Here is a 72,089-nt window from a genome sequence, read left to right as displayed (position 1 = left end):
CCATCGCAAGATCACAGACATCCACAACACCTTCGACGCCGTCACCACCCCGGCAACAGCCAACACCACCGCTCCCACGACCACCATCCGCACCCACCGCCTGCGTGCCTGGACCAACATCAACGACACCATCAAGATCATGAACACCGTCCACTCCGGATCCCCGGAAGACCCCTGCCCACACCACATCTACAACAAAGCCAGCAGCACCATTGCACCCCACCTCCGGAAAACCATCAACATCTCCTTCGAGACAGTGACCTTCCTGGAGAGCTGGAAGCACGCAGAGATCAACGCCCTACTAAAGAAACCCAAGGCGGACCCCAAGGACCTCAAGAACTTCTGACCCATCTCCCTGCTCCCGTTCCCAGCGCCTTGAGACCCTCATGGGTATGTAGTGCGCTTTACAGATGGTATGATTGATTGATTGATCCTGCTTTTTGTCTTTTAGTCATTGGAAGGGAACCTGAACTGGTGTTTTTACGTCCCCAAGCACGACGTTTACACGTCACAGCGCAGCGTTTTTACGTCACGAAGCCCAGCATTTTCACAGGCGCTGTGTTAACGTTACAGTGTTTAACAAAGCGGGACCTGAGTGAGATGCAAAGCCGCACTTGTGGAATGCAGGGCTTACACGCTGGGCTTAAATTTATGAAAAAATGTGTGCAAGTGCCCCTTGAATCAGCAGACCTCCGGCGCACGACGGGTGAAAAGAAACCTGGTCATATCTACAGAAAGATGTATGCCAATGGTGTAATTAATGATATTTTTCTGCTGATGGTGTAATTAATGATGTTTTTGGAAAGAACCTGTTAGTTTATGACTATAAGCATCGCACCATGGCACTAAAGCGAGTGACTGATATCTTCCTTAAGATTCGTTCTCAAAGGATGCCCACTTCACAAGTCGAGAAAAATCGCACAGCTTTCCTTTCGCCCATTGTTGCCCACCCCCCCACTTTCTTTTGGCACCAAGGGCCAGATGTAGGTAAATACCATTTACCGATTTTTAAAATGCCGAATTTTACCGATTCAGTATTTTAGAATGGGTAAATGGTATGTAGGTATTCAGTAATTTTGACTGAATCTGTAAAATTTGGTAAATACCGATTCGGTATCATCTGCAGGATCATCTGCGGCATACCCCAAGGCTCATCTCTCAGCCCAACGTTGTTCAACGTCTACATGGTACCACTCGCCCACGTCGCCCATAGGATTGAATGGGGAATACCGATTCTGTAAATACCGAATCGGTAAGGGGGGGGCAGACCTACAAGGATGGCAGGGTGTCACATTGACACCCTGTTGCACCCCTGAATAGTGCATGGGTGCATATGTGGCTCACATACATGCCATATGGCACTTTTAAAAAAGCACAAAATTGGTTTTTTAACTGTTTTTGTTATTTGCCACCAACTTGTAGTTGGTGGTAAATAACAAATCCTTACAGGTGAAAAGCACTCACTTGAGTTCTTCCTACATTTCAGATTCGGTAATTTACCGAATTCTTAAATACCAATTTGGTAAATTACCGAATCTGAAATGTAGCCACCTACATCCCAAATGCCTAATTCCGGTCGGTAACTGCTGAAATTCGGTAATTTCGGCTGTTACGACCGGTATTAGGGTTCCTACAATTGGCCCCAAGTGTTTTATGCAAAGCCCGGTCATGCTGTTTTAGAAACGCTAGGGAATTTACGCGGGTTCTTAGTCGCTACACCCCCTTTACATACAGATGCAGGTGTTTGGCGCAACTCAACTTTTAAGCACAATCGTTTGTATGCAAAGGTGACTGACGCTGGATTTGCTGGAGGAGTGCTGGTACAAAATGTGATAGTAAATCCGAGCCTTAGTCCTGCGCATTGGGTGCACGGTTTCGCTCCTTGGAGCTGCGATATGGACTATTACTCACTCTACGCGGAGTATCAGAGCACCAAGGCTAGATGCGAGCCTCACACCTATGGGGCTCAGGTACCAAGATACCTGCGTAGTGTTGACCCCTGCTTGCGAGTCTCACACCTTTTTGGTGCTCCGGTGCCTAGATACCTGCGTGGTGTTGACCCCTGTTTGCGAGTCTCACACCTTTGGTGCTCAGGTGCCTAGATATCACACCTATGGTGCCCAGGTACCTAGATACCTGTGAAGGGTTGACCCCTGCTGGCGAGTCTCACACCTTTGGTGCTCAGGTGCCTAGATATCACACCTATGGTGCCCTGGTACCTAGATACCTGCGAAGGGTTGACCCCTGCTGGCGAGTCTCACACCTTTGGTGCTCAGGTGCCCAGATACCTGCGAAGGTATCTGAGATATTCACACCTATGGTGCTCAGGTACCTAGATACCTGCGAAGGGTTGACCCCTGTTTGCGAGTCTCACACCTTTGGTGCTCAGGTGCCTAGATATCACACCTATGGTGCCCAGGTACCTAGATACCTGCGTAGTGTTGACCCCTGCTTGCGAGTCTCACACCTATGGTGCTCAGGTGCCTAGATACTCAAACCTATGGTGCTCGGGTACCTAGATACCCACGGAGTGTTGACCCCTGCTTGCGAGTCTCACACCTTTGGTGCTCAGGTGCCTAGGTATCACACCTATGGTGCTCAGGTACCTAGATACCCACGGAGTGTTGACCCCTGCTTGCGAGTCTCACACCTTTGGTGCTCAGGTGCCTAGATACTCACACCTATGGTGCTCGGGTACCTAGATACCATTCGAAGGGTTGACCCCTGTTTGCGAGTCTCACACCTTTGGTGCTCAGGTCCCTAGATACTCAAACCTATGGTGCTCAGAACCTAGATGCCTGCGTAGTGTTGACCCCTGCCTGCGAGTCTCACACCTTTGGTGCTCCGGTGCCTAGATACGTGCATGGTGTTGAACCCTCCTGGCGAGTCTCACACCTTTGGTGCTCAGGTACCTAGATACCTGTGTGGTGTTCACCCCTGCTGGCGAGTCTCACACCTTTGGTGCTCAGGTGCCTAGATACTCACACCTATGGTGCTCAGGTACCTAGATGGTATGCAACGTTTAAGACACAACCATTACAACGCCGTTCCATTATGACGCGGTCATAACAACGAAAGTTTTTACAACGAATTGCGCTGGGGGCACTCAAGGATAGTAAATCATTTAATTTACTATCCCAACACCTTCCCTACTATCCACGGGGACTGGTGTTGGAATAGTGAATTACATTTTTTTAATTTGTGCCCCCCCAACGCAAGTCGTTGTAACGACTTGCGTTGTTACAACCGCGTTGTAATGGAACGCGTTGTAAAAGTGTGCGTCGTAATTGCGTACATCCACCTAGATACCTGCATAGTGTTGACCCCTGCTTGCGAGTCTCACACCTTTGGTGCTCCGGTGCCTTGATACGTGCATGGTGTTGAACCCTCCTGGCGAGTCTCACACCTTTGGTGCTCAGGTACCTAGATACCTGTGTGGTGTTCACCCCTGCTTGCGAGTCTCACACCTTTGGTGCTCAGGTGCCTAGATACTCACACCTATGGTGCTCGGGTACCTAGATACCTGCGTAGTGTTGGCCCCTGCTTGCGAGTCTCACACCTTTGGTGCTCAGGTGCCTAGATACGTGCATGGTGTTGAACCCTCCTGGCGAGTTTCACACCTTTGGTGCTCAGGTACCTAGATACCTGTGTGGTGATCACCCCTGCTGGCGAGTCTCACACCTATGGTGCTCAGGTGCCTGGGTACCTGCGTGGTGTTGACCCCTGCTGGCGAGTCTCACACCTTTGGTGCTCTGGTACCTAGATACCTGCATGGTGTTGACCCCTGCTTGCGAGTCTCACACCTTTGGTGCTCCGGTGCCTTGATACGTGCATGGTGTTGAACCCTCCTGGCGAGTCTCACACCTTTGGTGCTCAGGTACCTAGATACCTGTGTGGTGTTCACACCTGCTTGCGAGTCTCTCACCTTTGGTGCTCAGGTGCCTAGATACTCACACCTATGGTGCTCAGGTACCTAGATACCTGCGTAGTGTTGGCCCCTGCTTGCGAGTCTCACACCTTTGGTGCTCAGGTGCCTAGATACGTGCATGGTGTTGAACCCTCCTGGCGAGTTTCACACCTTTGGTGCTCAGGTACCTAGATACCTGTGTGGTGATCACCCCTGCTGGCGAGTCTCACACCTTTGGTGCTCAGGTGCCTGGGTACCTGCGTGGTGTTGACCCCTGCTGGCGAGTCTCACACCTTTGGTGCTCTGGTACCTAGATACCTGCATGGTGTTGACCCCTGCTTGCGAGTCTCACACCTTTGGTGCTCCGGTGCCTTGATACGTGCATGGTGTTGAACCCTCCTGGCGAGTCTCACACCTTTGGTGCTCAGGTACCTAGATACCTGTGTGGTGTTCACCCCTGCTTGCGAGTCTCACACCTTTGGTGCTCAGGTCCCTAGATACTCACACCTATGGTGCTCAGGTACCTAGATACCTGCGTAGTGTTGGCCCCTGCTTGCGAGTCTCACACCTTTGGTGCTCAGGTGCCTAGATACGTGCATGGTGTTGAACCCTCCTGGCGAGTTTCACACCTTTGGTGCTCAGGTACCTAGATACCTGTGTGGTGATCACCCCTGCTGGCGAGTCTCACACCTATGGTGCTCAGGTGCCTGGGTACCTGCGTGGTGTTGACCCCTGCTGGCGAGTCTCACACCTTTGGTGCTCTGGTACCTAGATACCTGCATGGTGTTGACCAATGCTTGCGAGTCTCACACCTATGATGCTCCGGTGCGTAGATACCTACATAGTGTTGACTCTTGCTGGGGAGTCTCACACCTATGGTGCTCCGGTGCCTAGATATCTGCATGGTGTTGACCCCTGCTGGCGAGTCTCACACCTATGGTGCTCAGGTGCCTAGATACCTGCGTAGCGTTTACCCCTGCTGGCGAGTCTCACACCTTTGGTGCTCAGGTACCTAGATACCTGCGCAGTGTTGTCCCCTGCTCACTTGTCTCATATCTTGGTGCTCGGGTACCTAGATACCTTGTGTAAACCCCTGCTCGGTTGCCTCACACTTCGGTGGTTCGGTACAGAGATATCTTCCTTCTGCTGGCCCCTGCTCACTTGTCTCACACCTTGATGCACAGGTACCGAGATACCTACTGTTAGCTCCTGCTTGCGAGTCTCACACCTTGGTTCTCGGATACCTAGATAGCGTTGGCCCTGCTCGTGTCTCACACCGTGCTCCCCAGCCTTGGGCTGCCTCCGCGCAGTGTTGTGCTTCTGCCAATTCCAATGCTTGTTTAGCCGAACACTTCATCCCGCTCCTGTGGTGATAAGTCTCTGCCAGCAAGGCTGTGAGTGAATTCTGCAAGCCTAACAAGAGATGGCTTAATTGCTTTGCTTAAAAAAAACCTGCAAAAGCTGATCTGTGCAAAAAAGAAAAAAAACGGTGCTGCGTGAACCGAATATGCTGCACTGAAGCTACATGTGGCAAACTTTCCCTGCAGAGGGACCAAGTGTGATCACATCTCGATTCTGCAGGGCCAGGCCTAGGCTTCGGTGCAGTGGGGTTTGCTGCACCCCAATGACGCAATGCACACACAAGGAGATGAATGTTTTTGCTTTCCCCATTGACACAATGCCACATATTCCAGGGCCCCCAACTAGCACAGCACACCACATTCATTTTTTTGCTTTTATAGTTTACGTTCGTTTGAAATCTTTTTAAAACAAGCTGCCTGGGCAATTGTTTCTTACCTACGGCCGGTGTATTTTAGGTCTCCCTAAGACAATGCATGAACTATCGCTTGTGGGACATTCTGTTTACTTAAATGGGGCTTAGAGCCCGCCCATTGCTTACCATTGGTTGGCTTCCTCTTCACTCATGTCCTTGCTTCTCTTGCCCCTCCCCCCAATCTCCCACAGTTCGCAAGTCCATTTCGCTGTTCCTTACCTGGTGCAGCTTCACCTTGCTTCCTTTGTTTATTCCCAAGGCAGAGGGCGTGTTCTCGTCCTCACTCGCTCTGTCTTTCAATAGTAATAGATTGCAATGGCGCAACAGTAGCCTCTGGCCTGAGAGCTCCTTACTGGGTGGGGGCGGGGGGGAAGGCCCTCCATATTCTTTGCTCGGGGCCACCCTCCAGGTTCATTACTCCACTGACAGATTAGTGGCAGATCTATTCTTCTCTGGCAGTCAAATTTAATCTGACAGGGTGGCTTGCGATATCGAAGCTTGCGCCTCATCGCTCCACACTACCTTCAAATTATTTAGTCACTGTTCTTGTTTTGTTGTTGTTCTGTGGCACGTTGGCACCGGTGAGTTGGTTCACAGCAGCAGCACTGTGATAGTTGATCTCTCCCACCTGATAGCCGTACTCAGTGGGGAGAGGACATGAACCCTGTTACTGACTTATTATTTATTTTCTAACAATAACTTGAAATTGGTGATTTAAAAGGAGGCAGAGGGGACACAGGTTATCTATTCAATAGTGCCCAGATCTGCACACAGGGGCCATTTTTTTTAGAGTTCTCTTTCACTATTGGGGACAATTTTATTTTGGTGCCCTGCCCTAATTTTTTGTCCCAGTCCAGCCCTACTGGTGGAGAAGGTGGTCATCTTCCCTAACCCATATGACCTGGATACAAGCATGACCAGATCATGGTATCGGTTCAGTGGTCGTTTTGTTATGCGATTGATCAATGTGCTCCGCCAAGAAGGATCGAATTTGTTTTCTAGGAGCTATGATGAGGATGGGAGAAGAATGTGAATTCGGTCATCTGGAGGATGTATCCTTCTGAAGTCTTACTCCTCTTAAAGCTGCGAAACTATAAATGCTGTTTTACGTAGACAGTTTTACTACATGCTTTACATAATCGAATGGATTATGGCTGCTCTGATTTTAGTCTTGTTTTTTTAATTAATAATGCTAATGGGAGTACTGAAGCAGGTCTTCTTAGGGAAGTATCTTTTTTAATAGAATCTAACCTTACCATTCTGATTTATTTTTTTGTTAATTTCTCTTTGCTTCGTGACTGTTCATTATTTTAACCGTATAAAAATCCGATCAATCTTCCTGAATGGAAAAAAAAAAACACAAATCTTGAGGCATAAATATTCAGGATTTGAGTAGGGTTAAAGCGAGCAACCAGGTCATCACCGCATTGACCTGATGGACGTGGGATCCCCTCCAGGGAGGTGATTTTGGATCCTTCCAGAGGTCTGCGCTCTCCCAAGTGGCTCCTTTTTTATACAGTACATGGCCGCTCTCTGGCTCCTGGCAGCCGCTCGCTGCTGCATTGTAATAAGCTCTCATTTTTAGACCACTCATTCACCACTGTCAATCTTCAGGCACGCTGCCCGGTAGCAAATTCACTGCAAGCGGTCTTGCCGTACATACAAATTAGCCAACGCGCAGAACCAAGGCAATGCATGATCTAGCAAACTGGTAACACCGACTTTGGCCTGAACCGAGCCTCCCTGGGCGCTGGCTCCCTCGCGTAAACAAGATTACCACTATCCTGGTGCTATCAAGTCAGGTCTGGGATCGTCGACAGATCAACTATTACATTTCAGTGAGAATTCTCTTAGATCCTGGAAGTATGTGCCTGCTCTACTCAAACTCATCATATGTAAATTTAGCTCTTAAATATTCATTCATTCATTGTAGCTAGCCTAAAAATACAACAGGAAGTCCCTAATCGGTGGGGCAAAGTGATGAGCCTTTTTTCAGTTTTCTAATTGATTGCTAACAAGAACTTTAATTTGAATAATTACAGGGAGGTAGAGGGGACAAAGGTCAGCCATTGCCGCTGCCCCAGTTTAGGGGAAGTCAATAAACGTTTTGGAAACTAGCCAGGCCATTACCTTTAACATAAAGTAATTAGGATGGAATGTTGAGTACGTTGGCGGGAAGAGCGTTCCGGTACCGAGCGCCTCTGACTGCCAATGAAAATGCTGGATGGTGGAACACGCAAGTAGGTTGTACTCGGTTGTGCACCTCACATTTCTTGCAGATAATATGGCGTACGTGGCGCTCTGAGGTGAATTCCAACCAGTCACTGGGCAAAACTGGAGAAACTGTGTATAATTATGCAGCTACATTTGTTTATGTTTAGTAATGGATTTACCGCACTTGCCACATATTGGACAACAGGCAGCATTGTTTGCAGATATAAACAAACATTTTTTCTAGTTTTCCGTTTCTACCAGATTGATACAGAAGGACTCTTGTCCAGACCCTTGTGATCAGTCGGCTGGATTACTGTAACGACCTCTTTATATCTGCCAACGAAGACCAATTTAGCAGACTACAAGTGGCTCAAAATACTGCGGCAAGACTGGTCCTCAATGCTCCGGCAAGATCACCCTCACGCCCCCTGCTGGAGAAACTCCACTGGCTGCCCATTCGTTAACAGGTGAAGTTTAAGGTCTGCTGTGTCATACACAAAAGCCTTTTTGGCTCGGGCCCTAAATACTTGGCTGAAAAGTTCAGTATGTATTAGCCTGGACGTCTTCTGCGTTTCAGCAACCAACTGCTACTTCAGATTCCCCATATTAGGAAGGCAAGACAGGGTGGCCGAGCACTGTCCTATAAGGGCCCTGCCCTTTGGAACATGCTCCCCCTCATCCTGAGGCAAAACACCAACCTTCTGGCCTTTAGGAAATCCCTTAAAACACATTTATTTCAGACAGTCTAATCTCTTCAGTGCACCTCTCAGTCCTAATTTAAGCACACAGGGAAACACAAGCGCGGAGATACCCCTTCAGGGGTCGAGTCCGGCGCTATATAAGCAAATAAATAAATAAATAGATGAAAAGTTACTAAAGTAAAGTGGGTGCAAGAAGTGCGGAGCAGTAACCAACGCTGTAAAAGTTGTATAGTTGCTTTTCAGTTTTTATTGCCATTTTCATGGAGGGGCTGACGAGAGTCCCAGGGTTTCTGATGATGAGGCAAATGCCAATTTTTGAATGGAGTCGTGGATATAAATTGGGATGGCTGTATTGATGAGTGCAGCTGAGGAAGAGAAGTGCAGAACCTCCCTTTGAGAGTTGTTTAACACTAGGGCCAGTAAGGCCATCTGGTGTTGTGGTATTGGATAATAGTGAGAGATTTAGATTTTTGTAGCTGAAGGAAGGGTGAGAAAGTAGAAAATTAAGACTTTGGTATCATCTGTATGTAAAAATATATATATTTTTTTTAAACGAAAATCCAAATGAAGAGACATGTTTCCCTGGGAGATAATATAGGTAGAGAAACAGATCCTTGAAAAATGCATGTCCCACCTTATAGTACAAGTTGTACCAAAGAATAAGTGAGCATCGGTCACAAAAGAAATTGCAGGACTAGCGCTTGTACCGTAGGGCGCTGGACCACCACCTCTCTGAAGTGCAGACATGTTTCTTATCATTTGTGGTTCACTTCCTGTAAACCTAAAAATACTACTTTTGAAATGATTATGGCCTGAGGTGCATGGTGAGACAGCCAGGCAGGGGCAATACAGTCATATGCATTTGCCTATGCATTAAATCCATACCTGCCATATTTTCACTCAGAATGTCTGACATTTCTATGTGTGTTAGCGAGTGACATTCTACTGCCAAATGTATGATATTTCGAGTGACCCTTTCGTGTGACCAGTATTTGGGTGCCTCTCGATTACTTTTCTGTTACTGTATCCAGCCATATGTCCCAATAATGAACATCCCCTTAAAACCGCCCCATTGCCTACATCGTCTGCCCTGCGTCTGAGAAGACTTAGCCCTCTGTGTTGTGAAAAGATGTTCTTAGAATTAACTTAGGCCTGTTCAGAATCATATCTCTGTTCCAATCTGTATATATTCACAACTCAGGTGTGGTGTTAGGCCAAGAGTTGCCGACCCTGGAAATGGGGAAAAAAGTTTGAGACCCAGTGTCGGCTCAACATCTTGATATTTTTGGGCAAATCACCTAATCTGCAGTGCCTAAAAATAAACTTGACCTTGTGTAATGTAACTGGTGCTCTTGTAAAGTGCTCCAATGCCCTTTGCCGAGTTTGCGCTATATAAAACTGCAAAAGAAAATCTCTTCACAATATGCTGTTTGTGGGGTTGGGGGGATTCGAAGTGTGGGAGCACATAGCTCTTAGTACAATATTTCCTTTTGAAGTTGCAAGGACATTTCTTAACTGAGGCATCCCCGACCTCCGATGTGCATCTGTGTGTGAAAGGGTCCAGCCGATTGCTGGATCTTGATGGTCCGCTGCCTGATCAACCATTTCAATCAACTTTGAATGGAAGTTACATTACAAAGTCCACGGTTTTGCTGCCTTTTTAGGATTTTTTTTAGGGGGTTTCAAAACCTCCCCCCGAGTGAATTTAAAGCTTGCTTGGCCCTGCACAAAAGTATCTCTTCAGAACTACTGACATTTTTCCCAGTTGTATGCAGTGCTTAATTTGAGCAGGTGGTTTCTGGTGCTCAGCACCGGCACTTAATCATCAACCCTGGCACTTTTCATGAGCATCAGTTAAGGACACATTCATTTACGGGGAGATTAACTAATTTGCTCTTATTCTCCATCCTGCCAAACTCCCTGATGTCATAGGATTCCTCTAATGTTCTAGCACAGGGCATAAGACTGAGGTTCACAGCATCTACCCATTCTTTTTACAGTGTTGACGCCGCCTACCCTGCCAAGTATTTAAACCACACTACCGTATGCTGAACTCGTCCCGGTGTAATCTTTAGACTCCAGCACACATTTGGCAGCATCTGCAGGTTGTCAGCTTTTCTTCTGAACCGCAACATGCAGGTGGCAAGGGGGCTTTCTAGCTGGGCCCAAAACAAAGGCTGAATTTAATAGGCCATCAGGCCTCCTTTTGTTGTATCCTCCCTGGGAGCTATTTGGAGCCCCACACCAAGATGGAAATGAAATGGAGTGGAAACAAAGGCACACAGCTTATTACTTCACAAGTACTTGATGGTTTTTCTACTTTGTTCAGTCTCTGTATATGAGAGCTATGCATAAACTGTAAGAATGTCAGATTTATTGGTCTTTACCAGTATTTACACAAATAACAATTTAAATACCACTATTTTGTTTCTTTTCTAGCTCTACTTATCGCTTTGCAGGGTGTCAGCACTTTACATGACACATGCACATTATACATTGACAATACATCATATATTTGTGTAAATCAATGTAAATTTATTACATAATTCCATGAGGGTTACATGGTGTGGGAGTCACATGTCCTTCATAGCTCACTGTGATCTATTAGAATTACAATTTGTAAACTGCAAGTAACAAAATGATATGTGTTAAAAGCAGTAGCCCACTTACCTATCTACATAAAATAGAAATCTGTCACCTGCATGTTCTATTATGTGCTTTGCAGGAGACCTATTGACCCTCTATACTACTTTGATTGGAAACTTGGACAAGTGCAAAATACTGATCTCTCCAGCAAATGCATTAATCTCCACCATTATCATTATTATTCTCTGAGATTTACAAGGCGCACAAAGATCTCTGGAGCAGGTGTCTTAATCCCATCAGATATTTTAAAATGCAGAATATGCAACCAATCAAGCTGAACAGATTTACCGCCACGTTTCTCCTTGTTACCAATTTATTTGTTTAAAAAGATATATGTATATGTTGAGGACCAGATTTTGCGTTGCTTTTTTGGGCGGTCGGCCTCATATCTGGGGAACCTGGTTCAAGTCTTGGCAATGACGCTCAACATCTTGTAGTTCTGGGCAAATCACGTAATCTTATCTCCCCGTGCCTTGAATGTGTTCTTGTGTAACGCAACTGGTGCCAGTGTAAAGCACTCTGATACCTTTGGGTCAAGTTTGCTCTTTATAAAACTGGGGAGAAAAAAACACTAATGCAAAATCTAATTTATTAAATATTGTAATATGCTCCAAGTACTCAAAATAGACCTGCTAAACGTGGGAAGTCTTAAGATCTGATGTCACTTCTTGTGATAGCCCTTCCTGTGAGGTCATGGTTGTGATGCTAGTTCCTGAGATGCCACGTGCGATGTCACGCGCCATGATGTTTAACTTGGCCCCCTCTGCCCTAAACCCCTCACTGCCGTACCCCGCCCTTGCTCTACTTCCAAAGGCCATCTTTGCTTTGTTTTCCTAAGCCCCTTATTTCGTAGGCATTAAAGATGGGGCGTTTAATCGGCGCTCTCCCTTCCAGGCCCCACCAGTCCTTTGTAGGGGATGGAGCGTTCGCCTGGTGCCCGCGCGCTGCCGCTTTAAGAGCCCGCGCGGCGCCCGGGAGCGCGCGCAGCGGCGCGTGGCGGCTAATCTCCTGAGCTGTCAGGCGTCAGAGCCCGCTCTGCTGACACCGGTCCCTGCTTCTGAGCGCCGAGAAAAAGAGGAAAAATCCCATCAACCGCGCTTCAAACCCTGAGAAGAGGTGCGCCTCCGCGGAGACGAGAGGATGACACTTTATTTATAGAGAGGCCGCTCCAGCTAAACCCCCGGTGCGAGAGGAACCCTCTCTGAAGTCCTGTTCGCCTGAAGGCGGGATAAAGCGGGCTTATGGCGCCTCTGAAGTCGAAAATGTTTTACTTTTATTCTTTACGCGAAACTGAGCAGGCAATCTAGCTCAGTGGGTCAATGCACAAGCTGCGCGGCAGTAGCTGCAGCCTCACGACCAGCTCATGCCCTCACCCCCGGGGTGAACAGCACCACCGGATCTGTACTTGTGAGAGGTCGCCCAGTTTACACGTCAGTTGATAAGGTGAAATCTCAGGCCTCCTGTGATCTGTAAATATGTAAGTTAACTCACTAGCACTAGGAAACATTTCACAAGCAAGTTGAGACCATTACGTGTTGCAATTAAAGCTACATTCATAATAACTAGAAAAAATGAAAGATGAGACTAAGGCCTAACTCAACAGGTGTCTTTAATGATGACCCCAAACCTGGGCAATGAGTGGGTGTCCTCACCACTGACCCATCACCGGTTGTAGCACGTGAGTTACACTTCCACCCCTGCTTGCAACTGAGGCTTATATTGTGATCGGCAGTCGCTCCTAACCTGTGGTCCGGGAACCCCTGGTGTCCGCAAAGCCTATTCACGACAGGTTAATAAAGTGTATATAAATAAACAACACGTAAGGCTGAAGCTTTTACAACGTTCTGTAAATGTGAAGACATTTTAAATTGGAGGCTAAAAATTAAATTAGTTTCCTCAGATTGATTTGTTGAAGAAGTGAATCAAATAGAATGTAGTGGGGATGATGAGTGGCCTGAATTTAATTTAGAAAAGCATCAACCTTCCCGTCAAAATTAAAATGTTGTGTCGGTTTGTTTGGGTAATTAAATAAATTATTTCAGCATTTTTGCATCTGTTTAACAAATCATTGTTTCTGTATTTCACCACCACCCTAACTACAACCACCATCCTACCCTAACCATTACTACCAACCTAACCACCAACACCCCACCTGAACCGCTACCAATTTCACTGCCCTACCATCACTACAACCCTCCTCACCAATACCACCAACTCCCTTACCACACTAACCTCCCTACCCCAACCTCTCCCAACTTTTCAGTAAATGGGTGTCTTAATTCTAGTAGAAAATTCGTTTTCTAGCAATTTTCAAGTCATTACTTGATTGTTGTTTTCATGGATAGCTGTGGCATACGTTTGTTTACTCTGGAGTAACTTGCTCTCCCCTGAAACTATGCATCTAGCTAGCCCGGAAAGTTAACCCATATCAAAGAATAAGAAACATTTACATGTCCTCTATAGCTTTCCATCAATTTGTCAGCCTATTCTCTGGAAAACAATATGTGAGCATTGAGAAGAAGTCTTTGGCAGAATGCTGCTGTGAACCCTAGGGCGAGTGTTCGCTAGGGAGATGCTCATTTGCATAAACATCATATTTGATTGCCTTTTACATTTTAATTGCTTTGCAGTGTGAATGAGGGAACATAGTGTTCATCGCATTAAGTGGTATGCTTTTATTAAAGCAACTTACAAATGCAGTCAATCCTGCTTCAAAGACTTGTGTGCTGGGTTTTCCTTCCTCCTCTAACTGTTCAGATTCTCCTTTTTTTTTTCTTCTTGTTTAAGCACTTAAGAGAGTGCATGTGTTTTCCATCCGTCTCCCTCATGTGCTTTTCTTTGCCCTTCCACCTCACTCCATGTTGTTCTTTCCCATTAGTTTCTCCCAAACACCCGTGCTTACCTTTGTGTGCTTCACTCCTGCATTTCTTTCTCACCTGTACACTTCTCCCCATTTCGCGCTACACGCTTTCACCGCTGTTGTGTACTTCTCCCACCACCCTCTATGTTGCTACTGACGCTCTTTCGTGATCCATCATCATCCCCTCTGCCCCCCACCCATCGATGCCCTCCGTGTTGCTTATACTCCCACATTCCTTGTTGCTTCCTTCCAACCACTTTGAAAATAAAATAAATAGTCCCAAAGCTGTTTTTTAAAAAATTTACCATCCAACTTAAATCAATAAATAAAAAGAAGCAACCACCCCTGCTCATTTTTAGATAGGTGCGTACATGCAGGCGTTGTGCACATGCCTAACAAATGGTACGGCTGCTGCGGCCTACCACTTTTTTGCGGTTCCGTCATTAGCCACACCGCACAACATTGCGAAAACCCATTGCCAAAGGCAATAGTTCCCAAAGGTGAGGTCTATTGGCTTTACCATTGCTTGTTCATGATTGTAAAGAACCATTGTTGTCCTTGTATGTTACTAGATGCATTTATGATTGTGGGCCTACTATACTGTTTGCATGTGCCATTATGTTTAAAAAAAAAAAAAAATCTAGTCTTGCTCATATAAGTACGACCAAATTGTTGTTTTCAAAATAAATCAGTTACTTTGTCACTGTAATTGCAATACATTGCAGGTCCCATTTTGTCTTGGGACACGAAGGAACAGCGTGTGGCATTAAAGACTCGTACTGCTAGCGTACAGGGCACCTAGCATTGGCAAAGACAATAGTTCTGACTTCATTGTGCCAACTCATGCAAATGGCATCCATCACCTCTGGAACCCCAGCAGATCTGGCTGACAAGCTAACCACCGCTGGTGGCTCTCGTCGCACTGTCACCCAGGACACCATCAAACTGCCCCCGGGATCTGGAACAGCATCCCTCTGTCCATCAGGACTCCCCCAACCATTCTCCATTTTGGAAAGAAGCTGAAGACTCCACGCTGTAAACAACACAAAATCTTGATAAAGTGAGGTAACTGTCTACCTCCTCTCTCAGAACCTCTTTTCTGCTCCAGTCACTAATTGTCTGCATCTCTGCATTTGTCCCTCGAGTTCTCTGCTGCCTTTTGACTTTGCTTGTGCTCTTCAGATACCACAAACATAAAAATAGCATTTATGCATGCTTGTGTTTTCATCCATTATCACATTAAAGGAAGACCTGTAGGTTTGGCCAGTGTAGTTTTGTTTTTGCTTATTATATGTTGTTCAGTATATTGAAGATCTTATAAATATATTTTGTTGTTAGTTGACTCAAATGATCAGCTTCATGTATCCGTATTGAATTTGCAAACCAATTAGACTTTTGGTTTGCAAACCACAAAACAATTTAAAATGTCTGATTGGTCAAAAAAACTATGGCAGAAGATATACAGCTTGTAAACCACTAACGAACAATGGTGTGTCCACAAACCATTTGCAAACTGACATAATTGTATTGGCTATGAAACCTGAATTTGTTTTGTGACGGCTATTCCACAAAGTGTATCTGATCACAATTTCCACGCATTGAAAAAAACAGAAGGTAATGGGGGAGGCACACGATGTTCACTTTAACCCAACGGGAGAACAGGGAATTCGCAAAAGGCATGGAAAAGGCCCTAAAAAACTCGAAGTGGGATTTTGTACCTTAAAAGGATGTTGGCAAGATTAAGATCTTTGATGTTGGGGAGCTGTGATCCTTTCTAATTTAAGTGTTTCACAAACTTTGCAGTTTAAAAATGTTTTCTTTAAAGGCCATTGTGCTTTGCACACTGAGCAGACGAGTGGGTGCACGTGGGAGAAAACTGTGAAAGAGTGCTAGACTTGGCCATAGGTTGCTTGCAGAATTTGCTATGAACATTCAGAGAAAATGCTCAGCTGTTTTAAAGCATATCGGGGAAAAGAGGGACAAAACCGTAGGAAAGTGTAGTTCTTTGTCCAGAAGAGAACTTTAAAAAAAAAAAATCCCTAAAATCTAGACCACTGCAAAATTTGAATTACTCTGGCATAATTCGCATACTTTTGTGTTACATTTGTTAATCGAAATCCCCACAATTATGCATCATTATGTCACATAATGTAATTATTACGCCATGCTTGTGGCAAACTTTTAGCGTGAGAGTGCAGGAAAATGTAAACAAACAGAACGTGAGCTGCCTTTTTCTGCGTCACTTCTCATTTGGTGCAATTTTTTATTTTCAGCAGGAAATGGACCATCGCTCCTTAACCAACGCAAGGATACATTTTGAGCTCAAATATAGTGCTAAACAGCAGTTTTGCATTTCTCACAATTTTGCGCAATTTGTCTGAAGTGTCGAGTAATTACACAAAAGCAAATTATGTAAAGTTCACACACCTCGTAAAAACATTAGCCAGAGAGATACTTTGAGATTCCAAAGTTAAGTCAGAGTGTTTTTCTAGATAAAATGAGCTACTCCACTGTAACAATCTCCTAAAAACTTGTTTCTGACCTATCACAAGGCATCGCAAATAACCTCATCAATGGCATGTTATGTGGGATTTATCCGCTTAACTGCAGCGGCAATTCCGCAGTGGTGCGGCGGTTTAATCAAGTGGGCGGGGCCGCGTCGGCCAACGGACGTGCAAAGCACTATGGAGGTAGTGCTCACGACGGCCGTTGGCCGACAGGAGCAACGAAGGAGTTATAATGCACGCATCTACTCAAGTGTCCCAGCGCTGACAAAAGAGTAAGGGCACAGAAGAGAGCAAAACAGCTGTCTACTGAGCAAGAGCCAGGTTTTAAGCATTTTCCTGAATAGTCTTTTATCCTCCATACGCCGGAGTTCTAAAGAGAGGTTGTTCCATCCCATTGGCTCCAAAAGAGAGAGACAGCCAGCCAACTCTTGCAAGCCGAACACTCAGAATTGTGGCTATAAGCATGTTGGAGGAGCGTAGCTTTCTCAAAGGGCTGTAGAAGGAAATCCTCAAAGACAGATAGTCTGGTCTCGAGTGGTAAAGTGCTTTGTGCACAAGGAGAGAGGTCTTAAAAATAATCTGCTTTTCCACAGGAAGCCAGTGCAAATTCCACAGTTGGGGAGAAATGTGCTTCCTTCTAGGTAAACCAAGAACAAACCTAGCAGCAGAATTCTGTACAGTTTAATGTTTCCTCAACAAATATTGCGGGAGACTATTGTATAGGGCATTGGCGTAATCCAGCCTCGACATGACCAGCGCAAAGTCCACCGTGATCAGAATTCGGACCGAGAAAAAGTGAAGGAATTTCTTGAGCATGCATAATATATCAAAATATTTGCCAACCACAGAATTAATTTGATTATGGAAGGAAAATGTATTATCAAATTTCACACCCATGTTGTTGAATGTTTCCACATTCAAATTGGGGGGAGGTGGCCCTTCTGGCAAGTTCACTTCCAACTTGAGGTCAAAATGATGCCCCACACAGAGCACCTCCGTCTTCTCGGTATTAGACTTCAGTTGGAAGAAACTCATCCAATAAACGGCAGAGATGCAAGGTTGTATATCATTTTGTTCAACTGGCACCCTTTCTCAATTGTGAAAATAATCTGGGTGTCATCGGCATAGATTATTTTGACCCCAAATGACTCCACAACTTCAGTCGTATGAATATTAAACAGCATGGGGCCTAAAGCTGACCCCTGGGGGACTGAGACATTTTGGCTGCCAGAGGAGAAGGGAGGTAGCCAAACCTCTTGCGTCCTATCCTCTAGGATGGATTTCAACCACTACCAAGCCTTGTCTCTGCTCGACTGACTTCAGGAGATTGGCATCAGCCTGGAATGCGAGGCCGTATCGAATGCTGCAGACGGGTCTAGCAGTACCAGGAATGCATTACCGCCAGCATCAATTGTGCCTTTGATCAGTCCAGAGACCCCCAGGAGGGGTGTCTCAGTGCTGAACCTTGGTGAGCAGCCAGACTGAGTAGGGTGTAATGATTTATTAACCTCAATATCCCTAGAGAGTTGGTCATTTACAAACTTTTCCAGCAACTTGGATGGTGCAGGCAAAAGGGAAATAGACCTCTAGTTGCCTGGAGTGTCAGGATCTGCACTTGGCATTTTTTAAACATGGTAAGATTTTTGCCTGCTTCCAGAGACAGAACTGTAGCTGTGCACGTGGACTTTTTTGAAAGAGCGTTCATAGTAGGATTAATAACTACCATTCCACAGCCAAGAGGAAAGAAGGGTAAGGATCGGCCGGTGAGCCAGATTTAAGATTAAGAATATAACTGGTTGCATCACGTACCACCTCACCATTGACCTGCGCGATTAAGTGAAAACGATATTTCTGTTGCCTTTAAGCACAAGTGGTGCTAATCCCATTACTTACTATTGGAGGGGACTCTCGCCATGCCATTCGCTGTGGTCTGCACCAGCCTACACGGCAGGCCAGATGCACAAGGGTGGTGCTGGTGCATAACTTTCAAGCCAGTATTGGCTGTGAGGACCTAATTATGAAGATGCGACTGTACTTGGTTAAGTATCAATGTGTGCATGAGCGAAAAGAGACTTTTATCCCTGCGAATGACAGCTGTTATTCTTTAAACTCAAGATAAAGTCTGAGCAAACAGCTAACCTTGTCCTATCTTTATTTTGATTTCTCCTCCAGGGTATCTAAGATGGCTCCCATGGACCTCCTGACCACTGTTGCCAAGTTCCTCCTCCCCAGCCTGCTGGTGCTAAGGACCCACGGCTGCCCAGACGAGTGCCGGTGTTACAGCATGACTGTCGAGTGTGGCTCCAAAGGCCTGAAGGAGATCCCTTCCGGAATCCACCCTTCCACTCAGGTAAGTGCACCACAGGTGCCAGCCACGCCTGGCCACACCAGTGTGGAAGCTGTTGTGGGGTTGTTATTAATTTTCTTCCAAGAGACCCTGAGTCCAACTGAATCACTTAAAATGGTAGCATTCTCATGGATTGTTCCATTCATATTGTCGCCACGGGGCAGCCTTCCCTTTCACCGCCAAACTGTCAAGTGCCTTGTGTGTCTTTTTTGTTGCATCTTCCATTCTGCCACAAATCTGAGGCCAAAAGAGAAAAAAAACAGAATACCGTGTATGGTGGGAAAATGAGCAAATCACATATTTTTAGGATAAGCAACGGGTCCCAGGAGGTTCATAACAAATGGGAATGGGCTTGATATTATAGGAAAGGAACTGATAAAACTGCACGTGTAGTGAGCTTTCTTTATCACACACAAAAAAGAGCTGGTGATAGGTGTGATTGACTGGGCATTAGTCCTCCCCAAAATACAGTCAAACACACACAGCACGGTGAATGGTATGAGTAACACCTGGCGCAGAAAACCAAAGTTACCGAAAGCATCAAACTAACTGATCAGTCTCACTGTTATCCCCACATTCATATAGAGGACAAGGATCCTATGATTTCCAGACTCCAAAGGCAGGAAAGCATTAAAGTCCCCGTCTGGTGTGCATCTGGTGGCTGCACAGCTTTCTGTGTCACGTGAACTCATAAAAGCAGATGGGCCCAGCCCACTACCTCTACCATTGGAAGCGGTGCTGAGCTGGGGAATAAGCACTAGGGGATTATCTGTGTGTGGGCACTGCTGGCATATGGAGGGCACAGGGCCTTGCCCGTAACCGTCAGTGGGGCTCTGCAGCACCCTGAAGCCCATGGCCTGGCATGAAACCGATGACCATACCCGCTGCCTGGAGGGGACATGCCGCGTGCTGCAGGTAAAAGCCACTACAAAGAAAATATTAAAACAGCAACTTCCCTGCTCTTTCACAAAGACACCCAAACCATTATCCTAACACATTACTGGCCTCTATATGAACCTTACTTTTGACCCTACCCTAACGATTACTGTGGGCATCAGTCCTTGTCCACCGCCCCAATTGATACGGCTAACCCATGTAATCTCACTCTAATAAGGACCCAGTCTGTCGCTCCTCCCTTAATCCCTTTGTTATTGAAGCTGCCTATCTTTTTCAAACTCAGACAACGGCCTGATGGAGTAAAACCAAATGCTGCTCACGGGTGCTGTGGACAGGGCTCGAGTCGGGGTACCACGCGGGTGGACGGCGTACCCCACTTATTTTACCGGGAGCTCGATAACTATAAACTGCAACTGATTACCAGCCACCGTTTGTGACGTCACCTCCTGTCGTGACATCAGCGTCCCCCCCTACTTGTGCCCTGGCTGTGGAGCTGAAAAGTGTATATTAATTGGATGGTTTGGCTAGATGGAATGGGCAATGCCTAAATGAGAGCTGGGAGGCTGCGGACGGCCGTCCCATAGAGAATACATTATTTGGGTTAAGCCATCCACTCTTCCGAAACCTCAATGGGTGCACTCCGATGACTAGCTGCCCAGATCCAGCTTCTATTCCCAGTGCACGATGCAGGTTCGACTCATTACAATTCTGGGCAGACTGAAGGTGGAGGTAGAAGTGACTATCCGCCTCAAGCACACATCGGTTATTTTGCCTCCTCCATTACGTATCACAGCCCCAACCTCGCTGTGCGGTGGTCAACACAGAAAAGGAACAAACGCGTCAGCAGAAAAGGCGAGCAGCCGAAATCGCTTCTTAAACATGTTGACCATCTTGAAGTGTACAAACGTGCTTTTAATTTAAAGCCTTCTGGGACCATAAACTATGAAAAATTAACATTTGAGGAAACTGTAGAATATTTGGAAACATTACATACATGCGGGATTTTACATGGCAATATACAAATTAAAAAAACACTGAGGTAAATACCAGCTACGAAAAATGTATTATGTTGCAGGGCATCCACGGGCGCTGAAATTTCATGTACATTTTTTTATTTAAACCCTGTTTCAAGTGGTGCATGTGGCCCATTGTGAATAGGCTCAGCCGCTATCGTTAAATTGGACCACGTTGTAATTTAAATAAATGCATTACTAAAAGCGTGCGGCTTGCTGCGATGTCGTTGGTGGAATAGTGAAACATCATTAGCACCTTCAATGCTAAAGGTATTTTCCTCCTGTGCTGATTGTTGGAAAATCCCATTGTTCATGGCGAGCTCAGCTCGTCATCAGCACAGCTCAACAGTGCCTCATGACGATCTGAGCTCGTCATGAGGAGCGAAGGGGTTAAAGAAATTAGTGCTCACCGACTTATAAAGCATACCGTGTACCGACACAACTGAAAAGTCCAGTCGTTATGGGAGGTTACAAATGCTGACAAGGCGGTACTAAGGAGGGACTATTAAGCCTATTTACAAAGGAAAAGCAACAAGTTTGCAAGGACAGTAACAAGAGTCGAATGAAAAGATGGGCGTGGAATGGGATGGGAAGAGCTTCTATGCCTACCCTCAACACAGCATGCCTCGCAGAGCAGGTTATGCGCCGGCCAGGCTCGACCTAAAAATAACCTTGTACAGCCTTCCTCCAGCAAACCCCCATTACCCAGCATGATTGTCACATAATCCCACACTTTGAAGTCAGAGAAAGAAAAACAGCATGCTTCCTGGAAGATCGAGCCTGACATTTGACCTCTGTCTTTGAATGCTGAGCAAATTTGACAAGATTAGAACAAGATTTAAAGGTTTGTTTACAGAAATCGAGCAGTGGTGGAAGAATACAATAAATAGGGTATGCTCTACAGGAGGGAGGAACTCGAGCTGCACAGCCTAAAACAAATAAAACTAGAATATAGAAAGCACGCAAACGTGAGTTACAAACCAAAAAGCCAATAGTAAGCAATGGGCGGGATGCATTCCCAAGGAAGATTTCTAAATGTCCCCCAGATATATTTAAGAAATCAGACCGCTGTGCTGTCGGTGGGCTTCGACCTAAACTGGCTGCGATGTAGTCTCCTAGTTGAAATGTTTCTAAATAGTTTGGGGGGGTAGACCACAGCCGTAGGAAGCAGTGGAGCACTGTTTGAGTAGTGCAGCTGTTCCTGGGAGAGGATTTTGGGATTGTGTATCTGGAATGGGAGGGAAATCTGAGCCTTGGATGAGAGAAAGGATGCCCTTGGCCCACAGGATATTGTCTTTGAGTTCCAGTGCAGAACTGTATGGCAATCTCTAACTGAAAGTAATTTGTTAACTCTAATAGTATAGTGGATAAGAGTTGTTTTTGATTCCATGTAGTGCCTTTTTGTCATGTGTTTTCTATGTTAGTGATTGCTCTCAGGCAGATCAGTTTGTGTCCCAAAAAGGATGCAGAATTGTAGTCCTACTTATACGTTTTTGCATTCTCCTGTTTTTATATATCAAAATTTGGGCACTATAACCCGCGTAAAGGATGTTTTCCTCAAGCATGTGCTTGCAAACTTCAAATATAATGTTACTGTGTGAGATGGGCTGTGTCTTGAATGGGCGGAGGCTGTAGTATGAGGAGGTGGGTCTTTCAGTCCATCGCCAACTGAGCAAGGATGGGACAGAGCTTAGAGCTTGCTACTGCTCCAGCTGACCCTCCCATGTAAACAAAGGCTTCTTAGCCTGCTGCCGATGTATTAGGGAGGTTGTAAAACCATGGATGGATGTTGTCTGTAAGAGTCTCCACACACAAGGGTAGAAACCTGCTATGAAAGGGGTTTCCAGCTCGCTTTGCGGCACCATGTGATAACAGCTCCTCAGTGGACGATCATGTGACGAGAGCTGCTATTGTGCGCATGCGGTGGCAACGTGTGTGTTGGTATGTCTCCGGTCCAGGGTCAGACTGGTACTCACAGGGCAATCAGGCAGTTATCGACTGGCTGGTCCGAAAAGGCAGTGTGTGGATTGATTTTGGCTGTTTGTGGGCCTGTTTTATGATTTGCTGGGCCAATATTTACTGTTGTTTTTTCCCGATATTAAAAAAATTGCGTACAGCAAGCTCAAATCCATGTAGTCTCCCATACTTTACAAAACAGCTATACAGCTTGCTTGATTTTACAAGAACAAAGTTGTTAGGCTTAACAAATATGACCTTAATCCTCATTCGTTAATGAGGACCACTTTTATTTTGGTACCTGGGCCTAATTTCTGTCCCAGTCCGACCCTGCTGTGGGCCCTAGAATTTTATCGGGAATGGGAGTAACAAATGAATTGCCAAAGAAAAGGTGCAATAGAACAAAGCCCGGTCCATTTTTTTAATGTATTTGTGATATTTTTTTATAACATAAATCTAGCCACCAGCAGAATATGCATCAAAGAACCAATTACAATAGCTATAATAAAAGGTACATTAGTCATACATGCTCATAGCCTCTAAACTTGTGGGAGACTCCCAGTTTTTAAAGCATACAAATAATTCCTTTTAGCTTGTCTCCTGCTTGAAATTGTATCTGCTTCAATAGAAATCAGTGGGGAAAGTTAATTACTTTATTACCAGAATCGGATACTATGTTTCCCGCCGCTAGACACCAATGTTGGAAAACGAGGCAGCATCTGTGAGGCCTGCACAAATAACATGACTACATTTGTCCTTCACTGGGAACCAAACACCCAATTGTAGCGCCTGACTCTCAGAGGGTAGCGTTGCAGAGCAGTCTGAGGCTTACTCAAGGGAGGTGGTGTGGGCTAGTAATTGCCATTACAGGTGCGCAAAAATAACACTCAATAATTTTTTTTTTTTTTTTAAATTTTTGAAAACCTTTATTCAAGAGCACAGCACACAGCTATTTAGCCCAACATCCCGGAGGCAGGGCAGCCAAATACGAAGGAGGTCAGTAGTGTGCAACATCAGAACATAATCATCAAAGGTTAATTTTTATAAAAAAGAGATAACAACTGGCGCCCGTGGGCGCGAAAGTGGCAGTAGGCAAAAAGTGTGTGACGCTGGGTGTCCGGGGACGGGTAGGGAGTAAGGCAGTACCACTATCGGAAAAGGAAAGTCACAGGATGGGAAAGAGGGAGAAGGGGGAGGGCTTCAGGAGAAAGAAACAACTCAAAGCTCAGTTGGCGTCACAGGTCAGGGCAATGCCGCCTCCTGTTGATCAATCGGTTCAGGTGGTTGGCACACATCCCCCCTATATTCATTCCACGCCCCCCAGACCTTCATCCAATTCCTTGGCCTCCCCCTGGCTACATAGACGGTCTTTTCCCTGAACATACACCAATCCATATTGGCCTTCCACTGCACCAGCAGGGGGGCCGTGGTAGCGCCCCACCGCTGTGCTATGTCCCTCTTCGCCACCATGTTCCCCAGGGTAACCCACCTAGTCTGCGCGACATTATGATCTGACGGTTCCCAAACATTCAGGAGGCACCGACGGGCCTCCGCATGGGAAGCCACGCCAGTAACCTCCGACATCACGCGGTGGATCCTCCTCCAATAGGAGGCGATCACCGGGCAGTCCCAGAGGATATGAAGGAAGGTGGCCTGGGCCCCACACCCTCTGCGGCAAAGACCATCTGGGGAGAAGCCCATGCGCACCAATCGGGGCCCAGTCACATATACCCGGTGGAGGATCTTAAACTGCACGAGGCGAAGACGGGAAGAAATGGCAACCTCCTTAGGAGAGGAAACCGCACTCTGCCAGTCCTCATCGTCCAGTTCAAGGCCATCCGCCACCCACTGATCCTTCAAGCCAAGAAGGAGGTCTGTACGCACATTTATCAGCTTCTTGTATGCAAGGGAAATCGCGCTGTCTGGCACATGCCCATCTAGGATCCTATCCTCCAGCGGGGAACTTTCCGGAATGACTCCATCCGGCGGGGAGGCCGAGAGTAGCGCATGTCTCAACTGTGCGTAGCGGAAGAACTCCGTCGCGCCCAGTTGGTACTCAGTCTGTAACTGGGGGAAGGTCTTGATCAAACCCCTGGAAACCATGTCCTCAACCCTGCTGATGCCAATGATGTCCCACTTGTCAAAACCTTTGGTGTGCCACAGCCTACCCAGGATGTCGGAATCAAAGAGGGGAGTGAACTTCGTAAGCCTGCCCTGCCATCCCTGCGCCTTGGTAACCGTTTTCCAAATGCGAACCGCCGTGCGGGTGGGGCCAGTCAGTTTGCGGTCAAAGGACCTGGAATACAGGGCACGATAATAGTTCCCGCCGCCCATCAGCCATCTGTCCATGGCATATCCAGGGTTCTCCACTGGGCCGTAAAAACCATGGTTGAGGGCAGCGAGCTGCGACGACCAATAGTACCGGCGCACATCCGGGAGGGCTATGCCCCCATCATACCATGGGAGCGTGAGTTTGTGGAGGGCCACACGGGGGCGGCCCTCCCAAAGGAGGTTACGAAGAAGGCCTTCAATGTCGCGGAAGTATCGGGCCGGGACAGGGTCCTGCGCATTCTGCAGTGCATAGAGAAATCTGGGAAGTGCCATCATCTTAAAAAGGGCAGCACGGCCCAGGAGAGAGAGTGGCAGGTGGCACCAGCTCTCAACATCACGTCGCAGCCGCTGAAGAGGAGGGAGCAGATTATTGTCATACCGGAGCTTGGCGTTGCTGGATATGAATATGCCCAGATATTTAAAGCCGCGCGTCGCAATCTGGATGCCGCAGCCCCCGGGGAGGCGCGGGGTATCCCCTTTGAGGACATAGAGGGACGATTTGGCCCAGTTGATAACCAGGCCAGAGTATCGCCCAAACAGTTTGATGACATCGCAAGCCACAATAAGGGATCTACCCGGTGAAGACATGTATAACAGGATGTCGTCAGCATATAGAGAGACCCTGTCCTCAAATCCGGGGGCCCATTCAATACCTCTCAGGTCGGGATGGGAACGCAGCTGTGCCGCAAGGGGTTCAAGAGCCAGAGCAAACAACAGGGGGGACAAGGGACACCCCTGCCTTGTGCCACGGCGCAAAGGGAAAGGCGCCGACAGGCGACCATTGACCGTGACATTGGCCATCGGGTCGGCATAAAGGAGTTTCACCCAACCGATGAAGACTGGTCCAAATCCGAATTTAGCCAGGACCGCCCATAAGTAAGGCCATTCTAGCGAATCGAAGGCCATGGTGGCGTCCAGGGACGCCAACACCGCTGGATCTTTGAGAGTGTGGGCCCGGGCCATAACCCCATGAAGGCGGCGCAAATTCAGGGCGGTGTTACGATGGGGAATAAATCCAGATTGATCGGGGTGCACGAGGTCGCTAATAACGCCAATTAACCGATTAGCCAGGAGTTTGGCGAGGACCTTGGGCTCCACATTAAGGAGGGAAATAGGACGGTAGGAGCGACATACGTCCCGTGGTTTACCTTCCTTATGGATGACCACGATGGTAGCCAGTCGTTGGTCCAGGGGAAGGGAGCCCTTTTCAAAGGATGCGAGGAACATCTTGCGGAGATGCGGAGAAACCGCATCCGACCGAATTTTGTACAGCTCTACTGGAAGTCCATTGGGCCCAGAAGCCTTGCCCGAATTAAGGGAGCGGATAGCAAGGTCAATCTCGTCCGCGGTAATGTCCCTGTCCAGGTCGTCTCTTTCCTCCTCGGAGAGACAGGGGAGGTCGATGTCAGCAAGGAAGGTCGACGTTTCCGCCTCCGAGAACTCCGAGGCAGACTCATAGACTCCGCGGAAGTAGTCCGCGAAAGAGTCCACAATGGCGCTGGGGTCCGTCAGTATCGTACCGTCCCCACTAAGGAGCTCCGGAACTACTCGGCTGGCCATCTCCCTCTTATCGAGCCATGCCAACAATTTCCCGGCTTTATCACCCACATCATAGATGCGGCCTTGCTGTTCCTTGGCCAGGACAAGAGCGGCATCAGTGGCCAGAGCTTGGTACTCCGCTTGTTTCAACGAGAGATTGTGGAGGGCCAAAGGGTCCGGGTCAGAGCGCAGCTGGGTCTCGAGGTGTAACACCTCCCGTTCGATAGCCAGCAGAGCCGAGTCTCTCTCACGGCGGGTGGCCGCAATGAGTGCCTGGGCTTCCCCACGGAGCACCGTCTTAAACGCCTCCCACAATGTGACGGCCGACTCCACCGAGTCCACATTTTCGGCAAAATAAAGGTCGATAGATTTGGCCAAAAGGGTACGGGTCTTAAAGTCGCGAAAATACCAAGGATTGACCGCCGCGGGGCGGTCCGACAGAGTCACGCCAAAGTCAAATGAGACCCATAACGGGGAATGATCAGAAACGCCCCGGGCCAGGAAGCGGGCCTCCGACACAGCTAGTGCGTCTGAGGCCAGCGTAAGAACATAGTCAATCCGCGAGAGACTCCCGTGCGCACCCGACAAGAAAGAGAATTGGCGAAGCGTGGGGTGCAAAAGCCGCCACGTATCCACCAGCCCAGTAGAGTCTAGAAAGGACGGCAGCCACATCTGCGGTCCACGCAGGTCGCGAGGCGGCTGGCGATCAAGGTGGCCAGAGCAAACCGAATTAAAGTCGCCCCCCACTATCAAACGACCAACCGGCATAGACAAAATGGCACCACCAAGGTCCCTAAAAGTACTGGACTGCAGCCCTGGGGGGACGTACACAGACAACAACGTGAGGGAACGCCCTTCCCATCTCCCGGACACAGCGGCGTACCTCCCCCTGTCGTCTAGCAAGGTGGTCCCTATCTCTAAGGGAAGGGATGAGCGCACGAGAATCCCCGCCCCCCTGGAGCCGGAAGAGAACCCCGAGTGAGCCACCATTTTGTAACCCCTACGATTCAGGGCTTTACATGCATTGCCCACCAAGTGCGTCTCCTGCAGAAGTACCACATCCGGCATATGCCGTTTAATCAGTTGAATAACTACCCCTCTCTTGATACGATCCCCCAACCCGTTAACGTTCCAACTAAGAATCTTCAACACCCTACCCCTCATCCCTCCGCCGCCCGCCCCACCCATCTCCCCAAGACACCCGCATCAATAAAAGTCCAGGATCACCAATGTCCGTATGCCACAAAAAAGAAGAAAAAAGAAACACACAACAAACCAAAACTATGCCCAACCAACCCCCCACCCTGCACCCCTGCGTTAGACTAAAAAGCCCTCCCAACCTGCAGTGTGCCTGTCGCCCCATTTAACTATTCTACCAAAGACCCAGAGGAGGAAGGAATCTCCGTGGAACCGTCCCGCCACCCACCATATGAATAAAGGAGAGAATAATCACATCAAAACAGTAGTCCGACGGTCATTCGAGGCAAGGGCAGCCCCGGCTCCCAGTACATTCCTGCCGATCTGCTCCGCCCGAGGCTCCTCCAACATCTGCCTCTCGCTCTTCCCGTTCCGGTGTTACAGTGTCCAGCCACTCGCTCACATTGTCCGGGTAGTCAAAAAAGTATGCTCGGCCCTTGTATTCCACACGGAGCTTCGCTGGAAAGTGCATCGAGTATTTGAGACCCATGTCTCTGAGGCGTCTCTTGACTCCTGCGTAGCTCAGCCTTTGGCGTTGCACCTGTCTGGTGAAATCAGGGTAAAAATGCACCTCCGCGTTCTGGTAGTGCAGTGGCCCATGCGATCTGGACGCCTGGAGGATCGCATCTCGATCCCTGAAATTAAGAAGGCGCGCCACAATGGGTCGTGGCGTCGCCCCCGTTTTAGGTGGACCACCCGGCACACGGTGGGCCCGCTCCACCGAAAAGAAGTTGCTCAGTCCAGAGGGCGCCAAATGGGCCTTGACCAGGTCTTCCACAAAGAGGTCTGCCGCTCGATCCTCGGCCCCTTCCGGGACCCCCACTATGCGGACGTTCTGCCGCCTGGCTCGCCCCTCAAAATCCTCCAGCCGTTTCGAGAACTGATCGGCAGCCGATCGTAGGTTCCGGACCTCCGTTTGCAGTTCAGAGACATCCGAGGTCAGACTCGTGGTCTTAATGTCCAGCGCTCTCACACGGTCATTCGTCTTGCCCAAGTCCGTCCTGATCAGAGCAATATCAATGGCCATGGAATCCACCTTGTGAGACATGGTCTCGTGCTGATGTTGTGCGTCAGCACGGAAACTGGTGATGGCACCCATAATGTCCACCAGAGTAGGTTCCGAACCGTCCGGCAGGGCAGTAGCTGGGGTCCCCTTGGAAACCGCACCCGACGTAGGTGGCGATTTGAGGTTAACATACCGCTCCATGCGGTTGTTTTGCGTCTGTGGTTTGCCACGATTACCCTTAGTAGATGTCCTATCCGAGTCGCCTCTGCCCGCCATGTTGGGTCCCCGAGAACAAAGGACCGGAGGTCTCAGGTCAGGGTCCACAGCCAGGAGTCAGCAGATCGGGAAAAACCCCACTCAGGTCGACCAGGGAAAGGCCAGATCGCACCGTCTGCACCCAGGAGTTGGCAGACAAGGCCCCTTCCGTGCGGTCGAGCGAAGTGGCGAAGTGACGAAGTCCGGATGGACAATGGCACCGTCACGGAGCGGAGTTCAGCTCGGTGTAACTTCACTCAGGAGCCTCCGATTCGGAATCCGATTGCAGCCCCCGCCTCAGCAGGCCGCCAGCCATACAATGCCACCAACGTGGACCAGGATTTTAAGCAGGATAATTGCGGTGGATCGGACGGTCCACGGAGCTCCGAGCTTACGCGGCCATCTTGGTCGCCCGCGAAGCTCCTCCCCCAAACACTCAATAATTGATTGTCCAGTCTGTACTTTGCTTTATAAAAGTAAGAGTACATTTATTAAAAACACACACTACTCAATACTATGCAACAATTTACAAATATACATAAGCTGTTGGAATTACTTTGTGACATTGCATAACATCTCCACCCCTCCCGCAGGGGGGTGGGGTATAGTATCACCACTCCCATGTATGCCCATCCTCTTGCCCCCAATGCAATTAGTTGAACATATCCTGGAGCGAGGGCCCTGCGCACTGGCACCATCCCAGTGGCGCCCCCCTCCCATTACCTCAACAAGCATTAAACATGGAAACACCTGCCTTGGTGACACATGACACTGACCAAGCACCATCTACTGACCCAAATGTATACACCTCTACATCTTAAGGGCTAACAGTCTGGGGTCTTCACCTAAGCACAGCAGCAAGACTACATGTTTACGCACACTTTAGAATGCCAGTACTAAGCGCATTTGGATGTCATTAAAAATGCATTGCAATTACAGTCCCTAAAGGCATCACAGATTATCACCGGATTAAGTTGTAAATACCGTCCGACACCCTAGCAGGAGTGTCTAGCCACTTAAATCCACGTTGCTTGCGACATCACCTCGCACCAGTACTTCACATTGAACATCAGTCCCTCTAAAAGAAATAACCATTAATAAATGCATTTCAGTGCAATTACACCATTTCACCTACAGGGGATGGCCTTCTCGAGACATCTCCAACTCAGCCCTTCAATCTTTGATGCACTTCTTCATGAACCCTCAGCTGTAGAACAAAAGTTCCAGCCTAGGCGGTGATGCAATCTTCGCTGGGCGTTGAGGGGTTATTCCTGTTAAATCCTCGAGAAACTTAGGGTGGAACTTAGCTTTGTGCTGGGGGAGACAATGCCCTTCTCCAGCAGCTCCCCCTGCACCTTTTTTCATTCAAGGGTGACCCCTCACCTCTGGGGGCCACCAAACCACCAAAAACAATCCATTCCCCATGCCTTGCAAGGCATTATGGGGTGCCTCAAGCCTCCGCTGCTGAATAATAGATGAGCGTCTCTCCCGCTGTGCCGGGGAGAGCCGCGCTGGCACTTCGCCACTTCCTGGGGTATCTGTGGGGGGCCCGGTCCCACCCGGACCCGCGGGTAAGGGTATGCTGTGCTTTGGTCGGGGGCCCGTCCCACCCGGGCCCCTGGCTCCTCCTTCCTTGTCCAGGGCCCCAGGACCCCCGCAGGCTCTCCACGTTTGAGGGCAGTCTTCAGGGGAGCGTGACGGCGCTCCCCGGCTTGATCTTCTCTCGGGGGGGGCGTGACGGCGCTCCCCCCCTCTTCCTTTGGCTACAGGGGGCCAGGGTGGGCTCCTGGCACCCCTGTCGGGCATAATTTCACGGGGAGCGCAATAGCGCTCCCTGGCTTTACTTCGGGTGGGGGCAACCCCAGGACCTGACCCACCCCGGGGGCCTTTTTTGGACCGGCGGCGGAGCCTAATGCGCTTCACGGTCAGGGGGCCACAGGTCAAAGGTCGCTCACCTTGTGGGGGGACATATATCTCCGCCCCTAGTCCGATCTGCCCCATTTTCGGGTCTTCTTGCTCCTGGCGGTGCCCCCCAGCCACTGAGCGAACTCTCCTTCACCCTCTGGGTCTCCAAGAAGGTGCATTCTGCAGGGAGCGGTCTGCAATGGGTCCCTGCGCCAGCCTTTCACCCGGCTCTCCTCCTGCACCTCTCTTCTCCCTGCGCAGAGGCCCCTGCTTCTGGGCACCGGTCCTGGGTGCTTCTTCTGGTGCTGTTAGGGGCCTGAGTGACAGTCAGGGGGTTACCTCCTTCCAACTACCCATTGCCAGGCTCCAGCACCTTCCATCTCAGCAGACCACACCCCAGAGAGAGCTTCTCTTCCTGTGCAAGTACATTTTAAAAGTTGATTAGGGGGCTGGCAGGAAGTCTCTGTGTGTCCTATCAAACAACGACACCTCACTTCCCTGCCCCCTCCCTCCTTGTCCAGCCTCTGGGTTGTTCAAAATGGAGTCTTCCAGTGTCTCTGGCCACATGGCCTCTGAAACCCAACTCCTTCCCCCCCCCTCACTGTCTTTACCATGGTTCTGCTTGGTGCCTGGCACCCAGCGACAGCGGTTGATGGATTGGCTTTTAGCTCCACCTATCTCCCTTCCTTGGAGGGAAGATCTTCGCTCCGGGAAGAAAGGGCATTAATCTAACCTGCCAGGGCCAGACCCCAGCCATGGACTCAGAGAAATATGACATTTCCGGCCGACCCAAAAGCAGTACAAATATGACTTTGGACTCTGCAGAATACTCATTTTCACATCCGCTACACTGGACTGTAGTGCGTGTCTGGAATCTGTAGGCCTTGTGGAATTCATTTTAGCCATGGGCCCCACATCCCCATAGGGGAATAATGAAGTGAAAACACAGTAAAACACACTGACTTTCCCTGGCATGTTCCTTCCCAGGGTATAACGCCTATTCCATGTCACCACCCAATTCTGCATAAGTCCTGCCACACCATTCACTCTGTATCTGCTCCTGGACAGCGCACGCTAGGAATTTCCCCTGCGCAGCCCCTACACGTGTGCACACGCATGTACATCCGTGTCTGCATGTAACCAGCACAGTGTCCCATACTCCAGCTGCTGCGCAGCTGCCTAGTCAAGCCAGCGGTACACCAGTAAAATCTCCATGCAGTCTCCTTCATTGTGAGTTCACTGTGGATGAGTCCCAGATTATGAGGCTCCCCCACAGTAAAAGCTCAACAATTAGGTGCTCCAAAAGCGAAAAATCCGGGTGGCCCTTAGTGTCAGAACCACCTTCTAACACTTTATTATTCTTATATTTAATTTTCTAAACAGTTGTGGCCCCGATGAGTAGGAGTTGCAGACCTCTGAAGTGTCCATGGACCACAGGTTAAGAATCACAGTTTAAGCTAAAGAGGTGAAAGATTCCTCCCTTGAGTACATCACTCAACTTCCTTCCCGAACATCATAGATTTTAATAGGTGTGAATCATGCTTTTGAATATACAGCCACAATTGTCAACTGTAATTTCCACCTGCACAAACGCCAACATACTTGGAACTTATTTCTGATCCATCACCCATCATTCATCCACGTGCACTCAAGGCAACCCTCTCGGCTTCATCCTCCTGTCCAGCACATTATCTTATTTTCCAAAGTCCACTGAGTCCACTGAGTCAGCCATCACCTGATGCGCCCAATCGCCTTTTCGGTTCGAAATCTAATCGTATCTTGCTCCACTCCTAAAGTCCTGCTCCATTAATTTATACAGTGACACCCTGAAATGCTGCCTAGTCTTAGTTCTAAAACCTTGTCACCTGTATATAACCCTGCCCAAAATTACTATGCTGTTTAATTTCCTCTTCAATGTCTCGTTCCCTCCACAACTCCCCCATGCTAACCTGCCTTAGACTTTTCCCTCTCCTAAAATATACCTAATCTTGTCCACCCATGCTTCCCTTCACTACACCCTTGTCCAAGTTCCTCAGCTGGTTTTTGTCTTGCTCTGCCATATTTCCGTCGTCAAACCCATCATTACTGGGCCCATTCAGCCACAGACTATTAAGTTTCCATATTTGTAGGTCTTACGTGATCACGGAGCTGCTGTCTGACAAATGTTTTCCCTTTGCAATCAAGGAACTATTTTAGATTTAAAAAGTACAATCAATCATCACCCTTTTTGTTGCAATCAATCGTATATGCTTCCAAGCAGTCTTCTTGTTTATTTCCTTTGACTGCAGTGTGTATTTTTTAATACATGTGTCAGGGCTCTTGCAGTTCTGACAGTAAAATGGCAGCCTATTATGTTTCTTGACATTGCTATGACCTGCCCAACTTTTCACGAGATTACCATAGCAACAAAAAACCTGCTTCTGTTTTTCTCCGTGCAGGAAAGAAGTAGATCGTTGCCCCTTCATTGCAGGTGTTCATTAGTTCGCACGCAAGTGCACTTAAAAATACACATCCCTTGTCCATAATATGCATTTTAGAATGGTATTTTACTAATGGATGCCTGTGCATTCAAATGTTTTGGACGTAGAGTCCCTGACACTGGAAATGAATCGTGCATTAGAGTTGCTTCATATTGACACAAGCATGGGGGAACAGATGCAGCAACATGCGCATCCCCAGTGCTGAGCGACGAATGCACGGCACTACTCTTGCAACACCAGGTGTGGTCAAACCTGTTACGGATGTATCGCAGGACCAGTAAAATACTAGGGTCATTCGGATGTTGCCAGTTCGCACTTTATAAATAAAATAAATACATTTGCGCACCTAAATTTTTTTTCCCACGCCTGCAGCTTCAAAGCCAGAAAGTCTCTCTTTAATAGAAAACGTTAGATTTCACCATGGCATTTATGAATCCCATGGAAGGGTAAAGGAAAAAAGAATTAAAACAAGCATTGGCAAAGCCAATAGTCCTGGCTTTAATGGTACATGTGTGTAATGGCACATTAAACCCAGGCTTATTGGCTTTGACAGTGCTTGTTCACTGCAAGGTTAAGCAACCTCTTACACTACTCCATCCTATTAGTTACAACCCACTATATTTTAAATCCACTGTTGTCTCCATTGCTGTAAAAAAAAAATTGCAGACCCAACTATTTCCAAATACCATCTGTCATATTGGGAACACAGGAACGACACAACACTGGGAGCTGGTTAAAACATAACTATTAAGCACACGCGTGGGGCATCAACATGCTCGAATCTCTGCCGGGAAGCAACGTACTACTTTTCTTCCTTCCAGGAACTTCTCACTTTCTCCTCCTAACTCTAGCTGGCTGTATCATTGCAGCTTTGGTCAGAGACAATCACAGGGTTCTAGAGAGCCTGGCATTACACCTCCTCCTTTTAAATGTGGACCCCATTGTTCTTACTGAGTTCAGATGCCTTCAATAAGCCGTCGAGGTCTGGTCACATCGCTGCCTGACCGAGTGGGAACCACTGGAGTAGTTAGTTTGTTACCCATCGAATCACACAAGGCATCTCCTAATGCCTCAGGACTCTGTGTTGCTACTGACTGTTGTCATTGTTATGAGTGGGGTTTGAGACCTTATATCGTGCTGCATTCCAGGTGATGGACTAATCGGAGCAAGACGCTATGACCATGCTCCGCTTGACTGCTGTGACTTGAAGCAGCTTGGTGTCCCTTTTCTTCCGTTGTCTCTGCTTGACTCCTACCCAATCGCCTAGTTCAGGGAGGGCCTGCTGCACTCACCCTTGGCATCCACATGCACTTTCATTTTCCCTTTCTTTTGCCGGTCAGTGGCCTTGACTTTGTCGGGGCTCACATGACGTTCATGAGACCTTGTGGTAGTTTGGTACGAATAGATCCGCCAAGCATGAGCGTGGTATAAATCTCTCCAGTGGTGTAGTGCGGGTGGTACGACAAGCTCACAAAACTTGACAAAGGTCTTCCTCAAGCACAAGTTCTTCTTCTGTAGCTCTTTGCACCGTCAGCCAGAGAATCCTCATGAATCGTTCTACTGTCCCATTGGCCTGCGGCCATTGTGGAGTTATCCGTTGATTCTCCATGCCTAGGCAAATCAGGAATTCCTTCTAGTCACCACTGGCGAATGGCAGCCCATTGTCAGACTTCAGGGTTTTGGGGATTCCCACTTTGCAAAGGTGTCATCCAGGATCCTAATTACTTTGGCAGCTCCAGTGGATGAGACAATTTTGACAAGTGGTAACCGGGAGTATTCGTCTACTACCACTAGAAGATATTTGCCAGATCGAGTGGGCTGAAGAAGTTGACTGCTATCCTCTCCCACACACTTTCTGGTATTTCTGACATCTCCAGAGGCAGTGGTCGTGTGGCTGGCGATAGGCAGATGCACAGGTGGAATTTTCTCAGCTCTGTCTCTACCATGGCATCTAAAGCAGGGAACCATAGTCTGTCTTGGACTGCCTTTTTGGTGGCAACTATTCCTCGGCGTCCTTCATTTGCTAGGTCAATGGCTTGTTTGCGAGTTTCTTTGGGATCATGTTTCGTGATCCTCTGAGGACAAGTCCCTCTTGTGTGGATGCCAGCTCATCCCTGACTTTGTAGAATGTCTTGATCTCTTCTGAGTCACCACTCTTCTCTTTGCTGTTTCCACCTGTGTTTTTCATTGAGATGCATGACAAGGGCTAGATTGTTGTTGTCCTTTGTTGACTCAGCTATTTGAGCAATCAAGAGTGCAGGGGGCAAGCTTGTGCTGACTATGAAATGGAGGTATTCCTCTGCAATGGACAAGTGTTATTTTATTGAGTGCAGTGGCTGTGTGGAAGAATAGTCAGCTGGATTGTGCTGCTTGCCTGGTTTGTGGACGATGATGCAGTCCTACTCCTGGAGGCGTATTTCCCACCATCCAATCCTGGGAGGCATTTTGCCTTTGTGGTTCCTAGAGATGGTTTGAAGAGCCTGGTGGTGTGTTATGATGGTGAACCATTTGCTGTATAAGAAAGCATTGAAATGTTCACGGGCCCACACTACTGCGAGACTCTCCTTCTGAGGTTGAGAGTAGGCCTTCTCAGTATCACAGACACTTCTGCTGGCATAGGCGACCATGTGACAGTGGGCCTCCAAGGTTCCACAATGTTGGGTCAAGATGCCACTGAGACCCACTGGACTTGCTTTCGGCAATCACTTCCGTGCACAGTTTGGCCTCGAAGTAAACCGTGACAGTGGCCTTGGCGAGGGCAGGCTTTATTTGTTGAAAACTGTGTTCGCCATCAGGGAACCACCAGAAGATCCCCTTCTGCGTTGTGATGTGACTAAATGGGGCACTGATGGTAGCATTGTTTCATATATACCTGTCACAATAGCTAGCCATGCCTAAAAAGGAGTGATGCATGAGAACGTCACACAGTGGGCTGGCTAAAGAGAGCGGAAGCCTTCTCCAGGTGAGGCGTCCTACCCTCCTCTGAGAACAGGTGCCAGAAGAATTTCAATTCGGTTCAGTGGAACTTACATTTGTTGGTGTTAAGGTTAAGACCAGCTTCACAGAGCCGATGATGGACCTTGTTCAACACGGCATCATGCGCTTTGTGGTGGCCCCAAAAACGAGGCTGTCGTCTCTTTAGTTCTACATGGTAGGTACAGGTTGAAATGGCCCGGCGGATGACCTCTTGAAAGATTTCAGCAGCTGACCAGCTATCAAAATTCAACTCTCTTATAACAGAAGAGGTGAGTGGCAAACGTTGTAATATAGAGGTACTGTTCCTCCAGTACGATCTGATGGTAGCCTGTGTTGAGATCAAGTTTGGAGAAGCGCATCACCCCATTAAGTTGGGTGATCATGTCTGCAATGTGTTAACATGTATATCTTTCTCGTTCTATTGCTTTGTTTGGCTGGTGCCTATCAACGCAATGCAGACATCCCCATGCCTGTCCTTTTTAGGGACAACAACGATGGGAGACATCCAAGGGATGGGGCCTTTGGATGGGTCAAACATGTCCAGGCTGAGCAGAATATTGATTCACTTTCTGAAGAACGCAATTCTCCTATGCCTCTGTGCCACTGGGCAAACACTCTTGTTGATCTGAAGGCAGACAAGGACGTCTTTTAGTTTGAGGCTACTGAAAAGAGCTGGGAATCAATGAATGATGTCTGGGTCTATCTCGAGGTGTAATTTGATGGAGATGTGACCCATTGCAGCTACTGTGGCGAAACTGAGGAGGCAGGCACCTGATGCCTTACCTTGCAGCACCTGAATAGGAACCATGATGGAGTTCATGCCAGGTGTTATGGTTGCATTGAAGGAGCCATGACTGTGAAGAGGCTTGGATACAGCCCACGTGAAGACCTTGATGGCAGAGTGTGAGATTTTCTGACCCGGTCCGGTTTGGTGAAATGGTCGAATGGCATCACGTTGATTGACGCCCCACTGTCAATTATGAAAAGTATGAACTGTCCTTTCAGATCCCTGTGAACAACCATGCAATTTCTGGTCACTTTCGGCAGGCGTATGTGGTGGAGATCTAACTTTATGCGTGTACATGCATGAGTCCTAGACTGGCGGCAGTATGTAGACAGCGGACCCTAGGGACAGAAACTCGGCAGTCTGCAATGTAGAAAGTGGCGAGGTGCTTCACCCTGCCTCCCAGAGACTCTGTGAACTTCCCCATACAGTGTATTGATATGTCTTCTGCCCAGACATAGATTCTCTTGAGAGTCTCAGCTGGACGCAGTCTTGGAGGGTAGCTAGGTCTCACCTACTGACAACATTGACCGAGGCACCACTTATGAGGAGGAAGTTCATGGTGTGGCCGCTCAGTGAGGGGGCGACAGTGGGTCGCTGGGCCCCAGTTCTGCGTGTCGATATCATCATGAGGTATCCATCTTCCTCGCTATCACTGGCTGATGTGGTGGATTGAGAGGTGGGCGGCAGGTTTCCGGGTGCTGTGAGGACAGTCCGCGTCAGTTCTCACTACTTGTCTTTGCGTCTACTGTAGTCAGAAGGTTGGAACATTGTTTGGGCACCGCAGATGGATTTGAAGTGGTTCTCTTTGCCACAGCGCTTGCACACCTGTTCAAGTGTTGGGCACTGCCCATCATGTGGGAATTCCAACCCAAACCGGTAGCATGATCGTGCAGTTTCTAGAAGTCATGCTTTGTTCTCGTCTTTGCTTAATCGTCTTGTCTACGGTTGCTTTAGCACTAGGCTAATTCTTTTGGACCCCATCACTCTTTATTTCATGTTATAAATCTGCATTACGTAAGTCTTCTCACCCCTCTTCTTTTGCCCTACAAAGACTCCCCTCCAGAGCGCGCGCTCACTTATCTTTCAAACGTCATTGCCTCCGCTCATCGCTACATCCTCCCTACTATGGGATTTCTTAGTCCAGGGCCAAGTAGGTCCAGAAGAAAAAGTAATTTTTGAAGGACTCTCGACACACATTGTATTCTGCTAATCGGCTAGTAAGGTTTGCAGTTTATACTTTGTTAACCTCCTGGTTGTCATAGCGCCAAGATACTTTTCAAGGTGAACGTCGACTGAAGCTGAACTCGGAAAAGACGGAGGTCCTCATCCTTGAGTCCACCCCCTCGGCCTGGGACGATTCCTGGTGGCCGACTGCACTGGGAACCGCGCCGACTCCCACAGACCACGCACGCAACCTGGGGGTCGTCCTCAACTCCACCCTCACCATGACTAAGCAGGTCAATGCCATCTCCTCCTCCTGCTTCAACACCCTCCGAATGCTACGCAGGATCTTCAAATGGATCCCCACTGAAACAAGAAGAACAGTCACCCAGGCACTCGTCACCAGCAGGCTGGACTACGGTAACGCCCTCTACGCATGAGCATCGGCCAAACTCCTAAGACGGCTGCAGCGCATCCAAAACGCCTCGGCATGTCTGATCCTTGACATCCCCGCCGAAGCCACATCACCCCCCACCTGAGAGACCTACACTGGCTCCCCGTCAACAAGAGAATAACCTTCAAGCTCCTCATCCACGCACACAAAGCACTCCATGACACCGGCCCAGCGTACCTCAACAGACGACTCCACTTCTACACCCCCACCGGCAAGCTCCGCTCTGCCGACCTCGACCTCGCCCTCGCCGCTGTCGAAGAACAGCCGGAGGCAGATCCTTCTCCCACCTCGCCGCCAAGACCTGGAACACCCTCCCCACCAACCTACGGCAGACCCAAGACCTACTGGCCTTCAGAAGACTACTCAAGACCTGGCTCTTTGATCAGTAGCAGCGTCCCACCCCCCCACCCCCCACCCCCCAGCGCCTTGAGACCCTCATGGGTATGTAGGGCGCTTTACAAGTGTCCTGTTTGAATGATTGTACGAAGCACTCCATTCCATTCCTTTGTTGTTCCCTTATAATTAATCTCAGACCCGAAAACCGATCTTCAGCACCTAACCTCCTCCCACCTTCGTTTCATAAGGGAATATGTAACCTCAGGCAATTTCTCATTTATCACACACGTTTGAATTCCTTTGTCCTTAAATTGGACAGTAAAAACATCTTTTATTCACGGCACTTTGAAACAGCAGAACTGTAGTCTAAATCGCTATATAGAACAAAGTATGTGTGTTCGAGTACTCTGCACGTGCCATCAAAGATCTCTCACACTGTGTTTCCTCCTGCCTCTGACTCTCTGACCTCTCAATCCAACATTTTCACTGTACCCGGTCTTCTGTTAAGGCTCTTATTCCAATGAATTTAAAAAAATGACCAATGCTGCCCACCCCAGTAATATTGCATCTACCATAGAGAACCCATTATTGCTCACCCACTCCCAAAAGTCGTAAACCAGGCAACAAGATCTGGCAATTTCCCAATGAGTCTTTCCTAGTGCAGTGCACTGAAAGAATAAATCATGGAAGCGTGCCAATAGCGTCGCCTTTTAATTTCCTCCATAAGCTTTATTGCGTGGAGTCCCTGACAACCGAGCCCGTCGTTTCCGGTGTGCACCATCTGGAATGTTTCACCGAGCCTGTGCGTCGATTGATTTGACAACAAGAAGGCAACGTGGTCAGTCCGCCATCTAGTGATGGGATTTGGAGTTGCAGCTGATACAATAAAGCACATAAACTCAACTGTGAGGTTACATCACATTTATCTGTATCTCAAGGTAATATTTGCAGCAGCGGTGCGTCCATTAGGGCGTAGGGGCGTAGCCCCACTAAGCCCTGGACGCACCGTGGTGGCATTGCTAAGCTTAATAAATATAGCTGCACTAATTCGCCGATGCCATCAAAACATAAACACTTGAGGCATACAGAACGGGCTGGTAAAACGCAGCGCGGGAGTGACACGGATCTCGGCCGGAGTGCGCAGGGGGTGGGCGGGGCTGCTGGCCTGCTGCAGCTGCTTGAGTGACAGTCTGCAGCAGGCCAGCACTGTGCGCACGAGTGTGCCGGGCTGATACTTGCCCGCGCATGCGCCGATGCCAGATTCAAAACACTTCAGGCCTAGAGACGGGGCCGGGGGTGCGGATTCAGCCGTCCGGGTTTCAAAGGCTGCCCAGGGCGAGCAGCAAATGTGCCCCCCTAGCGCCAGGATTGGCTGGTCCACCACGTAACATCCTTATTGGATGCCGGGCGTGGGTGGGGGCAGAGTGGCGCGAGGAGAAGCTGGCAAGCAGACCGGAGACCCTGGCATAGAAACTTCCCTTGGCCAATGCCGGCCCATGCGTGAAACTAGTGGGGCACTTTCATTTCAAACTGTCTTCCCGTGACCGTCACGTGCAAGAAGTGTTCCAGACTGCAATCAAAGAGCTGGGTGAAGGCCGGGCACGCTGTGAGCAACAGAGGCCCTCTCAGCACCTTCAGATGCGTAACACGATGGGAAACATGCTGCTCGTCGCCCGGTAGGGACCCAGCGCTTTCCCCATGTTCTCTTTCAAGTTTTAATTCTTGTATGCATGATGCAGCAGGCAGAGGAAACTGTTGGCAAATAGGCCCCTGCTCCCGACCTGGTGGTTTTAATTACACTGAACTGCTCTTAACTTAAGGTGACGGGTGATGATGGTGCGGAGCCCTGGGGCTAACGTGTCACCCAAGCTATGTAAATATCAAAAGGGCGGGGCTAGGGAGCTTATGGGGCCCACATGGGGGCAAGGGGGGGGGGGGGCAGAGAGAAGCTGGCATAGGTGTGTGGGTGCTCCGCTATCCCGGGCAACATGGAAATGTACATTTAAAAATATGTATTTGATGTGTTATTTAGAAATCTGGCTTTATAAACTCTGATGTGTTTTTATTATTGGTGTTGTGTAAAGCGCCAGCATCTCCCTCGTAGCGCTGGGAAGTCTTGGGCGCTATGGTCCCCAGTGCAGGGTAGCCTGCTGCCATGGCAGCAGATGTGGGGAGAGAGTTGGCGGTTCTGCGGACGTTGTTAGGGGTCCGTTACATCCTTATAAGAATAGATGACTCGGGCATTGATTTAGTAGCGTGGATAGCTCCTTCTTGAAGAAGCGGGTCCTCGTGGAGCTAGCCGCATTAGATTCCACCCAATAAAATACATCCACAGAAACCCTCTAGAGCACGCCCCTTCAGGCCCTTCACCCTCTGTGGGATAGAAGAGGGCTGTAGCTCAGCTGGTGGTACTGGTGACACTGCACATAGAGGAACACAGGGGCAACCCTGTGACGATGGGGCCCTGTACCGTACCAAGGTAATTTGCAATGAAGTAGCCAATGGATGCATGAACACACCAAGTACGGGCCGACTCAGCCTTCCATCCTTCGGAGTCTGGTTCGCATAATATTTGATGGGGGAGGTGCCGAGGGGCAGTTGGCCTCATCTAGAGAAGCTTTAGCTTGTCATTGAAACTCATTTAATGGGCAGTAACTGCGGTAGGGGGGGGGGCATTGCGCAGCAACACACACAAATGTGCACTCGCACAACGAGAAGCGGCGCGAACCTAGGAAGGTTAGGATTATAAAAGTCTATACATGATAACAACGAGGGTCAGTGAATTGCAAGGTCGCTGCTACCAGGTCAATTGCTGTGCAAAGTATGGCAGAGCAGAGGTAAATTTTCTCTCAACACTGCCCTGCTTTGTGGGCGGGCAACCACTTGCAGTGACGCCACACCCACAAATAATTATTTTTTTAGGCTGTCAGCCATTAACACCTGCGGATCAAGGTGCCCGCTTTGAATTCTGCCCGTTTTACCTATTTTTTCATCCTTTTTCCCAGGTTTATTTTGGCAAGTATGACTTGCCGAAATCTGTTCGAGTTAAAAACAGCGGGGATGCGATGACTGATAGACAGTTCGAAATATCGAGGATCGAAATTCAATCCCAGCTTGTATGTAGTCAGTGCCTGTGTCTCGGTGACAGTCGTGATATTTTGTGAATCAAATGTTGGTAATTGATCATAATCTCTCCTCCTAAATACTGTACCACTCACAGTGCTCAACTAATGTCACCGAAAAGCTAAGTACTGCATCCCAGGAGGAACCGTTGTTTAAACTACAAAAAAAACGATGGGTTGCAATGGGCGCTTAATTTGAGAAAAGCTAACTTTTTGAGTAAGTTTGTCAACATTACTGTCGACTGCTGCATTACATTTCATGAAAAGCATCACAATTACTAATGTGCGAAAAGATGGATGGTTTGCAGGGGGGAGGGGAAGGGGTTCTGGATGCATGGAGTGTTCTTTAGATACACTTTCTTAAAACATTACTGAGCAATGGAGAGAAAGGAGCTGCTGGCCTCTCCATCAGCATCAGTGTGAGAAGCTGCCGCGCACTTTGAGCAGGTGACTGCGAGAGTGTAATCACGGGCCTCTGCCCTCTGGAGCCCATATGCCTGTGTATTATAATGAGTATGCGTAACGGCGTGATCACAATCTTTGGAATTACTGGCTTTCATAATAAATTCACTCCAGTGTCTGCAATCCCAGACACGTTAGTCTTGATTTCCTGTATTGTTCTTTCAAGCATGCTCATTATATGTCGGTGGTCTGGATCTTTTTAAACTGGGACAGGCTGGGAAATTAGATGTTATCTTCTTTTATTGCGGCGTGTCCTAAACAAAAAAACAAATTACAGATGATGGGAAAGTCATCTATCATGTTTTATAATCGGACCAGAGAATAAATGCTTGAAACGTCGTGCCTCTGGTCATAGCTATATAACTCACTCGAGGTAAATATGTATCCAAGACAGTAGTCGAAGTGGAGAAAAAAAAGTAGGGGAACTGTGGGTGGAGAATCAGGGGGCGGGAATAACCGAAGATTGAATCAGTGGGCGGAGTCAGGGGCGTGGCTAGAAATAGCAAAACATACCAATTTTTAGCACGTTTAGCATTTCACGGACCAGTTACAGCTTATAACGTTATTTAATTAAAACAATGCATAAACATGTTTGAGGTTTAATTCAGGAAAAAGCAAACACTCATAGGGAATACAGGTTTATGTAAAGCGTGTGAAATATAAGCAGGAACAACATGTTACCTTAATGCTTTTACTCAATGTTCAGAAATCCATGATTATTATTTTTTGTCTCAAACATTGAGGTCATGAATACAGGGCTTCTCCTGTCCCTTCACTTCTCCTGTCCCGTCACTTCTCCTGTCCCGTCACTTCTCCTGTCCTGTCACTTCTCCTGTCCCGTCACTTCTCCTGTCCCGTCACTTCTCCTGTCCTGTCACTTCTCCTGTCCCGTCACTTCTACTTCTCCTGTCCCGTCACTTCTCCTTCTCCTGTACCGTCACTTCTCCTTCTCCTGTACCGTCACTTCTCCTTCTCCTGTCCCGTCACTTCTCCTGTCCCCGTCACTTCTCCTGTCCCCGTCACTTCTCCTGCCCCGTCACTTCTCCTGCCCCCGTCACTTCTCCTGCCCCCGTCACTTCTCCTGTCCTGTCACTTCTCCCGCCCTATCACTTCTCCTGTCCCGTCACTTCTCCTTCTCCTGACCCTTCACTTTTACTGTCCCTTCACTTCTCCTGTCCCTTCACTTCTGCCCCGTTCACTGCTCCTGTCCCCGTCACATCTCCTCCTGTCCCTGTCACTTCTCCTTCTCCTGTCCCTTCACTTCACTTCTCCTTCTCCTGTCCCTTCACTTCACTTCTCCTTCTCCTGTCCCTTCACTTCATTTCTCCTTCTCCTGTCCCGTCACTTCTCCTGTCCCCGTCACTTCTTCGAGTGGAGGATAGGCACATTTACTTATTTTGCTTGGTGTGCATCAGAGGTTTACTGCAAAATGGGGGGCATTCTAATTTTTTGACTACTCCCTTGGTTGGAAGGAGCAGTGAAGGCCGCTCTTTTAGGGAGTGCAAAGCACACTCTCGTCACGTGCTGCTTGCCATTATAAGTGTAGTTCAAAGTTCGGGGCATTTTGATTTTCTGGCTTCTCCCCTGAGCAGAGCCTCACACCTTAAAGGCCACAGGATCGCAGAGGAGGGCTTACGATCACGTTGTCCTCCAGTTAAAGGGGTCTGGCAGTTTAAAGGGAAACCCCGTTCTCTTTATCAAGACCTGTATTTCGCACAATCCCCAACAATAGGCATCCCACGATGTTCCCTTGCTCAATTACGTCTGCTGGGTGTGAGACTAATTTAATATTCGCCGGATTTCCCCTTTAATACATCACGTACCGAGCAGCAAAACACACTTATAAAAACCCCGCTTAGAGCACTCAGTAAAATATATATTCCATAAAATGCATTAGAAGAAGCAAGCACCCTTGGGCACGCCTTTGACAGCCACAAGTGTTTTTACAAGTATACTGTCTATAAACATAGTTTGATCGAATATAATGCTTTTCCTCGCCTCCTCCGCGTCGTCGACGTCAGGGTTGTGTTTTCCAAACAGCAGATTACACTGCCCACAGCGCACCTCTCACGCCCCAGTGGGATTGTTTTAAAGTTCTGACTACACATTTGCGGACCCATCTGGTATATTTGTTGCACAATGAGCCATGGCCTGCACCCAGATACCAGAGACACCTCATGCAGATCTCACTGGCATATGTTAAAGGCAGGCAGCAGGCGGGCGCATTGTCATTCCAAAGGGGATAATCAGCCTCAATTGGAATGACAATGGGCCTGCCCCCAGTCTGTGCGAGGTCAGGGAGGGGCTGCTGCAGCCTCTGGAGTTCAACAGAGAAGTGCGAGCAGCCCCTGGAAGCTGAAAAAAAAGTTATGGTTTTTAGTAGGACTATTCTCTCCGTCCCGGGATGCTTTTTTCAAAGAAAGAAGTAGGGGAACGGGCTGAAATTATTTTTAGAAGTAGGGGCACGCCGTGCCCTTCCGTCCCCGCCCACCCAAGACAGCTTGGTGATATCATTTGAAGGAAGCTGGCGATCTCTTACGCTGATGATTATATGCACTTCTGTGAATCACTCGGCAGGACACTTGTTTACGTTTTCTCGTATGTAGGCCGAACTAATTGAAGCATCTTCAAGGAAGGAAGAACATTTCTTCTCGCATTCAAATGTGTTTGGTTGCTAATTGGGGCGAACCTAAGCGAGTAACAGGGTCCGTATAGTAAACTGTTCTAACAGATTCTGTACCAAAATTTCAAGGTAAAAAATATTGCGTTACAAAAATATTGCGGAAAAAATACTGAGGCCATAAATATAGAGTGTTGAAACTGACCCATTCTGTAGGGTCATCCCCAAACTTTTTGCCTCCTATTTGTCTGTCCTTGTTTCGTTGGCTAAATGATTCTGGGCACTTTACCACTGCTGATCAGTGCTAAATGACATATGCTGTCTGTATAATTTATGATATTGATTGGTTATCCATGACTGGTCTATTTGATTTACTGGTAAGTCCCTTGTAAAGTGCACACTGTGTGTCTGGGTCTATAAGTCGGATCCTACTAATGGACTTGCAAAAAGAACAATTGATGGACAGAATGTTGAACAATGTCTAATATTCACCCCAGTACAAAGATCTGGGCCGAAATCCGTTGTTTTTTGTTCCCTATGCCATTCCAGTTTAAACCCAGCCATATGCAAATCAGTCTTGACCGTGCTCCCAATGGAAACAGTCCAGCCTGAACTGCCAGGCTAGGATCTTGCAACACTGGTTGTGCCACCCACATGAGTAGCCCTTTAAATGTGTCTCAGACCTACCACTGTAGTGTCTGCATGTGCAGTTGTAAACTGCCATGTTGTACTGGCAAGTGCACCCACTTGCCAGGCCCAAACCTTCCCTTTCCTTACATGTAAGGCACCCCTAAGGTAGGCACCAGGTAACCACCATGGGCACGGTGCAGTGTATGTGAAAGGTAGGACATGTAATGGTCTGTGTAACATGTCCTGATAGTGAAATAATGTGTATTTTGTTTTTCACTATTGAAAATATATCTGTAGGGACAAAATAGGAAAATGGAGTTTAGGCTCTCTGAACTCAGAATTTATTAACACACCTTTTGGTGAATGTTGTTTTTAAATTCTGTGTTTGAAAATGCCCCTTTTATAAAGTGGGCATTTTCTTACCTTACTATTCTGTGTGCCTCCGACTGTTTGTGTATTTAGCAGCTGGTGTTTGAGTGACAGGGGCTGAGAAGTACATTCATTCTAGACAGTCACTGGGGGGGTTGATATGTTTCCTGCCTTGCCTGGGTGACTTATCGCAGGGCTGAATAGAACTGGTCCGCATTTAGAGTGGTGGGAGGAGTTTCGCTTGCATCTGAATAGGCTTTGCCTTCCTTTTCACAATGTTAACTCGCCCCCTGTGGTTATGCTGCAGTAGGCAGAACAGGACTGGTTTGGACTGGGTTCAGAGACCCTTACACAAAGAGAACAATGATGTTTTGGGGTATAACTACTACACCTAAAACCCCAGGACTTTAGATTACATCAAGAAACAAGAAGACCCTGCCAAGAATAAGAGTTATGTTATGTTATGTTATGTTATGTTATGTTAACAAAAGCTTATAAAGCACACGGTCACCAACGGTTTCATGGCGCTAATCCTATGTAATAGCGTTGCGTACGGACTATTAGTAGGCTTAATAATAATAATAATACCGATATTTATATAGCGCGAACAGCTACCTCGCAAGGAGGTGTCCCGGCGCTGAGTGATCATTTTTCCAGGCAGAATGGGCGGAAAAAGGGGAGGGAGTGCTTAGTTATTCTGGGAAAAGAGCCAAGTCTTTAGCTGCCTCTTAAAACTGGCTTCCGTTGGAGCCAATTGGATGTTGGCCGGTAAGGCGTTCCAGAGTGTCGCCGTGCAGGCAGAGAAGGACCTGCCTCCAAGTCTGGCTCTCCTGGCGCGGGGGATAGAAAGCTGGTGTCGTGAATTAGAGCGCAAGCATCTCTCCTGATAGTATCGGGGGAGTCTGAGCTTTAAGTAGTAGGGACAGGTCCCCTTTTGAGCTCTAAACGCCAGAGTTAGAGCTTTAAACTTGATTCTGCAGGCTACAGGGAGCTTGCTTAAACAATCATGTTTTCAAGGCCATTCTAAAGCCCAGAAGGTTGTCACAGCTCCTAATTGTCAGCTGGAGAGAGTTCCAAAGTTTGGGGGCAAGGTAGGAGAACCTACAGCCTCCCTGCTGCTTCAGTTTGATGGCTGGGATGGTCAGTAGATGTAGGTGGGCTGATCGTAAGTTGCGCCTAGGGACATGCTTTGTGACCATGTTGTTGATGAACTTAGGGCTCTTACAATGCAGCGCCTTGAAGGAAAGACAAGCCGTCATAAATGGCGCCCGTTGCGCCATTATTATTTTAGCAATCGTATGAATGGTCTCCTTGCCAGGTAGGTCACTCCCCCACCACACAGCTCCGCCTGTGCTGCCCTGCTGCTGCTGGTTAGTGCTCTTGCCTCTGTCCCCCACTGCCTCCAGTTTTTCCTGTTGCCCTTTTGCCCTCTGCCTTCTGTTCCTTCTGTTCCCCTCTGTGCCTGATTCTGTGCCCATTTTGCCTTCTGTTTCCCCTTGTGTGCCCCCTTTCCCTGCACCCCATTGTTTTGCCTTCTGTTTTCCCTTGTATGCCCCTGATTCTGTGCCCGGTTCTGTGTCCCTCGCCACTCCCGTTCTCCTCCACTGCGTCCCCTGCAGCCCCGCCCCCCTGACTGACCATTCGCTGCCCCTGCCTCCTGCCTCCCGCCTCCCAGCTGCTCCTCCCTCCCACCTCCCCATATATGACGGCCTTTCCCGAGTTGAATATTCCAGAGTATGCCCCCAAAAAGTTTTAATTTAGTTGCCAAACTATTTCCATTGATGTGCTGAATTTCTTAGGCAGGACCCGCACAGCGCAGTGTTAATGTGTTCACAGTTTCTCCTTTGCTGTCTAGGCATTTCAAACAAATGTGAGTAGGCAGTGTGCACGTTAAGGAATTGAAACTGTTCTCCTTTACTGTTTGAATGAAGTAAGATCTTTCCCAAAATGAAGGTAGCCTACGTGGTTTCCCCCTTTCTCTGCTTTGTGTGATCAATTGCACCTTTTTCCATTAAAACAGCCACTTCTTAGTACCTCGTGCAAACAGGTTGTATTTTTGTAAAAATAATTATACAGGTTAAAATATCCTGGCTAGCTGGTGTGGGTGCTTGTGCAGGTGATCATGGGAAATTCCTTTTCTATTTTATGAACTTTAAAGTATTATTAGGGTTTGGTGTTCCATAAGGACGCACCAGATCGTGATGCAGAATCGTGGAAACTCCCCCAGTGTCATTGGAGTGTTTTTTCGACTTTTCCAAAGACAACTACGAGAGTCCTCCTCCTGAATGAAATGAAATGAAATGAAATGAAATGAAATGAAAATTGGGTTTGTATAGCGCTGCAGTTGCCCTGAGGCGTCCAGGCGCTGGAGCTAACCCTAACAAACCTGGCCACTAAGGCTGTTAGTTGTTAAACAGGAGGGTTTTGAGCTGTTTCCTGAAGCTGGTGAGGTTTGTGTTGTTTCGCATCTGCAGCGGGAGAGTATTCCACAGTTTGGCAATGTTGTATGAGAATGAGCGTCCTCCTGCTCTGGATCTAAATATTCGAGGGATTGTGGCAAGAGTAGCAGTTGAGGAGCGTAGAGTTTTATTGGGTTGGTATGGGGGAATCAGGGAAGAGTTGATTTCTGGGCCCATTCTCCAGAAAGTCTGGTGGGCGATGCAGAGAGCCTTAAACTTTACTCTATCCCTGACAGGCAGCCAGTGCAAAGTTTTGAGGCCGGATTTTATTGAGGTCCTCCGAGGGATTCCCAGGAGCGCCCGGGCAGCACAGTTTTGAGTGCGCTGAAGTTTTTGTAGAGTATAGTCCGGGGCTCCAAGGTAAAGGGCATTATTGAAATCCAGCCGTGATTGGATCAGGCCCTGTATGACAATTTGTCTGGCCTCGAATGGAAGGAGGGGAAGGATTTTTTTGATTACCCTGAGAAGGCCAATGCAAGTGGCTGACACTTTGGTGGCTTGAGTGTTTAGGCTCAGCGACTTGTCAAGCCATACTCCCAGACTTTTGATATTATCTTTGGGGAGGGGGGGGGAGCCCATGCTTGAAGGCCAGATTAACTCCAGAGTGGAAGGAGCTGCTGGGCCAAGGAGCATAAGCTCCGTTTTGTCATCATTGAGTTTCAAGCATGAGCTTGACATCCACCTTTTTACGTCCTTCAGGCAGGCCGCCAGGTCAGGTGGAGTCTGAAGACCGCTCTTCTGTGCAAGGGAGACCACCAGCTGGGTGTCGTCCGCATAGGAGATGATATTAACACCATGCGGACGAACAATCCCAGCCAGCGGCCTCATGTACACATTGAAGAGCGTAGGGCTTAGGGAAGAGCCCTGCGGCACTCCGCACCCCAGTGGCCTACTGGAGGATACAGCTGTGCCGTCGAAGACCTGGAAGGTTCTGTCTGACAGGAAGGATTCCAGCCACGACAGGGCATCTCCAGATATTCCCAGGTCGGCAAGACGGTTCAACAGGATCTTGTGATGTACTGTGTCGAACGCGGCGCTTAGATCGAGGAGGATCACTGCCACTGATCCCCCTCGATCCAGGATCCGTCTTGCATCCTCGGTCACAGCTAAAAGGGCAGTCTCTGTCCCGTGTTTGGGGCGAAAACCCGTCTGGGAAGCATCAAGGAGGTGGTTGTCCTCGAGAAATGTCGTCAGAATGGTATTGACGTGCTTCTCCAGGATTTTTGACGCCCACGGGAGCAAGGAGATGGGACGATAGTTACCCGCATTAGCTGGGTCCAGGGAGGGTTTCTTTAGGAGGGCCCGCACCATAGCGTGCTTCCAGGTTACGGGTACTGTTTTGCTCAGTATAGAGGAATTCAGCAGCTCCAGCAGGGTGGGGAAGATAGTATCACTGGCTAAACCCAGAGGGCCTGGAGGGGCCGGATCGCGAGGAGAACCTGTTTTTATTTGTAGGGCTAGTTTCTGCAAGGTTTCCATAGATAACCATTGGAAGTTGATTGTTTACCGAAGGTTTAGCTTATCCAAATGCTCTGCCATCATACATGGGTTTGAACAAGTTCTGGAAGGTTCTGAGCAGCATTCCTGTTCATTTCAGGTACATCATGGAGCTGGTTACCAGTGTCCAATGGAGGTTTTTGGAGTTATCTAGCATTTCTAACTATTAGCTACATTTATATACAATTACACATAAAATGTGTATACAGAAACCTAACAGATGCAGTTGAAATTGTTATCCTGGATTTCACCAGGGTTACAAATTGCCTTAACGTCTCTACTTTGGAGACCCGGAAATGGGTTTGTCTCTTAAGTGTAAGAATGGTGCTTATTTCAGTGAACCAGGGCTTTCATTGAGATATGTACCAAATAATGTGCCATATGGACTGAATCATTGGTGGTATGAGGTGTGAAGCCGGAGGAATACTAATGCCCAAGCAGTCATTTCACACTTCTCAGAGGTGCTTTATTAACCTTCCTGCTTTCTCAAATTTGCTTGAAAATGCACGATTTTTCTTCTTTTTTTCAAAAATTTCTTGGGGGGGGGTTATCCCCCCAAACCCCCCTTTGGGGGTTCGGGCTCGCTCGCTTCGCTCGCTCGCTGGCGTGCTGTATGCAAATCACTTTGCGCCCCACCACTTTCAAATGTCACCCACCGCCCCTGATATTGTGTTATATCTCTCAATTGAGTCATTGAGCCTCATACTTTCAAAGGAGATTCTGTAGCGGTATTACACCGGCTTGCAACAGAGGCAATTGTTGGCCTTTCACGTACAGGTGACTGGATATAAAAGGAATTCACACACTTAAGTAGAAAAATAAATGCTATTTAAAGTAATCTGTGAGAAATGCAGTGCTTTATTCAACCACTTCCGGTATTTGTCTGTAAGTTAACAGTGTCAACTAATTTAAATCCTGGTTGGTATTATTATTCATAGTGAAATGAGGCCTTTTTTTAATGTTAAAAAAAAAGTAAATAAAAAAATGTTAGTGAGTAGGCCGTGTTCGAGGCGACCACTGAAAACTCATACTTAAAAAATAAATTCCATATTTTTCTTTAAATTTTCCTTGAAGCTAAGTTTCCTGTTTCCCAAAAGGAAAAACTGTCTGTCTTTATATATTTTTTTAAGTTCGTTTAAAAGTGACCAGCCATGGTGGTCTGCTGACCCCAGGAGGCAATCATCCCTGTGATGGCTTTCAATCGGAGGAAGCGCGCGTTATTATTCATGCAGGATGTTTAGGACCCACTGCGAATGGTGATTTTCTGAATTGACCTAGTACATAGGTTGGTTCCCAAAATCTCATTGGATTCACAAACAGCAGGTGCACGATTTGCAACCACTTTTTGCGAATCCAGTGTTAGTGCATCTGGCGCCTTCATAATATTAGTAGCAGTTTTATCAGTATTAGTTGTGTTCAAGATAATACCTAGAAGTTTTCAATGCTTCCTAAACAACCGATATTGTTTTAGTAAAGAAGTGACATCACTACTCTACTCTCATTACTTATTACAGTTGAGTTTGTGATGTCCCACTGCCAGAGCCAGCAGCCCCCCTGAGCAGGAAACCAGCTGCCAGATGTAATTACGTGAATTACTCTTTTCTAGCTCCTGCCTATACACTTTCTTCGCTTGGGTTTTGTCATTCTGGTAGCATGTTTGACATCAAGATCAATATTTAAAAAAATGCAGCAGCCACCTGTATGTAATGGTCACACTGATTGTAAACCACAAAACTAGCATTGAAAGTGACTTTTTAAAATGCTTAAAACGCAAGTATGAAATAAATCGCAGACTGCATATTGGAGTGTTTATTTTCACAGTACACATTCTGCGTTTGATCTGTGTCTGCAGCCAGAGGACCGTTAATCGGAAGGAATAGAAGAATAGGGATTTAAGAGGATTGGGGCAGTGATAGTAGGGCCATGTATTATAAGGAATAAAGTAACCCTTCCTGTCTATTATGAGTATTTTGCAAAGTCTCCTCGGAGTTCTCAACCCTCATAAAGAAACTCGGCCATTGACCTTGTCTTTTAGGAAGGCCATATCATAGGGGTAGCTTATCTGATACATAATGTCCGAGTTGCTAGTTGTTTAGAGCTCAGGTTTCTCTCTGCAGGGATTGGGGCATAGAATGACGTTTTAGGTGAACTAAAAAGGTGTATCCTAGAGATACAAAACACAACTTTGGAACATGTATAAGTTTTTGGGTTTCCTGCGGCATCGCATGAGGTGCAAAATGCGAACTCACTAGGATTCCTGATCAATGTACGTGCCACGCCTGGGGGTTGTAAATTGAAAGAGTAGTGTAAATGTTACTACTTTGCAGCAGACCCTTGTTGGGGTTTAGATCTATTTTTAGTGCTCACTCTTTGAAATGAGTGAGCAGTGAGACTAACTTTTCCCCGCAGTGCAAATTGAGGAGGATTGAGGGGAATTCTCTTTGTATATATTGAATTGGCTCACACCTGTTTAGTGAAAAGGGACAAGGCGGGAGGCCTGGTGCAACCTTCTTGGATGAATGTGAATGGACTAAAAGCTTGAATACAGAGAAGAACTCCTTGAGCCCTAATCACTAAACCGAGCCCTAAACACTACTGCGACCCCCTAGTGTTTTAAACACTAGCCCGACCCCCTCGAGCCCTAAAAACTACCCTGATCCCCAAAAACGACCGTATCCCCAGAGCCCTAAGAAACTACCTCCAACCCTTAAAAATCACCCCCAAAACCCAGCCTCAGCCTCACTTACCTGACTGTGTCCTCTCCTGATCCTTCTTCCTGATCCCGCCCACTCTAGCATCTACACCGCGCAAGCCTTAACCATGCGTATGAGTGGCTCAGGCAAGTGTAATTCCAATTGCAGGTAAACAGCACACATGACTCACCCCATATTATAAAGGCACTTTCCCGTTGTTTGTGATTGGTGTGATTCAGGACTGAGAAGACCACTTTTTTTTTCCTTACATGGCATGGGCCCATTTCAGGGCTTTATAAATAACTGCAATGTATGGAGGCTGCTGATAGGGTTGATGTTTCTGTAGAGTTTGTAGAGCTCTTTACTGGGATGGCTGCAGCATACTTGACCGTCTGTATTCATTTGCACTTGTGTTTCTTCTTGGTTCTCCAGACTGTGTTTCTGCAGGACAACAGCATCAACCAGGTCCAGCTGCAGCAGCTCTCCCAGTTGTCCAGGCTGCAGTACTTGTACATTCAGAATAACAGCATCTCCGCCCTGGAGCCGGGGGCCTTCCAGAGCCAGCAGCACCTGGTGGAGCTGGCCCTCAACGGCAACTGCATCCCCCTCCTCAACAACAGCATGTTCAAGGGCCTGGAGAACCTCCGGGTGCTCTACCTGGCGAGCAACCACATCACACGGCTCCTGGACTACACGTTCTATGACCTCCAGGTAACCCCTCCGTGACCATCTTTCAGATCCCACACCGCTTTCTCGGTTCTCTCCTCTCTGCCTGGTCTTCATCAGATCTGCTGGTTCTTCTCTGCCATTTCTGCTGGTTCTCCTCATCATCACAGTCTCATCTCCTAGCTCCATCTCATCAGTTATCCATTGCATCAATTCTTCTTCAGACTGAGATGGGGACTAGAACAGACAGAGATGCAGAATTGATGTGATTGAGAACGGATGAAATGGAGCTAGGAGATCAATCTCCTTAATTCTTCTTTCTTTGTCAGTTCTCCTCTCCATCTCAGTCTGTTCCCCTAGCTCCATCTCATTATTTCTAAATCATCAATTCTTCTTCATTACTCTGTTCTCCCCAGTTGAGTGCGATCTCCTACCACCATCTCCATAATTCTCGAACTTCTTTAAATGCCTACTGTAATTAATTATTAAATCTGAAAGCATTAATAAACAAAGTGTGATAACGTTTTCTAAAAATACTGAGATTGTGATTTTTGGTGTCCCATTAGAAGCTGGTATGAGTGAGGGATGGTTGTATATTTTTAGGACTTCATTTGGGGAAGGGGTTTATAGATTTGCGGGTGTTGGGGTGTAATCCTGGACCTTTCCAAACCTCAAAGATATTCAATGGAAATATTTTTTTCTCCACACACCCCGACACCATCCTGTGTCCATAAATGCACCCTCCTTGATCACTGTGGACCTTTGAAAAAGTTTCCATCTCTATATTTATTTTATTTATATAGCGCCACATTTATCCCAGGGCATATATCGGTGCTAAGGATTACGGTGAGAGGTAGGGTCCATGGGGTTGGTGAATCAGATATCATTCTTTGGGAAAAGGTGTGTTTTGAGTTTTCTCCTGAAGACGTTGTAGTCTTTGGTGAGCCTGAGTTCGACTGGGAGCTCGTTCCAATGTCATACCGCCAGATATGAGAAAGTACGACCTCATGTTCTAGAATTTTGTTTTTGTTTTGTTTGTTTTGGCAAGAGCGAGGTGTCGCGATCTTAGCGGTCTGGCGGGGGTGTAGAAGCGTATTTTGTTCTGAAGGATCCTGGAGGCCCATGTCATTCAGTGTCCTGTGGGCGTGTCCAAGGAGCTTGACACGGGCTCTTTGATGCATGGGCAGCCAGTGGAGTTGTTTTAAGCACTCTTTTGCTGAGCTATATTTGCCTTTGTTGCATACTAATTTAGCTGTGGCATTCTGCAGTCGTTTAAATAGGTAGTCTGGCATGACCACGAAGAGGGCATTGCCATAGTCTAACCTGCTGGCTAGCAGGGCCTGTGTGACTGATTTCCTGCTTTCCAAGGGGATCCATGGGAAGAGCCTTCTTAGAAGTTTTAGGGTGGCGAAACTTTTCCCACATAGTTTATATGTGGGCCTGCATAGATAGTGTGTCGTCAATCATAATACCCACGTTTTTGGTACAGTGCTTGGGTGCAGGGGCATCTCCCAAGGTGGAGGGCCACCAGGAAGTGTCCCAGATGTGTTTGGCTTCTCCAAGGAGCAGGATCTCGGTTTTGTCTGCATTTAGTTTTAGGCAGTAATCTGCCATCCAGTTAGCCATTTCGGTAAGGCAGCTGTTGAGTTTCGATTTGATATCTTCATGCTCCTTCCCTAGAGTGATTGTAAGTTGCGTGTCATCCGTATAGGAGCATACACCAAAACCCCAACTTCCAGTTTGTGCCAAAGGTGAGACATAGGCATTGAACAGCGTGAGGCTGAGGGATGCTCCTTGCGGGACACCGCATTTCAGTTGTTTAGGTTTGGAAGAGAAGGCTCCTAGTAGTACCATTTTCGTTCTGTTGTGCAGAAAAGGGCTGAGCCATTCAAGGGCTGTCCCGTTTATCTCTTTTTCTTGTAGGTTTTCTAGTAGGAGATGGTGGGTGACCGTGTTGAATGCTGCAGACAGGTTCAACAGGATCAGGGCCACAGCTTTGCCTTGGTCCAATGAGTTCCTGATATTGTCTGTGACGGCCAACAGTGCCTCTGTGCTATTGGTGGCCCTGAATCCTGTTTGGGAGGGGCCCAACAGGTTGTTATACTCTAGATATTTTGATAGCTGTCTGTTAATCAACTTCTCCAGCACTTTAGAGAGATATGGAAGTTGAGAGATGGGTCTATAGTTGATCTGGTTTGTTACATTCGTTCCTGCTTTTTTTAGTAGAGGGTGACTATGGCTTGGATGTGAGCTTTCTAAAGATAAAACGTGGACAGTGGTCGAGAGAGGACCCAGATTTGATTTCCATCATGGTTCTGGCATCATGCTGCTGATATCGGGGCGAAGTTATTTAGGTTACCAAGATTGTTAGGAGAAAAATCTGTTTCTTTCCTACTGGTGGGGATCATTGAGGTGTTTAAGTTGAACGTAGAGTATATCTTCTCTGCTTTATCTGTGAAAAAGTTGCTAGTCATTTCACAGTTCTCTGTTGAGGGGTGCAGTGTTTGGGACATGCAAATAGGTTTGCACAGTTCTTTTATGATTTTGTATAGTTCCTTGGCTGAGTTGCCGCTGTTGCTTATTCTTTGTGCATAGTGTGTTTTTTTGCATTTTTTATGGTGTGCTTGTAGGTTCTAAGCACCGCTTTATAAGCTAGTTTGTCAGCGTCTAATCGGGACATTCTCCAAGTGTGTTCCCTGGTTTTGCAATTCTTTTTTAGTGCTTTGATTTCTGGAGTATACAATTTTTCAGAGATGGTTCTTTTTATGGATTTAGATGTAATTTTGGGGGTGCATAGGTCCAGGGTATAAATGATCTCGGTTTCGAGATTCAGAGTGCCTTTGTTGGTGAGGGGAGTACCTAGGTGTTCTAGGTTGATGTCTGTTGGCCAATGGAGTTCAAATGCTTCTGGAGTGACAAGTTTCCAGGGTCTGTAGAATTCGGACATTGGTAGAGACGGTCTGGTGGGTAATGTAGGTTGGGCAAATGAGAAGGAGACCAGTGATTGGTCCATCCATATCACTGGTTGGATCTTCTCGATCGAGGTAGTTTCAATGTTAGAGAACAGCAGATCTAGTGTGTGGCTTGCATTATGTGTGGGGCCTTAGATCCATTGTTTGAGTTGGAGAATTAGCATGTCATCGTTTAGATGTATAGCCGCTGAGTTGTCTGGTTTATCAAAGTGAATATTAAAATCCCCAATCACCAGCAAGCTTTTATATTTGAGGCAAGCGGGAAAAGTTTGTGTGAGCAGCCTTGCGCTGAAATCGGCATGGTGGCCGGGGGTTTATAGATTACTGCTCCCCCTAGTAGGGTGTGGTTATCTTTGGATACTTGAAATGCTAGTAGTTTGTATTCATCATACTGAGCTGTTGTAATAGGGAGGCGGTTGAGGTTGTCCCTGAATATTCTGGAAAGTCCCCCTCTACTTTTCCCTTGCCTATCTTGACGTTAGGTTTTATACTATGGGGGGAGTGCGCTGGCTAGATCAGGGCCGTTGTTCTCATCTAGCCAGGTTTCGGTTATAAAAACTAGGTCGGGGTTTGTTTTATTAATGGTATCCCAGATCTCCAGGGAGTGTTTAGGTAAGGATCTGGCTTTGAAGTACAGGCATTTAGTTCTGAAGTCATTTTTCCCAGTGTTGGGTGTAAGTTCTATGGTTGCTAGACTGCACCGTTTTCATTTTAGGCATGTAAATGGTCCTTCTGTGAATTCAGGAGAGGCTTTAAAGCATTTTGCGTGGTTGCTTGGGGCATATGTGCTCAGCTCGGTTAAGGGCCTTCCTGGAGTAATTTAGCAGATTTCTGAGGTCCGTGCTGCTAGGGGCAGGGGTACTGGCCCCTGGTCCCGGTCTGACCGGACGGGCGCAGATGGGCTTGCCTTAGGCAAGCACGCTGGCACATTGGTTTAAGTAGCGTGTGAGGTGGATTCCAGTTATTCCAGTGTGTGGGACCGTGCTCCTGCTCGCGTCTGCTTCCCCTCAATTTCCGTGGCTTAGTCTCCCCTTTCTCAGTAGACCTGCAGTGAGGGCTTTGTATCCGTGTAAGCTGTGTAGCTTCGTTTGATGTTTTCTATTCAGACTGCTCATCCCTCCAGCCCATGACAATTGGTTCTCCTTCTAGTACCCTCATATTACTGTCCATCAGCTCTCCTCCCTTTTCATCATCGGTTCACTTTCATAGAACTAATGTTTCCATTGCATGCATGAATCCTCCTGGTTCACCAACTCTCCTCCATGAATGTCCAGCTGCTTCCACCAGTCTCATGCACATCCATCGTCTCTCTCCCAGCTCCTCGGAGCCTGACCCATCCTGACCACATCCTCCCTTTAGACCTCCGTCCTGCCTCGCCGATAGGTGAACACTGATCTCCCTTTCTCTGCTTCCAGAGGCTGCAGGAGCTGCACCTGCAGGAGAACAACATCGAGAGCATGGAGGAGCACGCCTTGGCAGGACTATCTTCCCTCGCTCTGCTGGACCTCAGCAAGAACAACCTGCAGACCATCAGCCGGGCAGGCCTGCGGCCTCTGATCAGCCTCCAGGTTCTGAGACTGACGGGTAACATGCAGGAAGCAGCCTTCGGTTCAGTGTGGGTCTCATCTAGTTCTTAATAGACCAGGGACCACTGCAGCGCCCCCCGCCTGACCGGCCTCGAGGGCGGATAATGTTGGGCCACATTCTCTGAGCATGGTTTCAACGCCATGCTGAGATTTCCAATCATTGTTTTTCTGTCTCAGCTTTGACCTACTGTTTAGCATCTGAATTAGCACCCACCTCTAAATTCTCTTTCTCTCGCTCTCTTTCTCTATCTTTCTCTCTCTTCTCACTTGGGATTCTCTTTGTGAAGCCTTGAGAATATTACTGAGCCCGTGCTAGAGAGTATCCTTCGTAAACGTCAGTCAGACGTAAACAAGGTTTGGTTGACTACGTGCAGCAGAAATAATAAACCGTGAATGAGCAGGATGAGATCCATTTTAAACATAATGGGGTTACTTTAACAGGTCATATCAAAATCGTTTCAAAGGCAGTAGCATCATATAAGTGCACACTTGTGAATTTGAGTGCAGATTACTACTCTGCATTTTGTTAATAATGCCACAATTAATAATAAATGCACAAAAACCTCTACAGCAGTGTCTGGGATTTTATCTCTTCTAGGGTTGATCTTTGTTTGGCTTTCTCTTTCCCTCACCCCCTTTTCTTTGTCTCTTAAGGGTTATCTAGCTTTCACTCACCTTACACTTCAGTTTGATCAATAGCATGATTCTTTCACTTGCTTGTCATCTTTCTTGTTTGCTCACTCTCCTTCGATTCCCTCTAACTTTTTCCTCTAACTTTTTCCTCTTGTGCTTTCTTCTTCCTTCTCTATTCTATCTCATTTTTCCTCCTGGCCTTTATTTATTTATTTTCTCTCTCACTCTCTTCTACCCCCTCTTCCGATGTTTCTATTCTCTCATTGTCTTTCTCTGGCTCTTGATCTCTTTCTCTCGCTCTCCTTATCTCTTTCCACTGACCTTCCTGGTTTCACCTTTGTCTCTCTGGTTGCCTTTTTCTATTATCTCTGAATCTTCTCTGCTGAACATACACATTTTTTTCTTTACTTATGAATTAGTTGTCTGTGTTTGAGATTCTTCTTATTCTCGCTGCCACTTCAAGGTGTTGGTGTTTGCAGCTCTTGTTCACTTCTTGTTTTAATTGTCTCTCTCTTTTTGCTATTCTTCTTTCTTTATTTCTTTCATCTGGGTTTGCTTTGGACCATGTTCTTTATGCTTCTTTTCACTCTTGTCTCTTTACATTTTTGTTTTCTTTTCTCCCTCTTTTCGTCCTCTTTTTTTCCTCCATAAAAAAAAATATATACATAATCAATCACCCTTCAGTGTTTGCTTGCCCCCTCTTCAGAATTTGATTCCTCCACTACCTGCTTATAATATTGTTCAGACTGATATGAGCAATAAGAATATCTTAATTGTTGGTAATCGTTTCTATTCCGTCCAATCCTCTCCTAAAGGTAGTTTTTGAAACTCTACTACAAATGGTTGGTTCTCAAACGTTTACAGTGTGTTCACCAGGCTGTGTGAGCTTTAACCATAAACTTTCTAATTTTCAACAGATTTTTTTTTTTTCGAATGCTATTTTTGCTATGTATCTTTTTTCAGTAAATGTACATGTTTCAGGTTTTTAGTGTTGTTTTACAGAATGATTCTTAACTCTGCATGCTAATTCTTGCTCAGATTCCTCTAATATTATTCTTTCTTCACAGATAATCCATGGCGGTGCGACTGTGCTCTGCATTGGCTCCGGGCCTGGATAAAGGAGGAGGGCCAACGACTCCTTAGCTCCTTGGACCGGAAGCTCATCTGCTCCGAGCCGCCCCGCCTCTCCCATCAGAGCCTTGTGGATGTCTCGGGTAACAGCCTTATCTGCATCCCACCGGTGGTGCAGGTGGAGCCCCTCGCGATGACTGCACGCCTGGGCGAGGACCTGCGCGTGTCGTGCCACGCCTCTGGGTACCCTCAACCGCTGGTCACTTGGAGGAAAGTAGCTCATTCCAGAGTAGGCCCGCCCAAGGTTAGCATGAGGCCTTATGGTGGAAGCGCCTTCGAGCTGAGCGAGCGGAGCGTGGGGGAACAGTATGACTCGGACACAGGAAGTGGGATGCTGTTCCTCAACAATATTACCATGTCCCACGCGGGCAAGTATGAATGCGAGGCCTCTAACCCCGGAGGCACAGCCAGGGTCCTCTTTCACCTCATGGTCAATCTGTCCAACCAGCAGTCCCGGTCCTACCCGCCTCTCGACATCAGCCAAGAGCCATTGTACGACATGGAGAGCATGGAGTTCAGTTCCTTAAGTATGGCTACGCAGACCACCATCGCCATCGGGATATCGCTTCTGGCCCTGACGGCTCTCCTCCTCATCGCGATGATCTACAGCAAGCACCACAAGAGGAAAAAGACCGAGAAGGAGGAGAACATTCTCTACGTCAATGACTACTCCGATGGGCCCACCACGTTCGCCCAACTGGAAGAGTACAGGGACGAACGAGGCCACGAGATGTTTGTGATCGATAGGAACAAACCACTCTTTGCCACCTACAAAGACTGCCAAGTGCAGGGGATCTACCCGGCACTTCCCCAGCTGATCGACCAGCTGCAGGACCAGGGCACCCAGACATTAGCAGCAGCCGGGCAGGGAACTCGCGAGGACAATGATCTCTTCGTAAACCAGGGACTTCTCTTTCAGCACCAGTTGGCTTATGAGATCCATTGCTGAGGAAAAGTGGCAGGGGCACTAAAGCAGGACTGGAATCATGGGAAGGAAGATGGGTGAAGGATGGCAAGAGCTTTAAAGTTCAACCCACTCAGACAGTGGATCTAGAGTTTGCAAGATTTGTAAAATTGTTCTGAAATGTGGAGGTCATCTAACTGCCCGCACATACAAACTGGCATGCAGTTCAGATGAAGTGGCCACTAAGACATGTTGACTGAAATTCATACCCCTGCACAATCGTGGGTTGTAACTGGAGTTTGGGTGGGTTGGGTGGAGATGATATCTGTAAATGGTGAACATTCTCCAGTGCTTTTGCGTGCTCTTGCCCGCATCAACTTCCTGTCTCTCTGGAATATTTCTTGGGATCTCTCTAACAACCTGTGCACCCACTGCCCATTGCTGGTAAACAAACTCTGATGGGAAAAGTGGATCAAAAATGGCCGCCAAGCATGAGTGGAAAAGCAAGTCTCATTGTATTGTGGCCCACATATTGAGAAGGTGCTGATGGGCAGGCTGTGGTGTTTGGAGCAATCAGGAGAGGTGACCTGACAAAAGCAGCATGAAGGAAGGAGCAACTGAGTGGGCAACTCAAGCAGTGTCTTTGTGAACATTCAGTGTATAAGACAGGGTGAAAGAGATGGACAATAAAAAAAGGTAGATATTGGGGGAACGATGGCAGTGTGGCTGAGGAACATGCAGGGTAGAATTGGGTGCCTTCTTCATAGATGGGTAAGTTTTCTAGGCCTGGTGCCAACATGCAGGGTCAAGGAATGTCTCAGCTGTAAAATCTCAGAAACATGTAGTAATTCTGGAGCATTGACACAGGACAGGAGTGAAAAAGTAGGGACAGTAATCAAGACCTATTCAGTGTGGATTGAGAGGGTCTGACCTTGGAGGAGCTGCGAATGGAGTAAGACCTGGCATGGAGGGAAGGAACCGCCCAGTAGAGAAGAAACTGGCATCAGAGGAAGACGAGGTGCCCTTGGAAGGGGACAAGAGGAGGGCCCTAATAACACCTGCCCATGAAGGGGAAGTAGGGCTGGCAGTAGGGGCTAGCGCGTAGGAAGAGCAAGGCAAGAAAGAAGACCAGGCAGAGTGCAGAAGTGGCATCAAATAACTGGATGTAGGGGCAAGTTAGGGAGGAAGAGGAGAGACCGTAGAAGTGAGGCTGGGCAGCACGAAAGGAAGGCGGAGCTTGGAAGCCTATAGCTCCTTTCTAGATTGCCCAGAAGGAAGTGTGCGCACAAAACCTACTTCCGGTGGGCGTCTGCTGTGATCCAAGACCCAGGTTCAAAGTCTTAGGTACACAGTGGGTGAGCAGAAGGCGTTTAAAGAAAACCAGGGAGATTTCCGTAGAAGCATCAAATATTTATTAACTAGAAATTGTTGCTGTTCAATGCAAACACTTTTTTTATTGTCATTGATTCCCTGGACTCTACAGGAAAACTGCAAAGTAAACCACAAAACCTGTTAAATACACAGACCATCAAATACCTCTTCCAATAAAAAAAAATCATCTCTGCCCCAAGCAGTGTACGCTGGGTTTGCAACATCTGATTTAAAGATGGGCCTGTCTGTTGCATGATGCAGACATTGTAATCTTAAAATGTGTTTTGTTTGATTACATTTTTTCCTGCCAATTGAAAATAATCTGTAGATGTAGCATTAAATAATAATACAATGTTCTGGGAGTGTTCCACATTAATCCTGCCTATGAGCTGAGGGGATGGACCCATGTTCCTCCTAGTTAGCATGGGATTTGTGCATCCGAGAGTCCTGTACGTGCCAACGGGAAAGGACTTAACACATGATCTTACTTGACTGCTTCTGAAGCCCGGGTGTCCAGCATAACTCCAGGAGGACCAGATGTCCAGAATAACCAGACTGTGTAACTCACTTCTGTTTGAATTCGTGACATGTAAATTTGTTTATATCCTAAAAATCTGGCCTAGGCCCAATCCTCCACCAAGTTGGAAACCCTTGCTCTGCACCCACATCAGACCTGAACATATTTGTGTTACTGTAACTTAAATGATTGGATCAGAGCTTTTGTTGCTCATGGAAATAATGTTTTGTGTTTATAGTACATAGATATTGTAAAAAGCACTATGCAAATGAACGTGATTAACATAATCAAAAGGATGAACCTGCCGAGAACTGTGATACCCCTCCCCCCTACCCACATCCCTTCACTAACTGAACTATTCCATAACCACTTAGGGCCCGATTCAAAGAACTAACTTAAGACAAAATCCTAAACTTACTACCATTTTGGCATTCACAGAAGGCACTTACTCATTTTGGTATTCACAGAAGGCACTTACTCATTTCGGTATTCACAGAAGTTATGAGTCCTAACTTTAGGACTCCTAAATGGCTTCTGTGAACACCGAAAGTCTTAAAGTTAGGATTTTTTTCAGTTTAGGAGTAGTAAAGTTATGACTCCTAAATGCCTTCTGTGAACACCGAAAGTCTTAAAGTTAGGATTTTTTTCAGTTTAGGAGTAGTAAAGTTAGGCGTCCTACTCCTAAACTGAGAAATCCTAATTTTAAGACTTTTGGTATTCACAGAAGGCATTTAGGAGTCCTAAAGTTAGGACTCCTAACTTCTGTGAATACCGAAATGAGTACCGTAAGTGCCTTCTGTGAATACCAAAATGGGAGTAAGTTTAGGATTTTGTCTTAAGTTAGTTCTGTGAAATAGGCCCATTAAGCATAGAACCCTCTCCCTGCAACTGGTTAAAACAGCCTTTCACCCTTCAATGATGTCTGACTGTGTCTATGCACTTGTTTGTTGATTGCGACCAGTGCACTTATCCCTTTTCTAGAGAACATATGGACATATGACCGCATTACCGCACAGCGTTGTATTTTCTAGTACACCTAATACGATGCATTTGATCACATGGCTATCTAAAATGCCTCACCGAATGAGGATTACTCCAGAATAAAACTGAATTGCCAGGTTACTCTTATTTTAAATCCAGCAGCCTATGTTGCAGCGGTAACGAGAATGCATTGAGTCAGTGTTAAAGTCAAAGGTTTGAGTTCAGATTCACACTTGTTTGTGTTTACTTAAAACCTGATCCAAAATGGCTGCCACGGAAAATTGTTTCTGTTCACTCTTTTCAACGCCAATAGGTTCTTCTCAATTGTACCCAACTGGAGAGCTGTTCTCAAGTGTCCTGTGTTTTACTGCCTCTAATCGAATTAAAAAGGTCTCTGACACAGATTAGTGACCAAGAGGTGGTGGTGGGCAGAGAAGCTGAGTGAGGCCTGAATATTGTGTGTATTAATTTGCGTCTTTCTCCTTAAGTCACGAATGTACTTGCACAGGTTAGACCCTTTTGTGAATTTAACCAGTATGTCTGGTCTCTCAAAAATCTGTTTATTTGTTTTTTAATAAACAGATCTCTTTGTTAATATAATCTGTTGTCAGTGTTTCTTTTCTGAGGTTTTCCCAGGTCATAAATGCACATGTGTACCAGCCGGAAAGGTGGATACATTTGTCCTCACAGAGAAGGTGCCGTTGAGCGGCCAAGTTCTTGACTGCGGTGGTAGTCCTTCAGAGTTCTGTTCCTGACTCACTAACTACATCAAACCGTGTACTCTTGGACCAATCATTTCCTTTCCCTGTACCTCTGGATTCGAATGATTTCACTAGACTTGTCTTTCCTGAGGGTCTACAAACAAGACACAGATACATGCTTCTGAGATCATCCAGATCTTGTGCCTCTATCCTCTGCTGAACAGAGGTCCTATGTAGGTTCCTGCTGATTTGTTTGTCTCGTACCATTGGCCGCAAATTACTCAGATGATCAATGCACAACTGCTACAACTGGCACCTTCCTCACATCTCATTTCCAGAATCTGTGGTAAAATCCAGAACCCTTTCCTTTTATGGGCCATTAATCCGATTTAAAGCCCTTAGACAGCAGGGAGGTGCCATCATCCCATATACATTTTGATCACAAAAAAGGGCAGATTAAGTAAGTAGACACTGAAATGGAGTGTATTTCTTTTTATTTTTTTTAATGTTTTTTTATTTATCATTTTGGCAACAAACTCACAGTACAGCCAGGAGGTGTGCATACATTCCGTTCTCAGATAGTACAAGAATCAATTAGTGTGTCAGTTACATAAATCAAGCAGGAACATCATCTGAATTAAAAACAGTTGGGGTTGAATCGATACATCTATAACATCTTCTATAAGCAATATTGATATCATCACTCAAAGTAGGGCATTCTTGAGGCAGACAACGCAACACACATAAAGCTCTGTATCCATCATCATGTACTTAGGCAGTGTCCGTCCGCGTCGGCATTTATGCTGTGTAAGGTCCCCAGATGTCTTGCGGCTGAGACACTGACGGCAACACCTCCGAATAACAGGTAAGATGATCACCGCAATATGCCAGATCCAGCAGCCAGTGCTTCAATTTAGGCGCCTGCCGTCCTCCCCAGCACAGGGCAACCCTACGTTTGGCTAACTGCAGTGAGAGCACCACCAATTTGCGCTCTCCCGCTGGGATTTTGGAAATTATCCCCAACAGACATATTTTGGGATCACACCCAATCTGAACACCCGTCATGGCAGACAATACTTCGGTCACTCCCATCCAAAATGAAAATATTCTAGAGCAAGCCCACGCCAGATGTACAAAATCAGCACCCTCCGATCCACAACGCACGCAACAATGAGAGTCTCTCAGACCATAATTATAGGACTGTGCAGGGGTGTAGTACGTCTGGTGGAGGTATTTATAATGTATAAGCTTAAAATTACCATTGACAGCAAAAGTCCCAGTCATTTTACAACTTTCCTCCCACTCTTCATCTGTTAGCGGTTGTGAGAGGCTGTCATCCTTTTTACCTCTGGAGTGCGACACTGCAGGGCCTTCATCCGATTGCGAAGCATGGTATAATCGGGAGACCAGTTTTGTTCTATTATTGGCCGTATAAAGAAGCTGTAAAGCCCCCAAGACGACCGGCTCCTCTGGAAAGGTCGGGTATAAGCTACGCATTGCGGCCGGAGTCTGGCATAGATGAATGTGGCCATGGCTTCATTCCCCCCATTTTTTTAAAAGTCCTGTAGGGTGATAAATGTCCCATTGATAAAGGCATCGCCCATGACCTGCACCCCGGCAGTCTGCAGAATCTTAAGTGCCCCTGTTTCACTCGTCAACGATATGTCAGCATGATACAACAAGGGCATTTCAGGAGCGTACAATGGCAGCCGCCCTTCTCTTTTCCCCAGCTCCACCCATGCGCGAGCTGTGCATCACACCGTATCCACTTCACCTTTGTCATACACTGAGTGGGGATTCACTATCATGGCTTTAAGGGGCAATGGGTGGACCGCGCCAGCCTCGATCGCCACATTTGGCGTGAATGGCGGCACCAGCTGCCAGTATTAGGCAAAGTGCGCCTGCGCACATAAATGATATAAGGGCATATCCGGTACCGCGAAGCCGCCCAGCTCATAGGGCCTTGTCAGCGTGTCCCAACCGGGACGTTAACAAATAAATATAAAAACTTGGGCAGCACCACCATTTTGATCAGTGCGACTCTGTCCGCGAAAGACAAGGGTAAACGTGTCCACTGAGACACCTGGTCTTCGAGTTTTGACACTGCCACCCCATAGTTAGCCCTAATAACTTCTTGCGGGTCCCGATGCACCCAGATGCCAAGGTATCGGACAGGGTCTGTTGCCCACTTCAAAGGGAAATTCAGCACAAACATTGCAGTACTGTGTGTGAGCAGTAGTATTATTGATTTAGCCAAATTAATGACTAAGCCCGAGAACCATTCAAAACGGACATATTCCCGAATGACCCCCTCCAAATATTGTTCCGGCTCCTGTACATATAGAACCATATCGTCAGCATACATTGATACTGCTAATGGCCGTTGAAAAAATCAAAGCGCTGAATTGGCATGCCTCTGCCGCAGTATACACGCCAGCGGCTCCAGCACAAGGCCAAATAGCAAGGGCGAGAGGGGGCACCCCTGTCTAGTGCCTCGTTTAATTGGAAAGGCCTCTGAGACATGTCCATTAACCCGCCCCCGGGTCCGTATAAAGTAACTTTATCCAGTCAGTGAAAAAGGCACCCCCATGCGGTGGAGCACTGCGAACATGTATTGCCATGCGATCGAATCAAACGCTTTGGCAGCGTCTAACAGGACTGCCGCCGCCGATAGTTCTGGCTTGAGCAAGTGCAGGACAGCAAATAGAGCTCTCAGGTTGTGGACCGTGGAACGCGTTGGAATAAACCCTGATTGGTCCGGAAGAACCATAACATTAAGCAGTAGGCGCAACTGCGTCGCCAGAACCTTGGCAAGGATTTTGACATCCGTGTTCATAAGTGATAGTGGTCGGTATGACTCGCACTTATCCGGCGGCTTGCCTGGCTTTGGCAATGCAACTATCAACGCCTCTCTAAGCGTGGCAGGTAGCCACCGCTGCTCAAATGCCTCTGCATACATGGCCGCTAGGTGAGGCAATAACAGGTCAGCATATTCTTTGTAAAATTCAAAGGGAAGACCATCCGTGCCTGCCACCTTCCCATTCGGCAGTGCAGCTATTGCATCTTTAATCTCGTCTGCCGTCAGATGGTGCATCAAGAAATCCTGCTGCCCCTTTGACAGCCAGACCAAGGCCACATTGTCCAGGTATTGTGCTACCCCTTGCTCACTGGCCGTTTTCTTATGCCCATACATTGCTTTGTAGTATTGGACAAATTGCTCCAGTATATCAGCAGTGTCTGTCACGGACCTATCACCCTCCGTAAGTTCCTGCACTCCACAATACTTAGCCCAAGGCTCTGTGATCCTATCAGCCAGCACACGCCCCGGTCGGCCCCCTCACCATAGTATCGGGTCCATGGAGTGTATTTCTCATTAGAAAATACAGACTTCTACAGATATTGGCAGTAGTTGTACACATCCACTCACGCTCAGTGTGCTCACAAGACGTACTGTCCGGTCGCTGTGCTCCAAGTTCGCAAAATGGAAAAAGCGACCCACAGGCAACAACAAGTTATGAATCCAAAGTCCGGTTTAGATCATTGAGGGTCACCATATTCTCCATACAGATGTTTTTTTTTAGTTTTTAAAAATGTGTTTAGTAAAACAAAGACCAATGCTACAGCCGTCCCTGTTTGGGCACAACATCATAATATGTGAGTCTCCTTTCAGCAACATCTGTTGAGCAACCACCCATTTGTCGATCTGCACCAGCGCTTCTGACAACAGGAGAGTCATCACACCAACCCACATGCTGGTGGGAATGAGCACAATACTTATTGAGGAGGCCGACCTATAAGAAACTAACATTGGAACAAGATACCCTACTAAAAGTTCTATATCAAATTACGGGGTACTCCACACTGGAGTAGAGGTGGGCGAATTTATTTATTTATTTTATTTATGACATTTATTGAGCGCGACGAATACCCTAAGGCGTCTCGGCGCTAGACCGTTCAGTTTGTTTCCATATTGTGCAGATAATTTCACTGATTAAATAGCCATGTCTTTACTTGTTTCCTGAACTGGAGGAGAGAGGAACTCGTCTTAATGTGAAGAGGAAGTGCATTCCATAGCTTGGATGCTGCTACAAGAAAACGACGATCTCCCCATGACACCGAAAGTAGATGGGAAGGATTTTGGTAATGCAAAGAGCGAGAGGCAGGTAGGTGGCCCAAAATGCAATATGGAGTAATGGAGTCCAGGCTCAAAGTGAGGGAGGTGGAAGTGGGGCTGGGCTGTTCAGCATCTCAGCCCGTGCCATGCAGTAGAACCAGGGACAACCGGAGCGGGGAGGGCAGAGTAAGCACAAGGCTGAGGGTGTCACCTCTGTGGGACCAAAGATGAGAAATGGCCAGACAATCATATAATATGTGTGGTGTCGCAGTTGGGCTGCGAACAGCGCCAGCATTGCGAATGGGGTGATAGTCTCACTGCCGCATGTTTTCGAGGATCCATTGCCCGTCTTGAATCACTTTAAAGACACCAAATTTAATTCTAGCCTCACGCACCCCCCCCCCCCCCCAGCTCAGGTTTGTGATGAGTTCCTTCCGAGTATTGGGTGCCAACAGCATTTTGCCAAGTCGGGCGGAGAGAGGACAGAAGGGGGCACGATTGAAGGTGTTGGACCAGCAGGTTGTAAAACCCGGACAGGAGTCCCTTGTAATCTCCCCAGAATTCCAGATATTGACGAAGGGTAGAGATTGGGATATTCCATGGTCTGGGCCCAAGGGCATCGTGGAGGCAGTGTTGCAGCTGGGAATAATGCCATAGCTATGAGGAAGGTATATGGACCTCCTAATGCAATTCAGCAAATGATTTTAGATTGCCTTTTTGAACTATATCGCCTAGGGTACCTATCCCTGCTCTCATCGAAGTCTGCCATCGGAAAGGGAGGCCACGCACTTGAATGGCGGCATTATTCCACAAAGGAGCCTGTTGATGAAGGCGGGCAGAACTGTCAGTGAGCTTGTGGGTGTGGTTCCAAACCCACACCATTGTTCGCACCATAGGGTTAGTCATCAGAGTAGCGGGAACCTTGTGGCAGTAGAGGATATCAAGACCAGAATCCCCGCCAGTCATGGTGTGCTCCAAGCGGACCCAGAAAGTGGGGGTCTGTTATTGTTCCTAATTGGGGAATTTGTGCTAAATGTAAGACGTAATAAAGTTCTAAACAGAGTAACCCTAGTACTCCGCATTTCCTGTGCTCTACCATTTTAGAGCGGGATAGTAGGTGTCTCATAGCCCCTAATTAAAGGAATAAATCTAACAAAGATTTCTTAAAATGTGGGCTCGGACCAAAAGGAGGAGCATTCCAAAGACCTTAGTAAAACAGCGCGCTATGACCATTTTGACCACTTATGCTCTCGTCCATAGGGGTAAGTTAAGGCAGTTCCATTTAGTGTATTCAAGATTGGTTTTAGCTATGAGGAGATCTAGGTAGTCCGAAGCCATATATTCACGACCCCTATTGACCAGCGTTAAGAAGTAGAAATGACAGGAACCAGAGTAAGTAGAAGTCCTGTTTATTTGGCCATCCACTCTCCACAACTGACACAGGTGTCAACATTCTACTCTCAGCTCCCAGTGGGAGAAACCAAGGGCAGAAAAGTAAATGGGGGAAACGGAACATACCATTGGCAACAGGATACAATTACAACAACCAGGATACCTAAATATTTGAGGTGGTACAGAAAACCAGCAACAGATGCCTGTGTCACATTTGTGACATAGGCAGAGCCTTGCTCTTAACCCAGTTGACCTTGGATTCTGAAAAAGGACTAAATAAGAGGCATCAAGGCTGGGATGAATCTGTCAAGGTTTGCGAGTAAGTAAAATATCACCTGTATAAAGTAGGGACTTTGCCGTACTGGTGTCTGTAGGTATGCCCATGATGTGGGGTGATTGGCGTATGGCCACTGCTAGGGGTGCCATGGTGAATAAGAACAGTAGCAATGAGGGGGCACCCCTATGTGACCCTTTTGTGAATCGGAAATACATTCAATAGAAATCTGCCTCAGTTGGCCTGAAGGGTAGGCTTGGTACAGAGCCATTGGATTTTCGAGATGAAATTGTCCCCAGGCCCAGTCTACTAAGGACTCAGAACATGTACTGCCACTCTGTATGATCAAATTAATTCGCTGCGTCCAATGAGATGGCCATCAAGGCCTCTTGAGAGTCCTTGGAAAGCCACAGAAGATGAGCTAGCGGGCGAAGGTGGTTGCGGGAGGAGCTACCTGGGGCAAATTCTATCTGTGTCATGGATAAACCTTGGAATGGCCTGTCTGAGTCAGGCAGCCAAAATGCTCACTAGGAGGGGGTCTTTACCGGGCTTCGGCAGGACTGTAATCGCCACCTTGTGGGACATGTCGATAATGGAGTCTTTGCCTGTCACTTCCTAGACGGCAGCGTGAAGGTGTTCCACAGCATCGGTCTTCAGCAATCGGTACAATTCCCCTGGGAGCCTGACCTCTCCAGGGGCTCTGGTATAAGGGAGGCCAGAGATGGCCTGCACCATCCCCCCATTAGTGCTTTCTCTGTCTAAGAGGGCTCTGCCTTAGTCATTAAGACTAGGGAGGGTTATTGTGGATGGTAAGGCATCTATTTGGTCATCATAGCCCCAAAGATCAGACTAGTACAACATGGCATAGTAAGCCCCAAACATGTCAGCAATGCCTTGTAGATCCCGAACCAATCAGCCTGAGTCGTCGCTGATAGCAGGGATAGCTGTTGCCGATTCCCTCTGTCGGAGCTGTTCTGACGAAAGTCTACCCGTTTTCTCCCCCGGTTCATAATGACTGGCTTTAACTTTATAAAGAGTGTATTCTGCCTGAGACGTGTAGAGAGAGTTGAGTTGCATTTTGGCCTTCTCCAGGGCACGTCTCGTGGCTGCATATGGGATCACCATGTGCTCTCAGGTGCAGGACATGTCTTGTTCTAGTAGAAGCTGCTGCTGCTTATGCTGATTGTCAGCTAATGCAGCGTCCCTCAACAGTTGCCCGCGTAAGGTGGCCTTGGCAGCAGCCCAGAGAGTTTGTGCGGATGCCACAGAATCCTTGTTGTCTGCCAGGTATGTGGCCATGTGGTATTGAAGTAGCTTCTTTTCCTGTGGCAGTTTGTAGCGGGCCACAATGAACTGCCAAGGTTTGTGGGTAGGAACCTGCATGTTCAGGTCTAGTCAGACTAGGGTGTGGTCCAAAAGGGAGCTCTCTAGGATAGAAGAATTTTGGGTCAGTGGGTAGATTGGATGTGACACAAGGAAGTAGTGGAGCGAAGACTGTCAACCGTGGACAGTGGAGAGAAAGTACTCTTTGTCTGACGGATGGGGAAGAAGCCAAATATCCATGACCCCATGGTCATCAGAGGTCCCACAGCAGGACCCTGTTTATCGATGGGGCCTGTGTGAGCCAGTATGGCATCTGGAGCCAAATTCCAGTCCCCACCAAGCACAGCATTGGATGTATTAAGCTTGGTAGGGGGTCAATGGAGGTAGGAAAAGAAGGAATATTTTGGGTCAGTTGGGGCATAT

The 72,089-nt window shown here is 47.5% G+C and overlaps 1 protein-coding gene across 1 annotated transcript; it reads left to right on the top strand.

Moving 5' to 3' along the window:
- The first annotated feature begins 18,784 nt into the window (after positions 1-18,784).
- Positions 18,785-64,453, top strand: LRRC24 (leucine rich repeat containing 24). The gene is made up of 4 exons (XM_086966337.1): positions 18,785-18,959; positions 53,534-53,812; positions 58,155-58,323; positions 60,026-64,453. Exons 1-4 carry the CDS (start codon positions 18,792-18,794, stop codon positions 61,036-61,038), a joined length of 1,629 nt encoding a protein of 542 aa, XP_086822463.1. The 5' UTR covers positions 18,785-18,791; the 3' UTR covers positions 61,039-64,453.
- The last annotated feature ends 7,636 nt before the right edge of the window (positions 64,454-72,089 follow it).

The sequence above is a fragment of the Lissotriton vulgaris genome, chromosome 4_1 (assembly GCF_964263255.1).
Source record: "Lissotriton vulgaris chromosome 4_1, aLisVul1.2, whole genome shotgun sequence".
Taxonomy (NCBI): domain Eukaryota; kingdom Metazoa; phylum Chordata; class Amphibia; order Caudata; family Salamandridae; genus Lissotriton; species Lissotriton vulgaris.
Note: the sequence above shows the minus strand (reverse complement) of the source record. Positions and strands in the feature narration are given on the sequence as shown.

Coding starts and splice junctions, on each gene's coding strand:
- LRRC24 (XM_086966337.1), top strand. CDS start 18,792: ATGGCTCCCATGGACCTCCTGACCACTGTTGCCAAGTTCCTCCTCCCC. Junction 18,960..53,533: donor GAATCCACCCTTCCACTCAG/GTAAGTGCACCA, acceptor TTGGTTCTCCAG/ACTGTGTTTCTGCAGGACAA. Junction 58,324..60,025: donor CCAGGTTCTGAGACTGACGG/GTAACATGCAGG, acceptor CTTTCTTCACAG/ATAATCCATGGCGGTGCGAC.